Source organism: Hibiscus syriacus, unplaced genomic scaffold (assembly GCF_006381635.1).
Source record: "Hibiscus syriacus cultivar Baekdansim isolate YM2019G1 unplaced genomic scaffold, ASM638163v2 tig00005939_pilon, whole genome shotgun sequence".
In the NCBI taxonomy this organism is placed as follows: Eukaryota; Viridiplantae; Streptophyta; class Magnoliopsida; order Malvales; family Malvaceae; genus Hibiscus; species Hibiscus syriacus.
This window is the reverse complement of record NW_024062073.1, coordinates 753,733-825,821: the sequence shown is the minus strand read 5'-3', so window position 1 is coordinate 825,821 and position 72,089 is coordinate 753,733. Positions and strand designations below refer to the sequence as shown.

The window sequence follows — 72,089 nt, the reverse complement described above, 5'->3', positions numbered from 1 at the left end:
AATGGATGAAGGTCTTTACGCATCTTCAGGACCGGGATATTGTCTGGAGAGCCCCCTGGTTGTTCCTCAGTGACGTTCTTTTCCGATGTTGGGACTCTGACACTATGACCTTACTTGGACTTTGGGGTGCGGTCGGGTATGCTCCATTGTTAGCACTTAGACAGCATGGGGCACGTCAGTTTGTCCCAGCAACATGCAGACTAGCTAGATCGGAGTTTGAGTATCACAGTGACAACTATAAGAAGATGATCAAAGAAGCAGCCGATTCATGGAGGAAAGTATTTCGGATGGATATTGTAGCTGCCAGAAGCATGCTCACTCCGGATTATGTGGAGTGGCGAAGATTGAGGAAAAATGACAACATCCCTGTGCCAGACTGTGAGGACACCCGGACCATAGAAGAACATCTCAGGCATGTCCCTTCTGAGCTTGAGATAGCCAAGACCGAGTTTGAAGCTGTGAATAATGAGCTAAAGCAGAGGATAAGGGAACTTGAATCCGAGCGCTATCAGTGGAAGCTAGATGCCGACTCTCAGAAAGATCGAGCAGATAAACTGGAAAGAGAACAGAAAAGAGTCCGTTTTGAGCTCGAAGACTTGAGAAAGGTATATCAAGATAAGGTCAAGGATAACTCCAAGTTGAAGGTAACCTCTGAATACTGGAAAGATGAAACTCATAGCCTGAAAAGAAAGTTCGAGGGGCCTGATGAGAGAGTTTGGAAGGAGCAGATGAAGACTGCCCAAAGACGCTTGGCAGATAGTCAATATCAGAACCAGCGCTTGAGAGTTCGGGTAGCTGACTTAGAAAAACAGCATGAGAAAGATGGCAAAACAATAGCAGAGTTAGAAGCTATTGTAGATGGGTTCAAGAGGAAAACAAACGAGCTTCAGATAGTGCCATTCGATGGAGGATTACAATGTTGTTTCCGTTAGGAACAAGCACAGCGAAGGGTAAGGGCCCGAGATACAACCAGCCGAGATTTCCTGGATCAAGTGCAAAAAGTAGCCCGTCATCTTCACTGCCTAGCAAGGGAAGCTGGAGTGGTTCGACAAGGCATTCAACCAGTGACAGATGAAGGCAGAAGACTTGTCAACCTACTGGAGGTCATTCGGGGTCTAGAGGATTTAGTCCGAATGCACCTTTAATTTGTTTTTATGTCTCTTAAAAGATAAAACATTTTTTTTCTGAATAAGGATTATTTATAATAATGAACACTTTTCTGGATCAATGCCTCCAAATTGCATACAGTATACGTTGCATATTTTGCATTTTATATCTCATATTAGTTTTTTATTTTATATTTTCCATGCTTTTACATTCATATTAACTAACAGAACATGTCTCAGACACCAAGCTTACCACCACAAGCATTAGATACGCATCACCCGCACAATACTCGAGCAAAAAGATACAAATAGAGGCTAGAATGGAGAAGATCGAAGAGAACATGGAAAGACTGCAGAAAGAACTGGAGGATAAAATGACTCAAAATAGTCAAAGTACTCTGGAGTGCATCAAGAAAAACCAGGAGTCCTTGGTCGACCAAATCGTGGCCAAGTTGTCGGGTTTACAACAAGCTAGTGCATCAGGGGGCATTTCTTCTGATGGGGTGGCCATACCACCAACCCCGCAAGTGGTTATCTCACCCGGAGTATTACCCGGGAACTCATCCGCTACCAAAGTGAAAGTTGTACCTACTGTTAGGATACAAACTTCTACAATCATCCCTGACGATCATCCGGATGATTATCATGTCCCAGACTTTGATGAGGAAGATAAAGCCAAAAAGGTGGAAGAAAAGATAAAAATGTTAGAAGATCAAATGAAGATGGTCCAGGGAGACCATGATTATTATGGAGTGGAAGCAATGGAGCTGAGCCTAGTTCCAGACTTGGTGCTTCCACCAAAGTTTAAAGTTCCTGAGTTTGAGAAGTTCGACAGGAATAGCTGCCCTTCAGCCCATATCACTATGTTCTGTTGAAAGATGACATGATATGGGGGGAATGACCAACTCCTGATCCATTGCTTTCAGGAGAGCCTGTCTGGTTCAGCTATTCGGTGGTACAACCAGCTTAGCCGAACTCATATCAAGATGTGGAAAGAGTTAGCCAAGTATTTCTTGGAGCAGTATAAGCATATCAACGATATGAGACCAGACCGGGTTATGTTACAAAGCCTGGAGAAGAAACACAATGAGAGTTTCCGACAGTACGCACAGAGATGGAGGGATTTATCTGTGCAAGTTCATCCACCCTTGGATGAAAAGGAAACTATAAAGTTGTTTTTACAGACCCTGAAGGTACCTTACTTCGGGCACTTGGTAGCAATCACGTCGGGAAGTTTCTCAGATTTAGTCATGGCCGGTGAAATGATCTAGTTGGCCATTAAACAAGGAAAGATTGAGGGATGAGACTCCAGTAAAAAACCTCCCATGAAAAACAAAGAGCGAGAGATCAACAATGTAAGCACCTACAACGTCAACAAGGGGGTTACGATCTCAAGTTCAAATTCCACAATAGCTGTACCATCCGGTACTTCTAGACAGAACCAGAGGGAACCAAGAAGGGAAAGGGAGCAGTTTGACCCCATTCCTATGACGTATAAAGAATTATACCAACATCATTTCGACACTCATGCAGTGTCGCCTTATCCTATGAACCCAATAAATCCCCTTACCCGAAATGGTATGACGAGAACGCTCACTGCGAATACCACGGCGGTGTGCAGGGGCATTCGATTGAAAGTTGTCTCATATTCAAGAGACTTGAGCAACGAATGCGGAACAAGAATTGGATCACTTTCAACTCCAGAGCACCAAACGTTGCCCAGAATCCCTTGCCCAATCATCAGGAGACAGGAATCAATGCCGTTACTACCGAAGGGGGCAGGAGAACCAAATCGAGGGTTTCAGAGATCAAATCTCCTTTGGCTTGGGTATGGAGCCAAATGGTAAAGGCGGAATTTCTTGCACCATATCCAGATACGACAGAAAATGAAAATGGTAACCATTGTTGTTACTACAATAAAGAAGGGCATAAAGTGCAAGATTGCCCAAAATTCAGATTGTTAGTCCAGCTCATGATGGACCAGAAAGAGTTGGAGTTTTGCGAAGAAATTCAAGATTCTTTGGAAGTAGATGTTTGTGCCACCGGAGAATCATCAGACATAAGATTTGGTAGGGGTAGTCCTTTGATAATTACCCCTAAGGCAAATACGACAGTGACAACACCAGCCAAGGTGGTAATCACAGTACCTCGGCCATTTCAATATAAGGACAATCGACAAGTGCCATGGAAATATGAATGCCAGGTGAGTACTTCCAAAGGATGCGATAGCAAAGTGGGGCAAAGATCACTTTAGCCATTCAAAGAAGATGTGCTAGTGGTCAATGAACCTATAAAGGAGGAAGAAGCTAGAGAGTTCCTCAAGATTTTGAAGAACAATGAGTACAACATTGTAGAACAGTTCCACAACTTACCTACGCGTACTTCAATGCTAGCACTATTTATAAATTCGAAGGCGCACCGAGAAGCACTGTTGAATGTCCTTAATTAAACGTTCGTGCCACAAGACATACCAGTCAGCAAGATGGATCGACTGGTGAACAATATTCAAGCTGATAATCTCATCTCGTTTTCAGATGATGAGATTCCATCTGGAGGAAGAGGCCAAACAAAGGCGTTACACATTACTACCTACTGTAAGGGGCACGCTTTACTAAGCGTCTTAATCGATAACGGCTCAGCCCTGAATGTGATGCCCTTTGTTACATTGAAGAGGCTACCAATAGATACATCTCATATGAGAGCTTGTCATAATGTGGTCCGAGCATTTGACGGGACTAAAAGAGAGGTAATCGGAAAGATCGAGGTACCGTTGACCATCGGACCAGCCACCTATGATGTTGAGTTCCTTGTGATGGATATCATGCCGTCCTATAGCTATCTTTTGGGAAGGCCATGGATTCATCAAGCAGGTGCAGTACCCTTCACGTTGCACCAAAAAGTTAAATTTGTTATTAACGGGGCCTTAGTAATTATCAATACTGAGGAAGATATCATGGCAAGCGTGACCACGGAGGCCCCATACATCGAAGTAGACGAGGAAGCGGTAGAATGTTCTTTCTGCTTCTTAGAATTTGTGAATACCACATTCATGGCGGAAGGAAAGAAGATTCCAAGACCCCGACTCTCCAAATGTACAAAGATAGAGATCAAGCAAACCCTGGGCTGAGACGCCAGGACCGGGAGAGGTTTCGGGAAATATTTGCAAGGAAAGATTAAACTTGTCCTTCCTGTTTCAAAATTAGACCAATTTGGGCTCGGTTTTCAATCCAGTTATCATGAAAAGAGAAAGGAGGTCCAAAAGAATCGGGAGAGAAGATTAGCCAAGTTGACTCGAAACGAACTCCAATGGAAGCCTATAACATTCCCGCCTCTTTTCAGAACATTCAAGTCAGGTGATTATGTGTTTGAAACCACCCTATCCGAGTTAGAAGCAGCTCTGGGAGATCTGAACATCAATGCCGTGACCACAGAAGATGTTGACAATGGAGATAGATCCGGGATATGCCCTCTGCCACTTGGGTTCATGCCTAGCAGTTGGTCGGTTAAAGAACTACCTGTGGTTTACAAGAATCTTTCAGAGTAATATTCGAACTATCCCTATTTTCCTATACCCGGGGCAATAGGTGATCTTTTGTAAGGGTAAATAAACATTTTGTTTAAGTTTAATAAAAGATGCATTCTTCTTGTTTCGATGGCAAACAAAATTTTCTTTTATTTTTGAATTCATTGTCTATCTCCTTCATTCCAGTACTTCATTTCCAGTTACTCTCGAAGTTAATTCTTGACTGTTCTGTGTGGGATATTATCCTCTCACGCATACACATTTGTTTCCTTTCAGGTTCCCAGATAACGATAGTGTAAGCACTGATGATCCTGATCCGAAGGAGGATTTTGAATCAACCATTTGCCTTGGGGAATTTGATGAATGCGATAATGAAGAGGAGTGCAACTTGCCTAGCGAATTGTTGAGAATGATAGAAAGAGAAGAAAAGCAAATACTGCCACATGAGGAGGTGGTCGAAATCTTAAATTTGGGCACTAAGGAAGATTGAAAGGAGGTTAAAATCGGCACAACTCTTTCGACTGAAGCAAGATAAAACCTGATAGTCTTACTTCAGGAGTACAGAGATGTATTCGCTTGGTCGTATCAGGACATACCGGGGCTAGACACAGATATGGTAGTTCACAAACTACCAATCAAACCAGAATTCAAACCTGTGCAGCAAAAACTGAGAAGAATGCGACCAGAAATGCTCCTTAAGATCATGGAAGAAGTCAAAAAGCAATTTGATTCCGATTTTCTTCAAGTGGCCAAATACCTGGAGTGGATGGCCAACATAGTTCCTGTGCCGAAGAAGGACGGGAAAGTACACATGTGTGTTGATTACCGGGACCTTAACAAGGCAAGTCCCAAAGACAACTTTCCTCTGCCACACAGAGGCACTCTGGTGGACAATACAGCCGGGAACACCTACTTTTCATTCATGGATGGATTTTTGGGGTACAATCAGATTAAGATGCATCCTGAAGACATGGAGAAGACCATTTTCGTCATAATGTGGGGAACTTTCTGTTACAACGTGATACCTTTCGGATTAAAGAATGCTGGGGCAACATATCAGAGAGCTATGGTGACCCTGTTCTATGATATGATGCACAAATAGATCGAGGTTTATGTCGACGACATGATTATCAAGGCACAGACCGAGAATGAACATGTCAAGAATTTGATAAAGCTCTTCCAGAGATTGAGGAAATTCCAGTTACGACTGAACCCTAGCAAGTGTACCTTCGGGGTGACATCCGGGAAGCTTTTAGGCTTTGTAGTCAGCAGAAAAGGCATCGAGGTTAATCTTGATAAGGTTAAGGTTATCTAGAATCTATCTCTACCACGAACACAAAAGGAGGTCTGAGGTTTTTTAGGAAGATTGAATTACATAGCTCGGTTCATATCTCAGTTAACCGACAAGTGTGATCCAATCTTTCGCTTTCTCCGAAAAAACAGACCATGGGATGAAAACTGTCAGATTGCATTCGAGAAGGTGAAAGAATACTTGTCTCACACGCCTATCCTGATGTCCCCTATCCTAGGCAAACCTCTGTTCCTGTATCTCTCTATATTCGAGAACTCCATGGGGTGTGTCCTGGGGCCAACATGACGAGTCTGGAAAAAAGGAAAGAGTCATCTACTATTTAAGCAAAAAGTTCACCGATTGCGAGGTTCGGTATCCTCCTATTGAGAAGGTTTGTTGTGCTCTGGTCTGGGCTACAAAGAGACTCCGGCAATACATGCTGTATCACACTACTTGGCTGATTTCCAAGTTAGTTCCATTAAAATACATGATGGGTGTACCTGCTCTATCCGGAAGGTTAGCCCGATGGCAGATGCTTTTATCAGAACTCGACATCAAATATGTGAGCCAAAAGGCGGTAAAAGGCAGTGTCATATCTAATTTTTTAGCAAGCAGAACCGATGAGAGCTATAAGCCGCTGGACTTTGATTTCCCAGACGAGGACTTAATGGCCATATCTCTAGAAGAAGCAAGCATTTCAGCGGACAGTTCCTGGAGAATGCACTTCGATGGTGCATCAAATGCATTAGGACATGGCATCGGGGCAATCCTGATCTCCCCAGAAGGGAGTCACTACCCATTTACCAGCAGACTAAACTTCGATTGCACCAATAACATGGCAGAATATGAAGCATGTGTCTTGGGAATTTGAGCTGCACTGGGGCAAAATATAAAGACTTTGAGGGTGTATGGAGACTCAGCCTTGGTAATTTATCAGCTCCGAGGAGAATGGGAAACCAAGGATATATAAAGCTGTTAGAGTACCGGAAACTAGTGATGGATCTGCTCGAAGAATTCGGCAAAGTCACCTTCCACTACGTGCCTAGAGAAGAAAATCAAATGGCTGACGCTTTAGCTACCTTGGCAGCCGCATTTAAGGCTGGTGGGGAGTCTGAAATGATGCCAATTAACATGCAGTCGTATGAGCACCCAGCTCATTGTTACCAAATTGAAGAAGTGAAAGACACTAAGCCTTGGTACTACGATATTCTGCAGTATATCAAGCATCAGAGTTATCCAGAAAAAACCACCGAAACTTAGAAGAGAACCCTTAGAAGGTTGGCAGCTGGATACATCCTTGACGGATAAGTCTTATACAAGAAGAGCCATAATCAAATCTTGTTAAGGTGCGTCGATGCTGAAGAGGCAAAAATGATAGTGGAAGAAGTACATGATGGGGTTTGTGGAGCACATACAAATGGACATATGATGTCAAGACAAATATTGAGATGCAGATATTTTTGGTCCACACTGGAAAGTGACTGCATCAACTATGCTAGAAGATGTCATAAATGTCAGATTTACGGAGATAAAATCAATGTTTCACCTCATCTACTTCATGTAATGACGTTACCATGGCCTTTCTCTGTGTGGGGCATGGACGTTATCGGGCAAATCCATTCGAAGGCTTTAAATGGTCACCGTTTCATCCTTGTAGCCATCGATTACTTCACAAAATGGGTAGAAGCTGCATCATATGCCAGTGTCACTCAGTCCACTATTTGCAAGTTTTTGAAGAAAGAGATCATATGTCGGTATGGTCTACCTGAAAGGATCATCACTGATAATGCTACAAACTTAAACAACAAGATGATGAATGTTGCTTGTGAACAGTTCAACATAAAGCATCACAATTCTACTGCGTACAGACCAAAGATGAACGGAGCAGTAGAAGCAGCAAACAAAAACATTAAGAAGATAGTGGAAAAAACAACTGAAACTTATAAAGACTGGCATGAAAAGTTGCTTTTCGCTTTGTTCGCCTATCGAACCTCGGTACGAACCTCGACTGGGGCAACTCCATTTTCACTAGCTTATGGAATGGAAGCAGTACTACCCATTGAAGTAGAGATTCCTTCACTTCGGGTCTTGACAGAAGTCAAACTGGATGATGCAGAATGGGTACAATCCAGATATGATCAACTTAATCTGATAGATGAAAAGAGACTGAAAGCCATTCATCAGGGTCAAATCTATCAGAAACGAATGATCCGAGCACATGATAAAAAGGTGCACCCAAGAATATTCCGCGAAGGAGATCTGGTGCTAAAAAGAATTTGGCCAGTCCAGAAAGATTTCCGAGGAAAATGGGCGCCAAATTGGGAAGGACCTTATGTTGTGAAAAAGGCCTTCTCCGGGGGAGCCCTTGTCTTGGCTGAAATGGACGGACCTGAACTGCCACATCCCATCAACTCGGATGCAGTCAAGAAATACTTCGCTTAGGATGAAAACCCGAGAAGACATCCTAAGTTGAAAAAAAAAGAAAAAAGAGAAAAACGTTTAGGGTGAAAACCCGAAAGGGCGCCCTAAATTGAAAAAAGAAAAAGAAAAAGAGAAAAAAGAACGAAAGAAAAAGAAAGAAAACAAGGTGGGTTCAAGATGAAAACCCGCAAAGGGCATCTTGCAACCAAATATGGGTCCAAGTTGAAAACCCGGAAAGGGCGATTTGGATACTAACAGTGGAAACATCCCGGTACAAACTCAACAAATCGGTGAAATACTGCGTTTTCCTGAATGTTGTCGCATTTTCAAAGATCCTTTGGCAAAGGTTGTATTCAAGGTCACCTAACGGCTTTTCAGCTCAGAAGTGCCCACATTATTGAAATCTAAGATATTCATTTATACTTCATCATGTCTTCATCTTCCAAAATATTTGTCATGTATTATTTGTTCTTTTTCCCTCAGGAATAAAAGACAATCCTTTTCTCTACAACAATTCCTTTTGAGCATCTTGGATTGAGCTTAAACTTAATGATTTATTCACTCATGCAAAAGATATTCGTATATTACTGCACAAAGATTCATTGAAAAATATAGGTACTTGGAAGCTGATCAAGGGTTATGCATATACTTGAGATGGTCGAGAGGCAGTTCTCGGATCAAGGATAAAAAACAAACATCAGATTTGAACATTTGAAGAATTCAAGACCAGGGGTCGAAATCTTCAAAATTCCATACAGGCATCCAAAGATCGAGATTTCTCTCCAGATCCCCAAAACTTTTTCAAGTTTTAGCCAGAGTCAATTTCAACTTCGCGACGAAGGATATTGAACTCACAATTTTCCCGAGAGTAGATTTCAACTTCACGACGAAGGATATCTAGCTCGAAGCCAAACGTCCAAAATTTCAACTTCACAGTGGAGGATATTGGACTCCAGATAACGCTAGTTCAACTTCACGACGAAGGGACCGCTGGTTGACAACAACAACTTCCCAATTTCAGAGCCAATTTCAACTTCACAGCGAAGGATATTGGACTCCAGACAACGCAAGTTCAACTTCACGACGAAGGGACCGCTGGTTGTTAACAATAACTTCCCAATTTCAGAGCCAATTTCAACTTCACAGCGAAGGATATTGGACTCTAGACAACGCAAGTTCAACTTCACGATGAAGGGACCGCTGGTTGTCAACAAACAATTTCCCAATTTCAGAGCCAATTTCAACTTCTCAGCGAAGGATATTGGACTCCAGACAACGCAAGTTCAACTTCTCGACGAAGGGACCGCTGGTTGTCAACAAACAATTTCCCAATTTCAACTTCACAACGAAGGATATTGGACTCGAGACAACACAAGTTCAACTTCACAATGAAGGGACGACTGGTTGTCAATAAACAACTTTTTAGTTTCTCCCGCGATTTCAACTCCACAACGGAGGATATCGTGCCACTCGAGACAACACAAGTTCAACTTCACAACGAAGGGACGACTGGTTGTCAACAAACAATTTCCCAATTTCAGAGCCAATTTCAACTTCACAGCGAAGGATATTAGACTTAAGATAGCACAATTTCAACTTCACAACGAAGGGACGGCTGACTGTCAATAAACTTTCCGGTTTCAGAGTCAATTTTAACTTCACGGCGAAAGATTTTGGCCCCGGAACAACGCAACTTACATTGAACCCAACTTCACGACGAAGGAGTTGTTGAGTTAATCGAATGACGAAATTGGCCAAGAGGGGGGTGAATTGGCAATAAAAATTTTGTGGAAGCTTTTGCAGAAAATTGAAAGTAATTGCACAGCGATTTACAGTGGTTCGACTTTCTCAAACAAAGTCTACGTCCACTACCTTAGCTATCCACACTAAGGATTTTCCAACAAATTCACTAATTTGTTCTTTCTTTTGAGGCCAAAGAGATAACCTTACAATTCCCTCAAGAGTATACCCCAACTCTTGAGAACACTCTTTTCTCAAAGAGAAGATTACAAATTTGCAAACTTACAAGAAAACCTCACAAGGTAAAATGTTTGCACAATTCTAGAACAAAGAAAAGAACACTCAAAGATGAATACAACTGAGCACAAAAAGTGTTCTTGAAAGCAAAATGAATATTGAATGAAAATGGGCTTGAAATGCTCAAACTTGAGGTTTGATGCTTTCTCTTTGATTCTCTCTTGATTCTAGTTGCTTGATGTTTCTTTGTTACTGATCAATGGCTTCTAAGCTTGCTTAAATACACCTTGGATCACTTCTGAACGTTGGGGATAATTAGAGAAGATATTATAGCCGTTTTAGTGTGAAAACATTTAATAAAACAGCTTGGAGCGTGGGGGGAATCGGTTCCCTCTCATAGGGAATCGGTTCCCTAAGTGTAAAATTCAAATATTTCGACCGTTGAACATGGGGGAATCGGTACCCCTGGGGGGGGAATCGGTTCCCTCCGAGCATTCTGGAAATCTCGGAGCCAAACCATTCAGGGGGGAATCGGTTCCTCCTATGGGGGGAATCGGTTCCCTCTGAGTATTCTGGAATTTTTGGCTTTGAATTGGTTCGAAATACTTTGTAAAATTATTTTGAAATTGTTTTATGATTAAAACTTAATTTTACACTTAAGTAAGGATCAAAAATGATTTTTGAAATATTTGGAGTAATGTTTTGATATTCGAATAGTTATATCGAATATACTTAGGAAATCATTTGGAAAATCTTAAAATCCATTTAACTTAATTTGTTATATCGAAATATTAAAATGTTTCAACAATCTCCCCCTTTTTGATATAACAAAACATTTTAGTAATTTTAAGATTTTTGAAATCAAGTTTTGAAATTACTCCCCCTTACTTTAACATTTCTTCAATTTATCATGTAAAACATTTAACACTTATTCTTCTCCCCCTTTTTGTTAAATCAAAAAGACATTGTAAAACAAGGTTTTGAAAATCATTTAGCCAATTGATTTATTAATTATAAGCTTAAGCTGCTAAGATCACAATCAAAAGAGAGGTTAGCCATTAGTTTCATAAATCAATATTCATAAATAATGTGATATGGCAAAATTGGTCATATTGCTAATGATAATGTAAATGATGCAAAAATGAATAAAACACACCAAACATATAAGTTCACACCATTCATATATCCAAAATCCAACAATCCACAAAATCAAACAAATCAAAAATGTTGAAGCAATATTCATTTTGTTCAAAGTCTTAACGCTAAACATAAAATCAAGCATCCGGATCGGTAGGAGGAAAACGGGCTCGCATAGCGGCCATCTCGTGTGTGAGTTCATTGATACGAGCGTTGGTTGATTCATTGTTTGCACGCATCTCCCGAAGAATCTCTAATTGTTGAGCTCCCATTGTGGATAAATGGGACTCTATAGAGGAAAAGCGCGAGTCCATGGTAGCGTATCGGAAATCGAATGTCTCCATAAAGGATTGAAAATATGGAGGCATTTGATGCGTTTGTTGTGCTTGCTCCTCGGGCTGCTCTTCGGGCTGTTCAGGTTCTTCTTCAGCTTCATCAATATCCCTCATTAATTGTTCAAACTCGGGATCTTCGTCAGCCTCGGGTGGAGCTTGTGAAGAACTAGCTCCCGGAGTAGAAGAACGAACCCATTCACGGTTTCTTTGTCCTTTACCCATCCCGCTCTCGTTAAGGAAAGAAGATTTATTTGTTTCTTAAGAGGAAAAACGGCATCTAGACCGACTCTAAGCCCAGCTTTGGAAAACAGATTACTCAAAAAGCAACCGTAAACTAGAGATGAGCAGTGTTTCTTGTTAGGAACAAGATTTACGGTTTCAACAATTTCAGCAAAAATAATCTGAGGTAGGTTAATTTTAATACGGTTTTCGAAACAATGTAACCACCAAAGATCCAAAGCTCTAAGAGTAGAATAACGACCTCCGGATGGTCGAAACCACCAAGAAATCATTAGATGAAGAAAACGCTCATGTAGGTCTAAGACACTCGCACTATCTCTTCTTTTATAACGAGAACCTAAGATTTGTTTTTCATTCGAAATACCATCATTATCTAATCCAAAAGTATTGGCTATATATGCCGGGTCAATATAAGAATTGTCCTAGAAGGTAGGAACGAATTCCTATGGTTTCGGTTTCAGCTTGGTTTTTAACGCATACGGCATTAGAGTAGAATATACGAACAAGTTGATGGTAAACGATGGGTTCAAGATCAAATAGTTTATCAAATTTCCATTCTTGTAAAATGGGAAGATATTTAAAATTGATAGCTAACATAGCTTGAAGAGAAGGAATACGTTCTTCCCGGATTTTGTAAGAATCGAAATACTGATAATACCAATATCGGTGATTTCTAGACCCAGGATGATTGAAACACGAATTTTGGATAGTCAAGTTAGGATCAGTGGGATTGGGATTAGAAATTGGAATAGAATGAGGATTTGGAGGTGGATTTGGTTGACGACTGGAACGACTAGATGAAGACCTAGGACGTTTAGGATTTGACATGGTGAAGGAAATCGGAATAGATATAATAACCTGCAATTTTAAAACAAGTGTATGCAATTCAATTAATCCCAAAACTCAAATGAGTCCTCAATATTTCAAGATTCTCTAAATCAATCCTAATGGGCAAAGTTTTTGAAAAGCTTTTGAAAAATATGGTTTTGAGAAACAATATATGTATAGTTTTTCATAACAACAATATAATTTGATCAAAACACAATAATAACAATTTTTTTTTATTTCGAAAATTTTAAAAATTTGAAAAATTCTTGTGTTTTTGATGAAATTAGTTGTAACATCTAGTTTCTAATCACTAAATAATCAATGCCCGATCACTATTTCAACCTAGAACTAATTGAAACTAATCCTATGTTCAAAAATAATGAAATAAAGAGTTTAGAAAAATTTACCTTGAAATATGAAGATTGAGGGGATTTAGATGTTGTTTGCACGATTTTAATGATTCCAACAGGTTTGGAAGATGATTTATGAAGCAAATTCCGATTAATATCGTTGATTTGAAGCAAAAATGGAGATTTGAGGGGTTTAGAGGGTGAGAACGGCGGAGAGAGAGAGGAAGAGGGTTTTTGAGAGTTTGGGGTGATTCTGCCCGATTTTAGCAGAACCCCAGGGGGGTATCGATTCCCCTGTGGGGGGAATCGGTTCCCCTTCAAAGGGGGAATCGGTTCCCTCATGGGGGGATCGATTCCCTCTGCACCAAAATGCTAAAATCCGATTTTTTAAGCACAAAATGCTAAATTAATCTTTTCTAGTGGTATTGGCAACTCATATATCAAACATTAATTATGTTCAAATAATTAAATTAGTCTTTAATTGTTTTTGAACATAAAATTAATTTTCATTAAGAATCACAAACTCCCCCTAACTAATAGCAAGAATGCAATCAAAAATTATTATTATAAGCATTTTTCAAGATTTATTAAAAGTGCTACAATTATTTTAAACACTAAGTGAAGATAGGTTGGTCAAACCTAATTCTCTCCTAAGTGTCCAAAATCTTTCCTTGTCTAAGGGTTTTGTAAAGATATCCGCTAATTGGTGCAAAGTATCAACAAATTCTAGAACTACATCTTCCTTAGTGACATGGTCTCTAATGAAGTGATGTCTTATTTCAATGTGCTTAGTTCTAGAGTGTTGGATGGGATTTTTAGTGAGACAAATAGCACTAGTATTGTCACACTTGATAGGAATGGTACCTACTTCAATTCCATAATCAAAAAGTTGTTGTTTCATCCATAAAACTTGTGCACAGCAACTACCGGCTGAAATGTATTCTGCTTCAGTGGTAGATAATGCAACACAATTTTGTTTCTTTGAAAACCAAGAAATCAACATATTTCCAAGGAATTGACAAGTACCGGAGGTGCTTTTCCTATCTAGTTTGCATCCTCCATAATCCGCATCAGAAAAAGCATGCAAGCTAAAGCTAGAGTCTCTAGGATACCAAAGTCCTAAACTAGGAGTGTCCTTAAGGTATCTAAAGATTCTCTTAACAGCTAGTAAATGTGATTCCTTAGGACATGATTGAAATCTAGCACATAAGCAAACACTAAACAAACACTAAACATATGTCCGGTCTACTTGCAGTTAGATAAAGCAAAGAGCCAATCATTGACCTATAATTTAACATCTACACATTTACCTCCTTCATCCAAGTCAAGCTTTGTTGAAGAGCTCATTGGAGTGTTATGAGGTTTCCCATTTTCCAGTCCAAACTTCTTGAGCATATCTTTGACGTACTTAGCTTGATTAATGAAGATGCCATCTTTTCTTTGCTTGATTTGGAGTCCCAAGAAAAATGAGAGCTCCCCCATCATGCTCATCTCAAACTCACTTTGCATTAGCTTAGAAAATTCTTGACAAAGAACATCATTAGTAGAACCAAATATTATATCATCAACATAAATTTGAACTACTAATAAATCTTTACCTTTCTCTTTAAAAACAATGTAGTGTCAACCTTTCCTTTTAAAAAACCTTTTTCAATTAAAAAATTTGACAATCTTTCATACCAAGCTCTAGGAGCTTGTTTTAAACCATAAAGAGCTTTTGTCAATTTTAAAACATGATCCGGAAAATTTGAATCTTCAAAACCTGGAGGTTGTTCCACGTACACTTCTTCTTTTATAAAACCATTTAAAAATGCACTTTTAACATCCATTTGATATAATTTAAATTCATTGAAACATGCAAATGCTAATAACATTCTAATTGCTTCCATCCTAGCTACGGGAGCGTATGTTTCATCATAGTCTATGCCTTCTTCTTGAGTATAGCCTTGAGCAACAAGTCTAGCCTTGTTCCTCACTATATTACCACTTTCATCAAGTTTATTTCTAAAAACCCATCTAGTACCTACAGTAGATTTATCACTAGGCCTTTCAACTAATGTCCATACTTTACTTCTCTCAAATTGATTTAATTCTTCTTGCATAGCCATAATCCAATGTTCATCTTTTAATGCTTCTTTGATGTTCTTAGGCTCTATGCATGAAATAAATGCAACATAATTATAGATATTTCTAAGAGAAGATCGAGTAGTTACCCCTTTTGATGGATCACCTATAATTTCACCATCTTTGACATAGTTGTACTCTCTTGGAAAAGATACTTCCCTTTCTTCAATGGTTGGATTCTCGAGGGATCATGAGTTTCCTCATCTTTTGTTTCTTCCTTTGATGATGATTCTCCAACGTCATATCTAACGTCATTTGCTTGTACAATACCTACATCATCATTAACAGAAGAATCCTTCCTCGGAAGGGGATTATCATCGAAAACAACATGTATAGACTTTTCTACAACTAAAGTTCTTTTATTAAATACACGATAAGCTTTAGAGTTTAAGGAATAACCCAGAAAAATTCCTTCATCACTTTTAGCATCAAATTTACCAAGATTTTCTTTACCGTTGTTTAAAACAAAACATTTACATCCAAAAGGATGAAAATAGCTAATGTTAGGCTTTTTATTTTTGAGAATTTCATATGGAGTTTTCTTTAAAATTGGCCTAATCATTACTCGATTTATAACATAACAAGCGGTATTTGTGGCTTCCGCCCAAAAATATTTTGGCAAATTATTTTCACAAAGCATGGTTCTAGCCATTTCTTCTAAAGTTCGATTTTTCCTCTCAACAACTCCATTTTGTTGAGGGTTCTAGGTGCTGAAAAATTGTGGCTAATACCATTAGAATTACAAAACTCAATAAATCCAAGATTTTCAAATTCAGTTCCATGATCACTTCTAACACTAGTGATAGAGTATCCTTTTTCATTTTGGATTATTTTTGAAAATGTGATGAAATTTTCTAATGCTTCATCTTTAGTACTTAAGAATAGAACCCAAGTGTATCTAGAATAGTCATCTACCAAGACAAATGCATATTGTTTTCCTCCCAAGCTAGTAGTTCTAGTTGGCCCAAAAAGATCTAAATGGATCAATTGTAATACTCTACTAGTTGATACATCATTAATAGATTTAAAAGAAACTCGTTTTTGTTTTCCTTTAGCACAAGCATCACAGATTTTATCATTATCAAATTTAAGCTTAGGCAACCCTCGAACTAAATCACCTTGAATTAGCCGTTGCAGAACACTCATACTAGCATGACCTAGTCTCCTATGCCATAACCAACTATCATGCTCATCCTTAGCAACTAGGCATAAATTAGTCATATCAATAGAATCTAAATGCACCATGTAAATGTTTCCTATTCTATGACCAATAAGCATAATCCGATTAGATGCAATGTCAATGACTTTACAACCATTAATTTCAAATAAGACATTGAATCCTTTATCGCATAATTGACTAATACTCAATAGATTATGCTTTAATCCATTCACATATAAAACATTTTTAATTTGTATGGAAGAGGTATTACCTATTGTACCAATACCTTCAATGTGACCTTTTGAATTGTCTCCAAAAGTCACTTCTCCTCCATTTTTGGCGTTAAGCTCAATGAACCGGCTTTTGTCTCCGGTCATATGTCTTGAGCATCCACTATCAAGGTACCATGAGTTTGAATTTGTTTCCCGTGCCTTGTAGCAATGCTCCTTTCCCTACAAACATAGATTAATTTTTGATTTTTGGTACCCAAATTCTTTTGGGTCCATATTCATTAGTTTCCAAAATCCTAGTTCCCTTAGGTATCCATTTTTGTAGGACATCTTTATCTTTAGTAGTAATGAGTCCTTTAGGAACCCATATACTTCTAAATATTTTACCATTTAAGGTTCGTTGAGGATTTCTATGATTGTAGTTTCTAAAATCTTTTCTAACAAAGTTGGATTTTGAATTTTCTCCTTTTTCAAAACGTTTTGTTCCAACTTTTTCAAAAGAGATTTTAAGATCATCAATTTTCTTTTGATGATCATCATTGACCTTTGAAAGTAAATTTTGCAAATCTAAATTTTTCTTTTCAAACTCTTCTAGTTTGATTTGCAAATCTTTAATTTTACTTTCAAGATCATTGTTGGTTTTGGATATGAGTTTATTTTCATTTTTCAATTTTGAAACATCATTTTTATATTTTAAAAATAATTTCTCATAATCCGAAGCCAACCCATTATATTCCTCTAATAGCTCATCATAAGATAAATCATCAAAATCAGATGAGTTAGAGGTTACCTTAGAATCTTCCCCGAATGCCATCAAGCACAAGTTTGCTACTTCTTGTTCCTCTTCATCGGAACCTTCTTCATCGCTCCATGTAGCCACATGAGCCTTGTGCTTATTCTTTGATTGACCCTTTTTCTTCAATTGTGGGCAATCATATTTGACATGCCCCGGCTTTTTGCATTCATAGCAAATGATTGGGTCCTTCTCTTTTGGTTCATTTTTGAGGCCTTCGTTTCGTTTGAATTTTCTTCCTTGGTAAGGTCTCATCATTTTTCTGAACCGTTTGGCAAACAATGCCATTTCCTCGTCATCATCATCATTAGAATCACTCTCATCTTTTGTGGATTTGAGAGCAACTCCAATGTTTTTCTTCTTCTCCTTCTCCTTTGGTGTCTCTTCAACTTTATCAAGGTCCACCTCATCTTCAAGCATCATCTCATGAGTGAGGAGTGAACCGATAAGTTCTTCAAGAGTTAAGGACGATAGGTCCTTAGACTCGATGATTGCCGTCTTCTTTGATTGCCATGATTTTGGGAGGGAGTAGACTAACTTCCTCACAAGCTTTTCATTTGAGATGATCTCTCCATATGATTTGAGACCATTGACAATCGTTGAAAATCTATCCGTCATAGCTTTGATGTCTTCATTTGGTTTCATCCTGAAATTTTCATAGCTATGCGTTAGAATACTAATTTTTGATTTCTTTACCTCATCTGTACCTTCATGTGTGACTTGAAGTTTGTCCCATATTTCTTTGGCGGTTGTACACGATGAAACTCTTCCGTATTCATCTGGTCCAAGAGCACAAAAAATAATATGGATGGCTTTGGAGTTGAGCTGGAACATTCTTGTCTCTCCTTCACTCCACAACCTTGGATGAGTGAGAGGTTTGATGTATCCTTCTTCTACAGCATTCCATGCTCCCATGTCACTTGCTTGAATGAAGTACATCATTCTATTCTTCCAATAGGCATAGTTAGCTCCATTGAAGAAAGGAGGCTTGTTGACGGGCATCGAATCAAGACCGGAGTCGAAGTTTGAAGTGGAGGCCATTGATGACTTTGTAATCGATGTAACTCTTCCCGGATCGACTCAAGAGGCGATTAAACCTTCAAATGAGTTAGGCTCTGATGCCAATTGTTGAGTTAATCGAATGACGAAATTGGCCAAGAGGGGGGTGAATTGGCAATAAAAATTTTGTGGAAGCTTTTGCAGAAAATTGAAAGTAATTGCACAGCGATTTACAGTGGTTCGACTTTCTCAAACAAAGTCTACGTCCACTACCTTAGCTATCCACACTAAGGATTTTCCAACAAATTCACTAATTTGTTCTTTCTTTTGAGGCCAAAGAGATAACCTTACAATTCCCTCAAGAGTATACCCCAACTCTTGAGAACACTCTTTTCTCAAAGAGAAGATTACAAATTTGCAAACTTACAAGAAAACCTCACAAGGTAAAATGTTTGCACAATTCTAGAACAAAGAAAAGAACACTCAAAGATGAATACAACTGAGCACAAAAAGTGTTCTTGAAAGCAAAATGAATATTGAATGAAAATGGGCTTGAAATGCTCAAACTTGAGGTTTGATGCTTTCTCTTTGATTCTCTCTTGATTCTAGTTGCTTGATGTTTCTTTGTTACTGATCAATGGCTTCTAAGCTTGCTTAAATACACCTTGGATCACTTCTGAACGTTGGGGATAATTAGAGAAGATATTATAGCCGTTTTAGTGTGAAAACATTTAATAAAACAGCTTGGAGCGTGGGGGGAATCGGTTCCCTCTCATAGGGAATCGGTTCCCTAAGTGTAAAATTCAAATATTTCGACCGTTGAACATGGGGGAATCGGTACCCCTGGGGGGGGAATCGGTTCCCTCCGAGCATTCTGGAAATCTCGGAGCCAAACCATTCAGGGGGGAATCGGTTCCTCCTATGGGGGGAATCGGTTCCCTCTGAGTATTCTGGAATTTTTGGCTTTGAATTGGTTCGAAATACTTTGTAAAATTATTTTGAAATTGTTTTATGATTAAAACTTAATTTTACACTTAAGTAAGGATCAAAAATGATTTTTGAAATATTTGGAGTAATGTTTTGATATTCGAATAGTTATATCGAATATACTTAGGAAATCATTTGGAAAATCTTAAAATCCATTTAACTTAATTTGTTATATCGAAATATTAAAATGTTTCAACAGGAGTCATCTGTAACACCATAACACCACAGTCTTCAGGTCAAGGGTCACCTTCACGACGAAGTACCTTGAATCAGAAGATGATTCAGAGGCCACTTGCCAAAAGCTCAGAGTCCAATTTCAACTTTACAATGAAGGATTTCGTGCTCAGTTTGAACTCAACCTCACGACGAGGGAGTCATTTCGTGATTCATATTGACAAACCAATTTCAACATCGGATCTCAACCGTAGAGGATATTCGATATGGCCAAAATTTACGTCTTTTAATCTTTACTCTATTGTCGTTACACGATAATGAGCAAAGAGGTGCAGCTGAAGACACTAAATTTCATCTGTTTTAAATGATGTCGTTATATTATATGATATTTACTAACTATATTATATAATATACACACTTATGTATTTTTTTATGTTTGTATACAGGCCCATCACAAACAATACCAGCCCACGTGTGTAGCCCATGCGTGGATCAGATCAGCCAGCTAGGGTTTTCAGAACCCTAGCGTTCCAAACAGCGCCGTAACACGCCCCAAGCGTCGTTCCTCACGAGTCCTCGCACAACATGCTCTCTCCCCGCAGTAGCCTCCACCAAATATGTAGCTGACTGGCCGGTTTTCTCGGCATTGTTGTTTCATGCAAATAACCAAAAACGAGTCAATCACATGAGACTCTCAATAAAACCGGAACTAGAGAGCAATTTCAACACAACTAGGACTCCTAAAAATAGGGTATTTTGTGTCCTATAAATTAATGTAATCCCCACACAACAGGGGACACAGAGAAATACCAGAGAGGGTTGACACAAAATTACCATACGTAATACGAGCAAATGGATTGTAATCTCGAAGCATTTGTAACGAGTTTGAGGAGAAATAAAAAGGTAGCATCCTTTTACCTTCGTTTTTTTTATTCTTTCACTTTTGCATGTTGAATATTGCAGGAGATTTGGCTTGGAAACGACCCCAAAAAACATTTTTTTGGCCGATGAACAGAGTGAGGCCTTTATTTTTCGAAGCTTATTTCCTAGATCTGCGTTTTTAAGCCGATTTTTGAAAAACCACTTGGATTTTTGGACTGTGGAAAGAGAATGATTTTTAAAAACGGCGGGTTTTGTGGTGGATCACCGCCGATGAGCGGTGGCGAGGCGGTGACCACCACTTTCAGGCGGTGGCGCACGACCCCTGTTCTTGGAGACTCAAGAACATTACAGAGAAAATGGGAGAAGGGGATGGCTCTGGTTTTCCAAATGAAACAAATGAAGGTTTTTTTTGTTTTTTTAAGTTATATAGTAAGCCCGGATTCGATCCATCGACCTGACCCAATGCCATACGACCCGCGTGTTTTCGCTATAAGAAGGGTAAATCGCGTTTCGGTCCCTTTCTATTTCAAAAGACCTCGTTTGGACCCAGAATTTAATTTTCACATCGAATTTTCTTTCTAATTTGGCCACTATATTTTCCTTCCTTTTCAGTTTAATCCCAACGAACTTCAATTTGGTCATTAAATTTTAATTCTTTTTTTTAATATTTATTTATTTATTTACATATGTTATTTTATTTATATAAATATATATGTATATCACGTTTTATTAATTTGACTATATATAGATTTATATAATTAGTATTGTATATATATATACTTATATTATCTATTTTATATCCTATATTTATATATATATACATATATATTTTTCTACTATTTTTCTTTTTTTATACTATTTTCATTTTCTTATTATTCTTTTGCCGTTATTATTGTTATTATTATTTATATTCTTTCTTTATCGTTGTTATTACATGTTATGTAAATTTATTATTTGGTAAATTTCATTTTATCATTGTTTCTTAAAGTCTTCCATTTTCTTTTGTATTGTTATTATTTCCTTTATGTTATGCATTTTATTTATATATATCTTTATTCATAGTTGTTTTTTTTGTCTTGCTTACATTTTTCTTTGCATGTATTATTTTCTCTACTTTATTGCATTTATGTTTATTTTTCTTTATTTTATTCCTTTTTACTTTCTTTTTCATTTTTCCATCTAACACATCATTGGACTTTTAAAGAGTACGCTTTCAACTCATTAAGGGTAAGTAATTCGGATCAAATTTTGCCTTTTAATTTAACTTGCAATTTTCTTAATCAAAGACAACTAGAAATTACGTAGTACCGAAAGGGCGGTTCAAGGGTGCTAATCCTTCCTTGACAGTAACCGACTCCCAAACCCGACACATCTTTGGAAAGATGCAGATCAGGTAAGAAATAGGGTATCCGATCAACCTATTTGTTTTAAATAAATGATCGGTGGCGACTCCAATCCACAGTTTTCAAGTCGAAGCCCAATTTCGGGCCCAACCGAAAGACGGTCGCGACACCCCTCATTAACAAATCAGTTTGTTTCCCTCTTACCTCCGCCAATGATTGCCAGAGCAAAGCATGGTGATAGAGTGAACGCCAGTTCGCTAAGGTGTGAAACTAAATTCTCATTTACACGACATTTCATAAAAATGTAAGTTTATGATTCATCAACTTCAAACTAATGACTTTTCTGTTCTAGGTGCATATACAGATAATCTATATGCTGCATAAGCATCCTATTACCTATTTAGATTTTATAACTTTCTTTTTCTGGATTCCTGTTTGTAGGGAGCAAATACAAGACTTTTTGCTGTCAGACGACAATGATGAAATTTAAATGAATCCTGGTCGTTCGCAGGGTTGTAACCATCTTTCTCTGTAGATTCTTTACCCATTTTTGGGTTATCGCTGCAATTTGCATGGCTAGGAAGTCCGAAGGGGATTTGGCCAACATGTATGGTTACTTGCTGTATGGTTAGCCAACATGTATTATGGTGCGAGGACAACCGGGCCTGCATAATCGTTTGATGAGGTGAGAAGCTTGATTGAAATTGCTATTTGTTATTTCAAGTATTTGGCCGAATAAAAATTTATTTGAATTAAGACTACTCTTCTGCCTCATATTCCTTGAATTTCCAAGCTTAAAATCGAAAATCTTGGTTTTTCTTAAAGCTTGCATCTTTATTATTATTATTATTATTATTATTATTAGAGTAAATTATGCGTTTAATACCTAAACTGTCAGTTTTAGTCAGTTTTAGTACTTAAACTTCAGTTTTTTCAAAATTAAGTAGAAAAAAAATGTTTAATTCATTATTCATTGTTACTGCTATCGTTCTATTGGCCCATAAGCTTCCCCATTATATAGTGTTCAATGATGTGCTCATCCGATTATCTAGTGTTCAATGATGTTTTGCTTATTAGGCAGGGTTGTGTAAAGTGGTCATGTGGATCTTGAAATATTTTTGATAAGATTGTGTACACTGGTGGATTTAGAAGTATTTTTTATCATAAACACATATTAATTATTAAAAAAAATTTTGTATGGGATGAACACAAATAAAATTTTAAGATAGACATATAGTAAAATAAACAACTAATATAAAGAAATTTAGATTTCAAGGTAAGTATGCGGCCACCCTAGATATACTTTTCATCCGCCACTGGTGTATCAATCGATGAAGAGGATTTATATTACAAATATAAACGAACGAACATAAAATTAATTGGATCATATTTGAGTAGAGTTTTTTTTTTCTTTTTCAAATAATTTTAAGATTTATATTTTCTTTAATTGGTTTGAGTATTTTTTATTTGAGTTTAAAATTAATTGAGTTTTAAAATATTAATGAGATTGACGTTAAAATTTATTAAGTCTTAATATTTTAAATGTGTATGGAAATTGGATTGAATATAAACGACATAAATGAAGGAACATAAACAAATGAATTATCGAACGTTCACGAACGTAAATGAACAAACGAGCTCTTCATTCATGTTTGTTCATTTAATTAAACGAACATAAAATCTTGTTCATATTCGTTCTTAAATAAATACAAAGTATGTCGCAGAACGATGATTTTAATTGCGAGTAGAAATGAATGAAAAATCTTAAGTTTGATGAAGAATATAATAAGATGAATAGAAGAAGAAGAAGGGAATTAACACGTAAAAAATAGTAAAAAAATTATTTTAATTTTCATATCATTAAAAAATATTACATCATCAAACTGTTAAAAAAATTAATGTTTCAGTGAACAAAAAATAATAATTTAAAAAGTTTAATGCTATAATTGAAACTTTTTTATAAACCGGTGGACAAAACGAGACATTACCTAAAGTTCAATAGCAAATGGTGTAATTTGTTCTATTAATTAATTAATGCTACTTATTATTGATGCGTTGAATTCAATTATATAGTTTAGTTTAATAAAAACTTCTTCGTATATGATGATCCGACTTTCTTTGGTGGTTAAAAGAATTGTTGTTGTTCTTGAAGAATATGGGTTCAACCAGTACCGACTATAACAGGGTGATTTAGCGTTCATTGTCAAATGGTTGAGAGTATTTAAACCATATACTATTTTGTAATCATTTTAACTTAATAAAAAAACTCCATCATACATATAATATTATATTTATTCTATTAATAACAAATTTTTATATATTGTTAAATTAATATTATTTATTAAGGTAAAGTATACAAATGGTCTCTTGACTATATGATAATGCTTTATTAAGTCCATCGGCTATTAAAAGTTACAAATTGGTCATCCGACTATTCATTTGTTACAAACTCGTCTATTTCCGCTAAAAAAATAACAGTTTTCCAAGCTAAACGTTAACACGATGATTGAGATATGATGGATATGATAGTCGTTTAAGATTCTGAGATCAAATTTTATCACATCACAATTAGCAAGTCAATGTTCAACTAAGAATACCGTCAAATTTTAACAGAAAAATATGAGTTTGGAACATAATAAATGGTCAGTTAACCATTTTGTAACTTTTAATAGTCGAAGAACTCAACAAAACAACGCTCTATAATCGGATGACCATTTTATAACTTTTAATATCCGAGAGACTTAATAAAACAATACTCTATAGTTGGAGGATTATTTGTATACTTCACCCTATTTATTATTAATATGTCAAATCCAACTTAAATTTAATTTGTATAGTTCAAATGAATAAATAACTATATTATATAAATAAAATAAAACAACAATTATATAAAATGTTTAGATTTTAATTTTACTTATTATTTAAGACTATTATTCTCTAAATCAACTAATAATTATTCTATATAAAGCTATCAAACGATGTTAATGGTAAAAGAGAGTATTGGTTTCTTTAGAGGTTCATACATCTAAACAATTGGATTTTCAGAATGTACGTTGTCAATAACTATTTTTTAAAACACTTATAATATAATCGTCACATACTATTAAAAAAAATTATTCAATATAAAAGGTTTTTAAATTTATGCTTCCATAATATAATAGTTTTAAGGGTAAAGTATGCATTCAATACATAAATTAACAATTTTGGTATGTTTTAGTACTTGAACTTTCATTTTTTTTTTCAAAATTATACCTATCATTTGGTTTTTGTATATTCTCAGTGCCCACCGTTAAAAACTTAATACTCTTAGTACTTAAAATATCAATTTTGATCAATTTTAATACCTAAACTTTTATTTCCACCACCACCCAAAAAAAGTAACGTTAAACTTTGAACATGGGTACTAAAACGAAACACAAACTAAACTTTAGGTATGATTTTGAAAAAATTGAAAGTTTAAGTACTAAAATGAACCAAATCTGATAATTTAAGTACTAAAAACATAATTTATCCTAATTTTAAATCCATATTAAAAATGTTTTCTTCCGTTATGGAGTGGGTTTTTGGACATCCATTTATATTTGTTGATGACCACTTTGTTGGTCAAATTTATTGGACCGGTTGAAATATTTAAAACTACAATAAATTTTTATGAATAAAAAATTAACAATAAAAGAAAATTGATACTTATATTAATTAATATATTTTAAGTGACAATGACCTAAAAGTTTAATGTCATTGGATGTCCTTTTACTATGAGCTGGCTTTACCTTTTTATTCTTCAATTTTTTTTAATTAAATAGTTTGTATTTGAGGTATTTTCAACGTATTAAATTATATTTTAAAAAGGGTAAAGTATACAAATGGTATTCGATTATAAGATATTGCTTTATCAAGTCCCTTGACTATTAAAAATTACAAAATGAACCTTTGCATATAGAGTGTTACTTTGTTGAGTCCCTTGACTATTAAAAGTTACAAAATGATTATCTAACTATTCATTATGTTTCAAACTCTTAATTTCTCGTTAAAAAATTGACTGTGAAATGATAAAAATATGACACTAAAATCTCGAATAACTATCACATCTCAGTCATCATGTTGACGTTCAGCTTAGACGACTGTCAAATTTTTAACGAAAAATTACGAGTTTGGAACATAATGAACAATCAAGTGACCATTTTATAATTTTTAATAGTCGAGGGCCTCAATAAAACAACCTATCAACAAACTATTTTATAACTTTTTAATAGTCGAGAAACTTAATAAAATATTACCTATAGTCGAGAGACTATTATATACTTAGCCTAAAGAAATCAGATTATGAATTGCCATTAATAATATAAATAAATCTATTGATAAGTAAAATAGAAGATGTGACGCTACTAGCGTGAGCCTATTTAGTACAAATTTTGAATGGTAAAATTTGTTGCTAAAACCACTTAATAATACAAAATTTGACAACGAGATTCTTATTTGTATTTTTTTGTTTGCTTTTGTTTTGACCTTACATAAGATGATAACAATGCTGTCCTTTTCAAATATTTTGTTTAATGAAAATTTTAATTTTTTATTTTATTAATTTAACACAAAATAGAAAAAATAGTCCATCTTGATTAAGATATTCCCTATTTTATGGAAAGTATATCTAATATTTCGTTAAATATTTATTTTAGTTTCTTTAAGAGTATTTAGTCCCAACATTTTATTTTACGACAAAAATGTCTATAAAATTTGATAAAATATTAACTTTGGCCTTTAATTTTGGGGGCATTTTACCCCTGACGTTTTATTTTAAGGTTAAAAACCCTATTTGAAGTATTAATAGTTTGTTGACTAGTAATTTTCATCCACGGATGGATCTTTTTTGTATCAAAATGAAACGTAAGGACCAAAATACTAAAAAAAAAGCTCATAATATCTAGAGGTTTATGGTTTGAGCACGCCGTCTGTAAGGGTATTTGAGTGTTCATTGATAAATAAATTAGAATTTTTCGAATATATGCTATACCTTATAACCATTTCAGATTAATAAAAAAACAATTTATTAACTAATAAGTTTTATCCGTAAAATAATCGAAATGACTATTTAATCGAACATTTTACATATATTTTTTAATCATTATACCTAGGGGTGTATTCGGTTCGGTTCGGTTTGGTTTTTTACCAAAAATTAAACCAAACCGAAATAAACGGGTTTTCAATATTTAAACAGAAACCGAAACCGAATAGTTAAAAAACCGAAAAAACTGAAACCGGTTTTTTCGATTCGGTTCGGTTCGGTTTATCAGTTTTTCAATAAAAAAATCACTTGAAACTATATATTTTTTTTTACAAAAATTACCTATTCGGTTCAATATGGAACAAATGGGTTCCATATGGAAAACCCGAACCGAACCGAATCAAAAAAATGAAGCCTTTAAATCGAACCGAAAACCGAACCGTTTAAAGCCAAACCGAACCGAATCGAACCGTTTTACTCGATTCGTGTCGATTTTTCGATTTTCTCGATTTTGTTGCTCAGCCCTAATTATACCTCTATAAAACGTGCACATGTTGTTGTCCAATTTTATTCGTTTATTGTTCAAACAATTTTCAAATATTAAAAAAGAAAAGAAAATAAAGAGGAGTAAAAAAAATACAAAGATTCAAAAGAGTCCAACGTGGACGGTGCCTTCATATTTTTTTCAGCCTCAAATAGCTCCTTTGTCTGCTCCAAGCCTCCTAACTTAATGTAGTCTTTGCTTTCTTTATAAAACCACTCGTTAAAACCAAAACCCCAAAAAGGAAAAAAGGTAAAATAAGTATTTAGTATCTAAACTTTCAAATCTGGTATATTTTAGTATTTAAATTTTCAATTTTTTTAAATCATACCTAACATTTAGTTTTTGTTTCATTTTTGTATCCGTCATTAAAAATTTAATAGACGGTTTGATGAGACATAGCTCTGGGTGGGTGGACGAATGATCAATTCGAATGTTGGACCACGAGAGAATGACAAGTTGACCAACATAGTCCAGTTTTAGACCCATCGAATGGTTGGGGACGAAGATTGGAGGATGAAGAAGTCGAAAAGTCTATTGTTAATTTGGAGATTGAGCTATTTTTCGATTAAACATAGGTCGAAATCTTGTTTAGGGTTAAATAGGCGCATGTTGAAAAGTTTGAGCTTCATCAGTCGACGGATGCGATGGCCGATGACTATAGACGTAGCTGGCGAGCCTCGTCGGTTAAATTTTTAACGACGAATAATAAAATAAAATAAAAATTAGATATTAGGTATTGTTTAAAAAAAATAAAAAATTTATGTATTAAAACGGATGAAAATATTATGGATACTAATATCGTAATTTATCCCAAAAAAAAACTTTCTTCTTCAACCCGTTCACTCACCATTATAATTCCATTCATCCAACTCTTTCAATTTACAAATCTCAAAAAGCAAAGAGATAAAGTCAGAGAGAGAAATAGAAAAACACTTCACCCTTTACATACATCCATACCACTGCTCAATAATTCACTTTTTCTTTCCCATCTTTTTTAATTTCCCAGCTTTGCTTTGCTCTCTCACTTCCCTTCTTCAACCCCAAATAGGTACCCTTGTTCTTCTTATTCTTCGATGATCATCTGTTTCTGTTCTCTCTCTTATGCTTTGATCAAGGGAAAGACCATTTTGCTTTCATAGCAACTTTTTTTTTTTGGCTTGTAACTTGTCTGGATCTCCATTTTTTCGTCTTTGATTTGATGCTTGTTGATCTGGGTTATGCTTGATCTTGTCTTAGTTTTAATGGGGTTTGTTTCTTTTTTTTTAAATTAACTCTCGTCCTGATCTGCTTGTTTCGTTTTTTGTTCTGTTTGATGATAATGTTTTTTTTGCTTGTTGAATCTGTTTTTCAACTATCTATTGTGAATTTGCAAGTGTACTGGAATTTGGAGAATTCAGTTTAATGATAATAGCTATGGAAATGAGTTTATTTCATATTGTAATTGAAGATTATAGATCCAATGATCTTACCTCTGACCCAAAGTTTTGAATGGTTATTGACTTGGTCCAGTTCTGCTTTTTGATCCCTTGATTGATCGAGTTAAGTGCTTCTTGGATTTCTTATTTATGGCTCTGAAACATTCTGTTTATATGTGTGATCAAATTAAACAGTGTTGATTCCCTCAAAGTTCTTAGTGTTGGTTGAATTTTACCGATTCGACTATTGATGAGTTTATTCTCCAAAGTGCCCGGAAGAACTGCAAGCAAAGGTTTGAAAAATCAGACATGTGCAGATGGTTTTCTTATACTAGTATGCAAACAATGGACGATTGGTTTAAGGAATAGGAGTTCATCAAATTTATTGTTTTTTGGGCCAGAAGAATAGGAGTCATTAATTTCCGACACATGTGAAGTTGGCAAATCTGTGCATATATTGAATACATGATTATTTTCACTTTAAGAATGCTGATTGGAGATCCCCAGTTTTCATCCTGAAGTTTTTGAATTCTGCAATGCAAGATGCATGGACCAAACACTTTCATATTTCTGGAATCGAAAGGTTGCTCCTAGGCCTTTTTATGGTGGTGCAGCATATATAATTGTAGTAAGAGATCAACTTTATGGAATGAAAAAATATATATATGGTAGACTTAGCTTTTTCACTAGTTTTAAGACCTGAATTGTCCAAATGTTAGTCTTAGGGTGGTAATTATCTGTAGCAACTGAAGATACAGTTAGTTTTAGTAGACTAAATAATTCATGGATCATTTTGAATGGACAGCTAGATTTGATTTTGGGAGCACAACGATATATGGCTCTAATGCATGGATTGTACTATTTCTTAGTGCATCGGTTTGAATGGGAGTTTCCTTCTCATGTGGATCGACTTCCAAAGCATTAACACAAGGGGAAGGTTTTTGTACTCATCAGTTGACCTTGCTTTAAGGGATTCCTTTAAGAAGATTCTCACAACCAAAACCATGAATTTCACCAGCCAAGTAATTAGTATACAAATGGCAGTTTAGGGAAGTTGTCCAGCATGCTGACCTTAAAAGAAGGTCCTCGAGAAGGCTGGATTGCACTACTAAGACTATTAATGTTATTTACAATTGTTTTAATTAGAACGGTACATGTCAAGTGAGCTGGTTTGAATGCTAGGCATAAAGACGTTTTCTGAAATTTTAATGCTGAATCCTGACAATACTAAGTCTTGCCAACATTGTTTTGTTGAAGATTGTGAAAAGCTGTTTCTTCTCTTGAATTGCTTCTGTTATGCAGGGTGAACTTATTTTTTTACTTTTTCTGTAATGCTGATTATTATTATGTGATATTTTATCAGGCTTAAATTGGAATATGAGTTGATTAACAAAGTATTTTATTTTGAACTGTAATCAAACTTTTCCTTGCATGATCTAATACCTATATTTCTACAGTAAGATTTGTGCGCTTCCAGACTGCTAAAGGTTGGATTCAGAAGTTGAGCTATACCTTTTTTGCTTAAGGAAACAGTTATAGAGAAGAATTCCCAGAAATGTCTAGCTCTTCAAAAGTTCTGGATCCTGCATTTCAGGGAGTGGGTCAAAGACCGTATCCTTAAATTGAAGGGTATAGCAGTTGTGAAGTTATGGATTTAATTTTTTTCCCAAAATCTTTTTTAAGAGTATATTATTTACCTTTAAATTAGAAAGGCCACAATCAATTACTAAGTTTTTTTCCAATTCCATCTGGTTAAAATAATTATGAAATTTCTGTGTATTTTTTTTCTGCGAGATGTGTATTCACATTGCATACATGTCCACATAAATTTTCATGTAAAAGCTGTTGCACTTGACTTCTTGTAGCGGGACTGAAATCTGGCGTATTGAGAATTTTCAGCCAGTTCCGTTACCGAAGTCGGACTATGGAAAATTCTACATGGGGGATTCTTATATCGTCTTACAGGTGCAGACTCTATTTCTCTCTCACATGCTTTTTCTTTTGTAGATTCTCACCCACATAACATGCATTTCTCTCTCCCATTCTTTTCCAGGATAAATCATTAAGGTGAAATACTGCATCTTTATTTATTTTTATCTCATTTTGTATTTTACATGTTTTTTTGCAGACAACATCTAGCAAGGCGGGTTCATATCTGTATGACATACACTTCTGGATCGGTAAAGATACTAGTCAGGTGTGCTTTTGCTTCGTTCACTTAAGTTGTTAAGGATTTAAACATTCCTCCAAATGATCTGAAAGACTGAAACATCATTTGAGAACATGTTGTCACATGCAGGATGAGGCTGGAACAGCTGCTATAAAAACTATTGAGCTAGATGCAGTACTTGGAGGGCGTGCTGTACAGCAAAGGGAACTTCAAGGGCTTGAATCTGATAAATTTTTGTCGTACTTTAAACCTTGCATTATCCCATTGGAAGGTGGTATTGCTTCTGGATTTAAAAAGCCAGAAGAAGAAGAGTTTGAAACACGGTTGTATGTCTGTAGAGGGAAGCGTGTTGTCAGATTGAAGCAGGTATCTGATGCTCTTTACATAATCTTGATTAATCTGAATGGAATGAAGCAAGAATAAAAAAGTTCCATAAACTACTTATAAATTATTTAATATGAGATTATTGTGGGACAGGGAAATATCATTTTGTATTATGCTCTTTGCAGGTTCCTTTTGCCCGTTCTTCACTGAATCACGATGATGTATTTATCCTGGATACTCAGAATAAGATTTATCAATTCAATGGTGCAAACTCTAACATTCAAGAAAGGGCAAAAGCATTAGAAATTATTCAGTTTCTAAAAGAAAAGTATCATGAGGGAACCTGTGATGTTGCAATTGTGGGTAAGGGTGCATGCATTTACAGTATGGATGATGTTTATCAAGCTTTTGTACTTCTGTACAAGTATTGATTTAATTGCTCAAGCTTTCTACTTCTCTACAAGTATTAATTTAATTGTGGGCTAGGTTTATTTATTTTTCTCTATCTGAGACTTGGACTTTTTCTGTCTACACTATATATGCATTTTAATATAATCAATCACCCTGCCAGATGATGGTAAATTGGACACGGAGTCCGATTCAGGTGAGTTCTGGGTCCTCTTTGGTGGTTTTGCTCCAATCGGCAAGAAGGTTGCCAGTGAAGATGATGTTATTCCTGAAAGTAGTACTGCTAAACTTTACAGGTATTTGTATCTTCTTTTCTTTTTTTTTTTCCTTACTTAGTTTTTCCCCTCCAAGTGGCAAATTGAAGTTTCAAGCGCATCTACAATTGTTATAGAGTTAGATACAAATATTTAATATTTTATTTATATGTTCGTATTAGTGTTTCAGTTTGTTAGTGATTGCGACCTGATTAAAAAGCTTTTAGCCCCCAACCTCTTTCCCAAATGAAATTGTTTGGTAAAATTAAGCAATTGTGTTAAGACCCATTCATGGGCCTGGGAGACTGAAACAACACTCATAAGTTTTCTTTTTCCCCTTTGCTGCAAGCGCACATCAAAGGCTTTTTATGTACTTGAAATCCTCAAGATTCCACAGATTTCGGTATTTCCTTTAATATTTTACTTTTAAATAAAACCCAGCTGTGCCATTCCAGCTAATATTAACCCTTAAGTCAATCAATGTGTATGAAACCTTACTAGTTCAAAATCAACAAACTCTGAAACTGTCATCTATTATTTCGAATTCTAAAACATGTTCTTTCAGTTTGTCCTCTTTGTTTTTTGTGGTCTTGGAATTCTTATAAATTATCTTTACAGTGCAAGAAATCTAAAATCAAGTACTTTAATGTGTTATCAAGAATGTTATGACTAGTTTTGAATTGAAGAGGCAACATTATAAGGTTAGCATTATCTAATTTGTGCTCTATATCAATCTCCTTTCTTTATGAAAAAGGGAAAGGAGAAAAATATAATAAAATAACATGTTAAGCTAATTTTATATTATTTGCCAGACAGTTTTCAAATATTCTTGTCACCTTGATAATGGGTAATGTAGATTAACTAAACTTTCTTTCTTTGGATGCTTGCTTTGAGTTAGATCATTGATTTAGGGGTAAATTTAAGCGAGTCCTGATTGAAATCATTTTTGGTTTATGATCCTACTTTTTCTAAACTTGTGTCTCTATCAATTGAACATTTGGAATCACTGGCTTGTAGCATAACTGAGGGCGAGGTGAAGATTGTAGAAGGTGAACTATCAAAAGGACTATTGGAAAACAACAAATGCTATCTACTAGACTGCGGCGCTGAGGTTTTTGTTTGGGTTGGACGGGTGACACAAGTAGAGGACAGAAAAGCCTCCAGTCAAGTTGCTGAGGTAGAACTAGAGGCATTGCATTGATTTATTCATGTATTTCAAGAAAGTTAATCCTATTTCCCAACCTTTTATATCTAGGACTTTATTGCTAGCCAGAATAGACCAAAAGCAACACGCATAACCCGGGTCATCCAAGGGTATGAAACCAATTCATTCAAGAGCCACTTTGATTCTTGGCCAGCAGGGTCTACAGCTCCTGGTGCAGAGGAAGGAAGAGGAAAAGTAGCAGGTTTGGATCGCTTAATAAGCTACAAATAAAGCTATTACATTTTGTGGTTGACAATATTGATTTTTTTTTACTTCTAGCTTTGCTGAAGCAACAAGGAATTGGTGTCAAGGGGACGAGCAAAAGTGCTCCTGTAAATGAAGAAGTTCCTCCTTTGCTTGAAGGCGGTGGAAAGATGGAGGTCGAGTTAATTTTCTTCTTTTTTGTTGGTTTTTGGCATTTGACTTTAAGATACAGACTGTTGACATGAGTGTGGTTCCTTTTTTTATTTTTCCAGGTATGGTGCATCAATGGCAGTGCCAAGACACCGTTGCCAAAAGAGGATATTGGTAAATTCTATAGTGGAGACTGCTACATTGTGCTTTATACCTACCACTCGGGTGACAGGAAAGAAGATTACTTTCTTTGCTGTTGGATTGGAAAGGATAGCATTGAGGTAATTTGCATCATTCTTATCTTAGTTTGAAATAATGTTATTAGCATGTCCTTTTTCATTCATCTTATACTTTTTTCTCGCGATAAAATGCTTTCCAAGCCTCCCCCTGAGATGGAATTTAGAATATGCCTTCCAAATTTCATGCACATAAGAAACATAGATTGCTTCTTAAATTGGATTCTTAAGATGCACTGTTTATTCAATGGCATTCATAGGTATCATTAATTTTGGTGGCTTGTAAGTCCTGAAGCACCTCCAATTGAACTATTGATAGAGGATTGAATTCTAGTTGCACCTATTTGATTCTATAATTTTAAGATCAGGCTATGGAAATACTGAATGCACACCACCATACATATATAGAACACTTCAGCAGCACTTTCAGTTTAAGTCATGAATAATTAGAACAAATATATGTGGTAAAAATCTGTAAAATACAGAATTCTATGCAGATTCAGATTTCAACAATTGGTGCTGGAAACTTATCAGTGTTTAACAAGTCCTAATCTGGATGGATTTCTTTATTGTACAAAGTAAACTATAATTAATGCCCGGGAATTAAGATTACTTGTAAAATTAAACAATCAAATGAAGCTAAATTGAAGAAACATAAAGCCCATAATCCTCGTGCATTCTAGAATCTGACAATACCATAGCACTCGTGGTACCTTGAACATAAAATTAGAAGCAAAAGGAAAACCTGACATCTGTGGTAAGAAATTGAAAAGTAACTTGAAGGCTGCTTTTTCCCCATTGATGATAGTGCATTAACCATTACATGTATTGCTTATGATACTAATTGCGCCTCATCGTTTTTGTTTCTTAAATATAATTTACTCGGCTAAATTTCTTTGGAATAAGTATCACCCTTATTTTCATTGTTGATTTTTGAGAATTTGGCAATTTCCGTATACTTTGCTGTGCTTAAATTGTATGGGAATTGATTTCTAGTTCATTCAGTGGTAACAATATCTACTCGATTTGGCTTGTTACTGCATTGAATCTAAATCCCTCTTTTTCCATTCTTAATGTTCTCTGCATAGAAGAAAGGTGTTTATGTGGTTACATGTCAACTTGATGGACTTCCTTCTGGTGGTGGTCACTCTCACTATTCAAAATTTTATTTGACAAATAGTTTCTTATATTTCTTAATTCAGGAAGACCAGAAGATGGCTGCTCGACTGGCTAACACGATGTGTAACTCACTTAAGGGCAGGCCTGTTCAGGTAGCATATTACCTTCAGCTGAGTAACATGATTCTAATGCTTGTATTTCTAATATATGCTTATTGCAGGGTCGAGTCTTTGAAGGAAAAGAACCACCCCAGTTCATTGCACTTTTTCAACCTATGGCGGTCCTTAAGGTATTCAATTTGACATCAAAGTTTTAGAATATCATTATCAATTGCTTTTGAATATTCGGCTTAGAATAGGAGGGAATCAACTAATTTCCCATGGTTGATCCCTATCTAGGGTGGTCTAAGCACTGGCTACAAAAAGAGTATAGCAGACAAAGGCTTGACGGATGAAACCTACACTGCAGATTGCGTTTCTCTATTTCAAATTTCAGGAACCTCCGTGCACAATAATAAAACATTGCAAGTTGATGCGGTATGCATTGTTTGGTTATTTTGTACGTTTTTGCATTTTAAATTTATGTTTGGCTGGTTTTGGGTTTCCAAGGAAGACTTATTTTTTCCTTAAAACTTGCATGCAAACCAGTTTAATTTTGTTTTGCATGTAAGTATTCTTTAGACCCCATTGAGTACAGGATCTGTGTGCTCTTTTCTGTTTTTGCTGAGAAGTTGGTAATTTTAACTTTTGTTTGGTTGAAGAATTTGATTAAAAATCTGGAAGTCAACTTGTAAATGATCCAATATATCTATGCTTTTAAAATATTCAAATTCTAATCTTTCGAGGACTTATTGTTTTTAAGCTCAAAAATATACTTGCTTATTTTTTATTCGTTAGTGCTGCAATTATCTGAAACTAGACTGAAAAGGTACCATATGCTAGATGTATATATATATATATTTTCAGAAGTCAAGAATTAAACTACTGTGAAAACTGAAAAGAACTTGTTACTACAAGTAGCCTTGTTGGACAAATGCTGGCCTGGAATGCTGAAAATATCAGATGAATATACATTGATTTGTGAAGGTTAATTTTACAACTAAGAGTAGCAAACTAGTTGATGTGAAATCAACTAGGATGCAATATATAAAAGCCAAGTTTTTTCTCAAGGAGACTTAGTTAAGTGCTTTGGGACTTGGTTAAGTACTCCTAACCTGGTTTAACTCAAGAAAAAAGAAACATTAAAGCTTTGGGAAGTAGTTAAGTGCTTCTAAACTGGTTATGCATGTTGAAAGGCACATAAAACGACCAAAAAGGCAATTTTCCTTCACTCTATCATTTTACTAATAGTGACTGTGAGATGCAAGATACTTTTATTTGACATTAAATGTGTGGTGATGACAGTATTCCTGCAGTTTGTTGCCGCGATGGAGCTGCATGATTACATATTCCTTTTGCATCCTGACAGCAACACCTCATTTTTGTAACTATTGTTCAGGTGGCAACATCTTTGAACTCAACTGATTGTTTCCTACTGCAATCTGGATCTTCAATGTTTACTTGGCATGGAAATCAAAGCACCTATGAACAGCAGCAATTAGCTGAAAGAGTTGCTGAATTTTTTAAGGTATACTTTTTATAGATGCTTATTTTTTGACTTTATATTGGTACAGTCTAGCATATCTAAGTTCCAACTAGTTGTGTTTACCAATCTATAAATTAACTAATATATCTGTGTGTGTGTGTGTGTGTGTGTGCCTGTATACCCTGTATCAATAAATTAGTAAGATTTAATTCTTGTATAATGATTATACTTCTTTCAGTTGAGTGTTGCAGTTTTCATTTATTACAGTTCCAGCTAATTATACCTATTTTCTGCTTTTTGAGATCTAGTTGTTTAGGTTGCTACAAATTCTTTTTCCTTTGAATCTCTTCTGAATACATAACAGGAAATGATAAACTATACTGAAAATTGAGCATTGTGAGATGGTTGTCTTTAATCCTTGCAAAACTAATATTTTTTCTTCTGATTGAACCTCCTTGATAAAAAGTCAATAGCAACACTGTCTAGCTGTTTCGAACAACTGCTTCTCCCATGTCATTCGATCATCTAATAATGTTCTTTTGCATTCAGCCTGGAGTTGCCCTCAAACATGCTAAAGAAGGAAAGGAGAGCTCTGCCTTCTGGTTTGCACTTGGGGGGAAAGAAAGTTATACCAGCAAAAATGCAGCTACAGAGGTTGTCAGGGATCCCCACTTGTTCACCTTCTCTCTTAACAAAGGTATCTTTTCTTATTCATAAATATGATTCGCTTCACTTTCATATTTTTGCTCTAAGATTTCTTGCTGTTTCCCCTGTTTATTAATGATACTTTAACCATTCTAACTGTTCTTTGCATTATTTTGTCTGGTTCCACATGGATGTCTCAGGAAAGTTTGAGGTGAGCTTTTTTAATTTAATTGACAGTCGTTGGTACAGATATCCAAGTGTTTTCTATATGTAAATCAACATTCTGTTGTGCAGGTTGAAGAAGTTTACAATTTCTCTCAGGACGATCTCTTGACAGAAGATATTTTGATACTTGACACACATGCTGAAGTGTTTGTTTGGGTTGGTCAGTGTGCTGACCCCAAAGAAAAGCAAAATGCATTCGAAATTGCCCAGGTATGAATAAAACATTGATTCCTCATCGTTTTATCATCTTCCAAGATACTTGTTGTTCATTTTGTAAGTTCTTTGTAGAAATACATAGACATGGCTTCATCTCTAGAAGGCTTGTATCCACATGTTCCACTTTACAAAGTTACTGAAGGAAACGAACCCTGCTTCTTCACAACATTCTTCTCATGGGATTCCACCCAAGCTACTGTATGTGTGCTCATGACTGGTTTTTATAACTTTATCCTTAAGTTACTGCCGATTCAATTAATGTTAGATCACTTTTATCTTCCTCAGCAACAAATGTTGAGAATTTAAAATTTAAATTGAAGTTAGAGTGCCCCAATTAGGGGTGCTTAACGAGTTGAGAAGCTCGAACTCAACTCGGTCAAAACTCGGTAAACGCTCGACTCAAATTGGCTTGATTCGAGCACGAACTCGACTCGAGACCTTAACGAGCTGAGCCGAGCAAAGTCTAACTCGACTCGATAAGTTCGCGAGCAACTCTTTAATTTTTTAAAATATATTTTTAGTAATTACTTCAAAATTATTTCCTTCAAAAAATAAATCTAAATAATAATTATTAATTTATTAATAAATACTAATAAATAATAAGTTAACTAATCTATTATTTTTAATAAATAATAAAATATTATTAATTAATAGTATTATTTTAATACAAAAAAACCCAACCCTAATATCCTCGAATAGTATTAGTAAATTTTATTTTTAGTTTAAAAATAAGGTAAATTTTTAGTGAGCTTAATGAGCAACGAGTCGAGTAGCAAATTTTTTTAAAGAGCATGAGTTGAGCACAATTTTGACGAGCTTAACAAGCAACAAGTCCAGTCGAGCAGCAAAATTTTTTAACGAGCACGAGTCGAGCACTGTCCAACTCGCGATCGACTCGCTCGATAAGTACCCCTAGCCCCAGTGATGGAAAAGTAGGAAGGTATGATGTATTAACGTTGGATCTAACCAGAGAGGGAGTTCAATATTTTAAGAAAGTGCAATACACGTCTTCCAAAATTAAGAACTTCTCATATCTTGAACATTACTATTATCCCATTGTTGTCCCTCCTCCCCCACCCTTACCCCAAAAAAAAAGAGTTATACTCATACTGGAAAAATTATGAAACCCTATGTTACTGACATGGCCACCCGTCCTTTCATGTATGTTGCATTCAGCTACATTTGTTTGATATTTATGCTGTAGGTGTTCATTGTGGATACAGGTGCAAGGAAATTCATTCCAGAAGAAGGTGGCATTACTCTTTGGGGCTAGCCATGCTGCAGAGGTAAATTTTTCTTTAATTCACATGAATACACAGTTTCTTTCTGTACAGAGAAACTTGGATCAAAAATATTTATGGTAGTTAATTTTAGCTTCTTGTAAGGAAAATAATTATTTTCTATATATGAAGTTATGATGGATTTGGAAGCATCAATGAGATTGTGTTCTAACTTTTTTTTTTGGCTTTTCCAGTACTTAAGGTTGCTAGGGATTGAATATTGTCATGGGAACTAAGGTTCCAACATCCTGCCAATAGACTACATAGTTGTGTTATAATTTTTTTTCGAAACGGAAAGTTCTTATTCATAATAATAATTATACATTGTTAGGGGCCTCGTTAAGAAACATAGTTGTGTTATAAAATTACAACTTTTTGTGCTGTTGGATAGATTTTCCTTTTGGCTTCCTGTTATAACCTTTATTCTTTCTTTAATGTGCTTATCCAATGTATATGGTTGCCAACTCAACTCAGAAAGTGAATGTCTTTAACTTCTAAGATGAATTTATGATATTACATATGTGACGACTTGATGGAATTGAACATTAGCATGGTTGCCTCTAAAGAGGAGCCTTTGATCCTTTTGGATAATAATTCAAATTGGTAAATTAGGAAATGATATTAGATCTTATGTGAAGATGAAAATGCCTCTCTCTCTCTCTCTCAAAACGGTGATACTCATGAACTAAACTCGTTCCCTGACTGATGGTTTCCATGCTGTTGAGACAGAACAAGTCCAATGGGAACCAAGGGGGTCATACACAAAGGGTTTCAGCTTTAGCGGCCTTGTCCTCTGCATTTAATCCTTCTTCTGCCAAATCAACCCCTTCGGTAATAAGCTGCTTATGGCACTAACTTTTTCTAACTCTCTCTCTCTCTCTCTTTTTCTCTCTCTGTGACTATATACCTACATAAATGTATATATGTACATATATTTAATCTTGACCATATCTACTATAGAATCTCAATTAATAAAGCTGAAAAGTAGCTCGTAAGTTGTACCTGTTGCACTTCCTTGTAACCAAACTATTTGGGCTTTTTATGGCAATCGATTATTATGTTTGGTTCTTTAGTGGATTGATGCTGTGAGGTGCTAAAACTACTATAAACCGACCTAATGAGTTTTCCCAAAAAGTGTGGAAGGGGTTTATAGAAACATGAAGATCAATGTCTTACAAGATTGCATGTTGGTTTTATTTACTACGCTACTGCACAGAAGGTAGTCTTTGTCACAGCTTATCGCAATTGTGAACCCTAGCCGTCCCAATTTTTGCCTCCTTTCACCTTTGACTTGCATTTGTAGCTGCTGCATGAACTAGTTGACTTTAGTTTTTACTGCAAAAAATAAACAATTGAGTCATCCCACCATCCAAGTTATACTGCGATTTTCATCTTATGGAAAAGAATATTTGCTGTAATGTGATTTAAATTATTACTTATTTTGCTAATGTTCCTTTGCATATGTTCAAAGTTTCATTTCATCCCTGAATTGGTCAAAAGGCTTAAGGTCCCTAGTTGTTGAAACATCTTTTCTTTGACCTTTTATCATAGATACAATAGCCAATAGGTGTTGAAATTTGACACATCGGGGAATGGTGAAACATCATAACTTCCTTATCATCTGGAAATTAGGAATTGACAGTTACCATTCGAAGCAGAAAGTCTTAAGATTCGATTAACGTTACCACCTTAGCAAAATGTTTACTTAATGGTTTGGACGAGGCTCAAATTTTATACTATGATGGGGTGAAAGTACAATAATAATCTTCTTGGAACTTTTGAAAATTGTCAATTGTACTTTAGCTGCACGACCAAGTGGATCCAAGAAGAGTTCCAAACATGACAACAAGCCGCTCTATACTTGTTTACTGTATTTATGCGTTCTGTTTTCTGGGATTAATGATTCTCATCCGTGCTCTGCTTATATAGCTGGATCCGGAAAGGCAGAATGAAAAAAAAAGTTATCCTTCTAAAAGTGGAAAATGGTGAATTAGATTTCTTTTATGCTTTAATTCTTTAATTTGCCCTGTTAGCTACATGTTCTATTTTTTGCAAAATTATATTTGTTTTCTCCCATCTCCTTCTAATTTAATTTATAATGCATTTCATTTCCCCTTATTCAGTGGCCTAAATTATTTGTTATTCTTGTTCCATCAATAATGTTTGTTTCAACTTTAGTCAGTTTGTTTGACCCTTCTGTCTTTGCATGTTACTTGATGCAATTTATTATTGTTTCCTTTTCTTTAGTTTCCATTTCTGTCTATACACATCATAATATGTTGTTGCTTTTCGGATTTCACAATCATTCGTGAAGTTCTATGTCTGTATTATGAGAATTTGAAGCACTCACTTACGACGCTTACATGTCAAGTATTTGATATGTGCCATTATGGCAGGCACAGGATCGAACCAACGGAAATCAAGGAGGATCTACACAGAGAGCTTCAGCTTTAGCTGCCTTGTCATCTGCATTTAATCCGTCATCTGCTAGCAAAATCTCTACCCCTAAGCCTTCCAGCACTAGTCAGGGATCGCAAAGAGCGGCAGCTGTAGCGGCTCTTTCTTCGGTTCTTACTGCTGAAAAGAAGAAACAGTCACCTGATGCATCCCCTGCAAAATCCACTAGCAGTACTCCTGCAGTAACCAGCCCACCTCGTAAGAACCCCCTTCTACTCTTTGGACAGCGTCATCTAAAAACATGAACCATTGTTTTCGGCTGATTCAAAAGAAGTAGCTAAATCTGATGAGTAAATTTGACCCGTCTTTTCATATAATTCTGAAATGTTATCTAATGTATTCGGATTGAACAGCTGAAGCAAAGAGTGAAGTGGACCCTTCTGAAATAGAGGTTCCTGAAGCCAACGAGACTGGTATAGTATCCGAAACCAATGGGGAGGATTCAGAACCAAAGAAAGAGAGCGAGCAGAATGAGAACGGGAGTGGAAGCACTCAAAGTACTTTCAGTTACGATCAGCTGAAGGCCAAATCTGAAAATCCTGTAACTGGGATTGATTTCAAACGGAGAGAGGTCTGTCCCACCGTTGACGTTTTTAAGTTCACTCTAACTTCTTCCGAATATATTAACATTCCCGCTCTTCGATTTCTCAGGCTTATTTGTCAGATGAGGAGTTCAAGACAGTATTCGGGATGGAGAAAGTAGCATTTTATAAATTGCCAAAGTGGAAGCAAGACATGCTGAAAAAGAAGGTTGATTTATTCTAGAGAATGAATGCCATACCATGTCCTTCATCTACATTCTAACTAGCAAACGCTTCATTGAATCCGGTATTCACTTCTCTCGAAAATTGTGGTTTCGTTAGTATACGATGTGCTTGGATTGCGTTATCTTGTTTGCCTTTTCTGATATAGTCGTGGCTAGTATCCGATTGCGACGTTGGTTGAAAGAGTGATTTTTTTTAGCTTCCGCCCCCCCTCCTGGCGTCACTGGCTTTTGTAAGGATCACATGGTAGTATACAAGGAGAGTTGGCAGGTCAACATTCTTTCATTTGGTTGTCATATTTGTTTCCTTGTTTTAGCTTGGTGTATATGATTTGCATTTGTATGAATATATTTTCATCCATGGTTTGAGATTGAGAATATTGTTTTATGTTTTCATAACCTTCTTTTACATAGATTTTGAAGGAGGGATGTCATTTAACTTTGTTATGTTTTCTTGGATGTTTTTTTATTCTTAAACTACTGTTTTCAAGAATATCAAACACTAGTAGCTTCTTGGTCAAATTACGCGTTTAGTACTAAAACTATAAGTTTTTGTCCGTTTTAGTTCTTAAACTTTCAATTTTTCAATAATGTCTAAGGTTAGTTTTTTTTTTCATTTTAATATTTGCCGTTAAAAAATTTAGTTTTTATTTCATTTTAGTATCCGTTCAAAATTTAACGTTAAGTTTTGAATTTCTTTCTTGAAAGTTTTAAGTATTAAAATGGTTCAAAACTTAACAAGTTTAGTAAACTTACCTAAACTTGTTAAGTTTTTAACGGCGGGTATTGAAATAAAATAAAAACTAAAAGTTAGGTTTGATTTTAAAAAAAATTGAAAGTTTAAGTATTAAAATGGATTGAAATTGATAGTTTAGGTATTCAATGCGTAATTTACCATAGATTCTTTTGTAGATATCATGCATAATAAAAAAGAATTACATACGTGAAAATATAAAAAAATAACCTAATTTAAGGTTAAGATACAATGAAAATGGGACATAATTAAAAATGTTATAAAAAATATAATATTTTAAATTAGTCGTAATCTAAAATATTATTTTTTTCGTAATATTTTCTTTGCAATCAATTAATATTTTAAGTTGTAATAAAGAATGTTATATAGAATATAATATTTGAGATTACATTAATATTATATATTTTTTAAACATTTATCTTATTTTTTTTCCATGTTTTCATCGTAAATAATAACTATTAACATATTATATCAATTTTCTATTACTAGAATAAGAACTATCAACTGTCAAGTAACTGATTTATTATAAAACAATTAGGAGCGGTAGAATTCTATTCCCACATTCACAAGAGGATGCCAAAATAGCCGTAATAATAAAATGGGTAAAGTACATAAATAATCTCCTGATTATATGATAACATTTTATTAAGTCTCTTAATTATTACAAATTATAAAATGATTCTTCGATTATAGAAAATTACTTTGTTGAGTCTTTAGATTATTAAAAATTATAAAATTGTCACCTTATTATTAATTATATTCTAAACTCGTCATTTTCTATTAAAATCTTGACAACAATATACGTTGTACGTTAATCTGCTGACTGAGTTATAATAAAATCTGATTTCATAATCTTAAATGACTAACATATTTCAGTCAACATATTAATATCCAACTCAGACGATCGTTAAATTTTTAACGGAAAAAACGAGTTTGGAACATAATGAATAGTCAAGTGGCCGTTTTATAACTTTTAATAGTTGAGAGACTCAACAAAAAAAACTCCTTGTAATTGAGAGATCATTTTGTATCTCTTATTTATAAAAAAAAAAAAAACTCAATAAAATATTATACTATAACCAGAGACCATTTGTATACTTTTACCATAATAAAATCCAGCTTCTAAGTAGGTCTTTTAATGTTATCAAATTCAGGTCTTCTCTCTCTCCCCAAATGATCACTCTATCTAGAGGTGAGTAAAATTTGACTCGATTCAAAAATCAAATTTTTCGACTTGATTCAAATTGAAAAACTCGACTCGAAAAAATTTCAAATTTAAATCGAGTTGTAAAATGCAACTCGAATAACTCAAAATTTTTAGTAACTAGTAGATTTATTTTCAAGTTTGACTCGAGTCCTTGGCTTTGTATAATATATGTATATCACATATGAAAAAATATGAATAAATATATTTGTATTATATATATATAAATACAGAAAGTCACTTAAATTGGAATAAAATAATATTATAATATTTACAATTAAATTTAAATAAAAACTCAAAAAATTGACTCGACTCAAAAAAAATTCAAATTCAAATCGAGTTGTAAAATACAATTCGAATAAATCAAAATTTTTAGTAACTAGTGGATTTATTTTCAAGTTTGACTTGAGTTCTTGGCTTTGTAATAATATATGTATATCAAACATGAAAAAATATGAAGAAATATATTTGTATTGTATATATGGTTATAGAAAGTCACTTAAATTGAAATCGAATAATATTTTAATATTATAAATATTATAAATATTTATAATTAAATTTAAATAAAAACTCGAAAAATTGACTTGACTCGATTCAAATCAAATTTTGTAAACTCGAATCGACTCAAAAAAATTCAAATCAAATCCGAGTTGTAAAATAAAACTATCAATTCAAATAACTCGAACTTTTTTGACCCAACTCGATCAAACGCCGCCAACCGTTAAATTGCAACAGTGACTCACTATTATTGGTGTGATTCAACTTCACACCGCTATTTTCCACCGCCACCGCTACCACTATATAGCGGCCTCTGCTATACCACTGCTATTCCAATTCCTGCTTCTACTTTATCAAGTTATAAACACAGAAAACCAGAAGTTACTTCTGCTATTTCTAATAGAAGTTTAGAAATTCTAACAAGTCAACGTTAAGAAAATTAAAATTATTAAATAACGAAAAAAAATGTTTTTTTACCTTTTAATTTACGGTAAATAAATAATGTTTGGGTTTAGGGTTTAAAATATTCTATGAAACTTTAAAATTAATTGAGATTGAATTTTCAAAGGGATATCATTCCCCACTTGGAACCTAGAATGCAAAAATTAATGGAAATTGAATTTTCAAAGGGATATTATCCTACTAATTTATAGTAAAAGGATATTATCTACTAATTGCCTGGTGAAGCTTGGACAATACGAAAAGGCTATGATATATTTAATTCCATGAGAGAGGAAAGAGCAGATTGCCGGACAGATGGAAAATTGTAAGGCTGTATTCAATACATGCTTGCGGAAGGTATAAGACCCAATATTTTTTTCATATAACACACTGATGCCTGCATATGCTTCATTTGGAATGAGTAGAGAAGCAGTTGCCGTTTTTGACCAGATAAAACAAAATGGTTTCCTTCCAGATGATGTTTCTTATACTTCTCTACTTAATGCTTATGGAAGATCACAATTACCTGAAAAGGCTAGGGAGGTCTTTGATATGATGAAAAGGCTGTGTAGTGCTTCAGAAAATTGGGCAAAGGCTTCTGCACTTTTTCCGGAGATGGAAGAAAATGATATCCAACCAGATTCTATAGCATGTTCAGCTCTAATGCGAGCTTTTAACAAAGGAGGACAACCGACCAAGGTTCTTGTTTTAGGAGAATATATGAGAGAGAGAGCAATTCCTTTAAACGATGCTGTTTTATTTGAAATGGTATCAGCTTGTAGCATGTAAGTTTCACGTCTATATTTTCTGAAAGAAACATGTTTCATTAAATTTTTGCCCCTTTTTAAAACGATATTCTTTAGGGTTGTTTTTTCTCCCCTCCCGGTGTTCTTGCTTGCAGCTGATGCAGATCTTTCTATTTTTACCCTTATAGCAGAGGAAAATTAACTTTTGAAGAAGTTCCAGAATTTGATGATAATGAATCCATAGTAGCTACACTTATATTGACACTCAATTTTATCCTTTTTGCATTTTGAAGGGGGGAACATAGATAGAAGAAATGACTAGTTTTTGCTGGAGCCAAATTAGATGTCACTTTACCTTTACAATATCAAAGCAATAGCGTAATATGTAATCTTATATCTATTGACGTTGCCTTGTTTGTTCCGTGTCTAAATATAAGAATGGATTATCCTGCATCATCTAAGTGTGTTGTTTTCCCTTCAAATGTCTAATTTCACTTGCTTTGAAGCTTTCAGATAAATAGATTCCCCCCATTTTACATGAAAATCAGTCTGCTTTATCTGCTTACTAGAAACTAACAGTGGGTGTTTGAATCAAGTTTACAAGATTGGAAGACCACACTTGACCTGATCAAACTAATGGAGCCTTGGTTCCCTTCGGTTTCCATTGGGCTTTTGCATCAGCTTCTTCATCTTCTTGGGAGGAGTGGAAAAATTGAATCTATGATGAAGGTACTTGATTTCCTTAATATTTATATATGTAATAAAAGTTTATGTTTCTGGTCTTTCTCAAAAGGACTTGAAATTAATCCCCAATGACTCCAAAATATAGCCAACGATTTTTAATGGCTAGTTTACTTAAATATTACAAAGATAGTACCGATACTCTTGAAAGGAGTATCGACACTCCCTGTTTTGGGCAGTTTTATTTTGCAAAAAAATAATCCACAACGACTCTAAAATATTTCCAACGGCTAGAAACGACCACAAACTCATTACAACATATAAAAACAAGTTGAGGACACTTGAAGAATGTTAGAACATCTATCCAAGCAATCAAACACAAGAGAAGAAATTTTTATTCCTATTTTTCTTTCTCTTGTAAATATTAGTGTTTTAGTGAGCTTAACTTTGCAAACACCTACCTTGTGAGGTTTTCTTGTTTACATCTTTTATCCTTTTGTAAAGGGGAGTGGTTCTATCTTAGCCATTGAAAAAAATAGAGATTTGTAAATGTGATCCCTTTATCCTGTGGAAAAGAAAGAACAAATTAGTGAATTTGTTAGAAAATCTTTAGTGAGGAGCTAAGGTAGTGGATGTAGATTTTGGTTGAGAAAGTCGAACCACTATAAATCTTTGTGCATCAATTATCTCATCCTTAAATCTCCTTAATCCCTAAATTTTTTCTCAAATCCACTTCAACCCCTCTTGGAAATCATTCAGTTGTTCATTTGAGCTTCAATTTTAATCCCAACAATTGTTATCAGAGCTTGACTCATTAGAAGGTCTAACAACCTTGAGATGATCCTTAAAGAAGCTCTATCCATTTTTTGAAGCAACCGAGAAGATGGCTTCCACCTCCGGCTCGTTCCGCGTGGAAGACTCTCAACCGATCAACAAGCCTCCATAATTCAATGGAGGCAACTACTGTCATTGGAAGAGCTATTCATCAAATCCAATTATCTTGATGCATGAGAGATGATCAATAACAACTACTTTTCTCCAAAGAAGAAGAAGGAGTGGAGTGCTCAACAACGGAAGAAAACTCAACAAAATGCTAAGGTCATGCACATGTTGTTTTGTGCACTTGGTCCCAATGTTTATGAAGGAGTTTCTTCTTGTTCAAATGCCAAAAAGCTTTGGAATAAACTCGACGAACTTCATGGTGACTAGAAAGAAGAACCACCAAAGGTAGTGTGCTTAACAGCTCTTGAAGAGCCCAATGTATCTTCTAACTCAAATGAATTAAATTCATATTCTTTTGATGAGTTACAAGATGTTTATGATGAATTGTATTTGGAATTTGAGACTATGAATTCCAAATATAAGAAATTAATTTCAAAATTTAAAATTGAAAATGATTTTCTTTTGAAAACAAAATTGGATTCTGAAAAGCAAAATGAAATTTTAAAAAATGATTTTGAGCTTTTAAAAATAAAAATTAATGATTTGGAAAAAGAAAATATTGATTTTAAAGTTAAGCTTGAAAGCTTAACAAAGGAAAAAGAATAATTTCTCAAACCAATTCATCCTATTTAAAAATGACAAAATGCTTACATTGTCATTTCCATAGCCATTTGGAACATACTTGTACTTTAAAGAAATGAAAACATTTTAAAATTAAACAAGTATGGGTTCCAAAGAGAATAAGGGACATTAGCACTAACGTTCAAGGATCAAAAACAATTTGGATACCTAAATCCACATAAATGTCTCTTGTAGGTGTGTTGGTGCAATGATGATGAAAGTGAAGATACTCAAATGCTCTAGCCACACTTGAAAAGGAATGAGTAACCTCTAAACTTAATGTTTTTGTTTTGATTAATTGGTTGCCTAATTGTTGTATGCATGCATGAGTTTTGATTTTAAATGATTTTATGTTTTCTATATCATGTATGTTAAAAATATGTTATGATAAACATTTTAAAGTTTTAATGAATTTTCACAATTTTTAGTTCATCATAATGAATTTTGGTTAAAAATGGTTTTAATGCTTTATTTTTACAAATTTTTATTTTTGACCTTAATGTAAATGTTTATGCACATGATTTATTGCAAATGATATCTCTCTAACAATTGATATCAATTTTTTAAATGCATAACATTTTTGGATAGTTTTATGCACATGCACTTAAATACTATAATTGATAGTGCATAAAGTATATTAAACTTGGATATATTAAATTTCATGTGCTATTAACATATTTGTTCTTCTTTGTTGAAATTCAATGTCTTTTAAGTGTCATGCCTTTAAACTCAAATTTTTGTTTGGAATGTTTTTATTGAGGGAGAGTTTTGATTTTTCAAATGATTTTTTTGTTAAAATTTACCACTTACTCTCCATTGTTATTTTTGAACTTTAAAGTTGAATTATTTTTTATATAACAAAAAGGGTAATAAGTATGAGTTTGAAAAATTCAATTTTAAAAATGAAAAAGAGGGAACTTAATATTTTTCAAATATTGCTCTTTTTCACTAAATATTTTATTAAGGGAGAGTTTTGCCAAAACAATATTTTTTCAAAAAAGGGGGAGATTGTTAAACTATGTTTTATAATATTTTGATATAATAAATTAAGATCAATGTTTTTGGACTTAATTGAATTTGTTCAAAGTTTTCAAAAATAATTCAAAGTCCATTAAACTAGAATTTGAGCACAAATTATTTTTTCTAGGTACGTAGTACCGATACTATTCTTACAATATCGATACTACATGAACATTACCAGTACTGTTCATGTGGTGCCTATACCAAAGGTAAGAGAAATATCGATACTCTCTAGGTAGTATCGATACTACCAGATGTTTTTCAAATTGCTCAAATTTTAGAATGTAAAATAGGTACCGATACTACTTTACACAGTGGTATCGATACCATGAAGTATTGTATCAATACTGGTCAAGCCAACAATCTTTAACGGCTAGTTTATTTAAATATTACAAAGGTAGTACTGATACTCATGAAAGGAATACTAATACTCCCTGTTCTAGGTAGTTTTATTTTGTAGAAAATTAATCTCCAACGGCTCTAAAACATCCCCAACTGCTAGAAATGGTCAGAAACTCACTCCAACATATAAAAACAAGTTGATGACACTTGAAGAAGGTTAGAACACCTATCAAAGCAATCAAACACAAGAGAAGAGCTTTTCATTCATATTTTCCTTTCTCTTGTAAATATAGTGTTTTAGTGAGCTTAACTTTGTAAACACACACCTTGTGAGGTTTTATTGTTTACATCTTTTATCCTTTTGTAAAGGGGAGTGGTTCTATCTTAGCCATTGAAAAGATAGGGATTTGTAAAGGTTATCTCTTTATCCTATGAAAAAGAAAGAACAAATTAGTGAATTTGTTAGAAAATCATTAGTGGGGAGCTAAGATAGTGGATGTAGACTTTGGTTGAGAAAGTCGAACCACTATAAATCTTTGTGCATAAATTTCCTCATCCTTAAATCTCTTTAATCCCTAAGTTTTTCTCAAATCCACTTCAACCACTCTTGGCAATCATTCGGTTGTTCATTTGAGCTCATCTTTAATTCCAACAGATGCAAATACAATTGCCATTGATCATATAGAATAATCAAGTCCTCAATTCAAACATTTAGATATCATTCTTTTTAATTTAGCAAATCGTTAGTTCTTTAATTATCAACAAATTCTAGAACATATGGTTAAAAGTTTTCAGTTAAAACCTTCTATCTCCTACTGGTTATGGCAAGGCCGATCATGAATATTTTTTTGGCTCGGGATGAAATAAAAAAATGGGTCCGTAGTTCAAATGAAATTTAAGAAATATGTAATATTACTTTTTTTATTAAATTAAACAAATAATAATCCATTATAATGTCAAAAATATATTTAAGCAAACAAATACTTAAAAAAAAACATTGCGTTCAAGCATTTCTTGATGCAAAATCATTGATGATAGTGTTAACATCAATGTTTTTCAATGTGTTTTTCTCAATACATAACATATCATTTGGAAATAAAAGAACATTCTTATCTAGAATTTGAAAATATATAAAAATCAAAAGAAAGAATTTGGAAACATGATTTTTCTTAGAATTTGGAAACATGATTTTACTTAGAATTTTATGAACAATCTTCAATCCTAGTCAAGCACCACATTTGATGATAAATAATTATGACTTTGTATTTATGAGAAATATGAGAAATTAAAAAGTGAGAGTAATAATTTTAAGAGGAATTGTAAAATATGGAAGAGAAAATAAGGAGACTAATTATACTTAAATTTTCTCCTCCATTGAGTTTTGAAGAGAAACAAAATAGCAATAATAAAATTTTTCATTGATATGGAAAATCGGGAACGAGAATTGGTGAATTGATGGTGAGAATTTAGAAAGACCAAAATTAAAGATATTCAATTGAATTTTTTAAAATTATAGGAAAAAAATATTGAATTTGAGTTTTATGGGAAGTGGAAGAGTTTATTAACATTAATATAAAAATTCAGTAATGATAATTGACACCTTAATAAATTTATGTCCCTATTATTATATTTTACAATTTTTTTAAGTTTATTATAAAAAGGAGAAAATATTACATTAATTTTTTAATTTGTAGGCTTTGGGCGAGCACCCCTTTTACCTTGGTCTAGGGCCGACTCTGGTAATGGGTTAAAAACTCATTATAAGTAAATTTCTCCTCCATCTCCCCCTAAGTAGGAAACGTAAGATTTGACTTTATCATATATCCCAATCAACAAATTAACATATAGCTTAGACGAATGCCAATTTTTTTACGAAAAAGGACGAATGTGGAACATATGAATAGTCGAGTGACTATTTTGTAACTTTTAATAGTCAGAGATTTAACAAAGCAACACCATAAAGTTGAAGGATCAAATTATAACTTTTAATAGTCAGGGAAAAAAAGTAGTAACATATAGCTTGGGGACTCTTTGTGTACTTTGCACTAAAATCAACTAACCTTTAATATTATTTTGGATAAATTGCAAGATTAATAATTTTCGTTTAAATTTAAAATAAATAAAATTTGGCCACATTCGTTTATTTTTAATTAAGATATAGTCAATGAGGGTTAATTGTCGTTAGACCTTTAACGGATTGCTAACATGACATAATGAATTTATAAAATTAAAAAGGGTAAACTACACAAATAGTCACTAATGTTTGGATAAGTTTTCATTTTCCCCACTAAAGTTTCAAAAGCATCAATTTGGCCACTAAAACATCGAATAGGTCTTTGAACAATAATTTTATATTTAATTCACCCAAAAAAATTGTCTAATTTTTCCATTTTTCTTCAATTTTTACATATATACTTTTTAATTAAAAAACTTAGAAATTAACTTTTTTTTAGGCATGTAGCAATCAATTTGAATGATAAACAAAAATTTATAACACTTTTGGATTAAATTAGATATAAAATCATTGTTCAATGACCTATTTGATGTTTTAGTGACCAAATCATCGTTTTTGAAACTTCAATGGGGGAAACAAACACTTACTCAAATATTAGTGACCATTTTATAGTTTACCTTTTATAATTTTACAAATTAATCACATCAACAAGGGATTAAAGGTCTAATGACAGTTAATTTTTAGTGATCCAATTTTAATTAAATAAAAATAATCAAATCTTAATTAATTAAATAAAAACGAAAATAATCAAATATTATATATTTCTTAATTCAGTGAAATAAAATATACAAAACTTTAATGTGAGTGATCAGTACGATTCACCCTTTTGTTTTTAACGGGGGTTCTAAATTTTGTGCGCACAAACATTTTAAAGTTTGACAGGATAGGGTTTTAGGTGGATACGTTCACCAAACCCATGAAAATGAAAATTGCATCCTCCAATTTCAAATTTCATCACCTCAGTCACTTAGGTGGCGTTTGGTTGACATGAATCCCTTAGAATTGGGAGGAATTGAAATCCAATTTCATCACTTTCCCATGTTTGGTTCAAGTTTTCCATGGCTTCAACTTTCCATTAAATGAGAGAAAGTGAATTCCATCCAAGAATGGATGGAATTCAATTCCCTTGTTGGAGGGAATTGAAATTTGGCCATACTACCTTCATCAATCTTTTGGTAACTTATTCATATATTGAATAAAAATATTTTATTATTATTTTGGGTTGGGTCGGGTCGGGTGAAACTTTATTTTGGTCGGGTCGGGTCGGTTTTTTTAAGTGTGATATTCGGGTCGGGTCGAGTTCGGGTTTAGGGTGAAAAATACCCAACCCGAATATATATATATAATTTTACCTTATATATTTAGGAATAATTACAATAATATCTCTCTATATATAATTTTTTTCAATTAAGTCATTGTTTTTATTGAATAAAAATAAGTTTTTTATTATTTCGGGTCGGATTTCTAATTCATATATTCGGGTCGGGTCGGGTGAAACTTTATTTTGTTTGGGTCGGGTTGTGTTTTTTAAGTGTGACATTCGAGTCGAGTCGGGTCGGGGTTTTTTAAGTGTGATATTCGGGTCGGATCGGGTTCGTTTTTAAGTGTGAAAAAAACCGGACCCGACCCGAAAAATATATATAATTTTACCTTATATATTTAGGAATAATTACAATAATTCTCCTCTATATACAATTTTTTTCAATTAAGTCAATGTTTTTTATTGAATAAAAATAATTTTTTTATTATTTCGTGTCGTGTCGGGTCGGGTTTCTAATTCATATATTGAATAAAAATAGTTTTTGATATATTTTTTGGTAACTAATTAACATACTCCGATTGGAATGTATCAAAATATTGCTCTATCTTTTGGTAACTTATTAACATATTTTGATTACGATGATTTTAACTTATGATGTTTATTAACATTATTTTTATAATTTATTGAAATGAATAATCAATAAAATAAAATAAAAATTTAATATTTTTTAATTTTTTTTATAATATATTACTATATGTAAGTTGTAAAACAAACTAAAATAAAGCAAACAAACAAGAAGGGTAATTATGTCATTTTACATTACTGAAATCAAATTCATTTAACATGTCTGCGAACCAAACAGAATATAAAATTGGATCCCAATTCCATTTCCTGCCAACCAAACAGAATATGGAATTGGATTCCAATTCCTGGCAGATTCCAATTCCTTCACAGATTCCAATTCTCTCAGAAACATTCTTGCGAACCAAACGTCACCTTATTTTTGGCTCTATTCCTTCTTTCACTATTATTACATAATAATACCACAAATTTCAATATTTGCAGACATTCAATGTAAAAATCTTGTGTAAATAAATCCGAATTTGTGGTAATTTATTAACATATTAATAATATGTAATAAAGTAATATATGTTTATAAGCTTTTACCATTGACAACGCATACACACCTGCAGACAACAATGTGATATATGTTCAAAATACTTGTAATTATTTGAAAATGAATGATCAAACATCTTCATTCTCAGACTTAAAATTTATAAGAACAATGATTATTATTCAATCATTCATATGGTTTGACTATTGTTGAAATTAAGTGAGGTGTAATTGTAAATTCTAAAATGAAACAAAAACTAAATTTTATGTATGATTTTAAAAAAATTGAAATTTTAAATATTAAAACGGACTAAAACTGATAGTTTAGATACTAAAATTTATCCTTATTTTTTTTCATACATTTTGTTAATAATGTTGGGTAAGTAAGTAAATTTGAAATTAGTGATGGATAAGTGCCGTTGGTATTCTTTGTCTTTGGCTGGGAAAGGGAATCCAATTATCATAACAATCAAACATGCAAGGCCGATGTCGTGAGACTCCTTGCTATTGCCACCTGAGGTGACAAACCCACATAGATTTAGGTAGTATTTGTTTTCATTTTGTGAGGTCTATAAAATTTTTATGTCTGCGTCGTGTAGACCACGCACAGACATTTAGTTTCGCAGACCGTTTGTTTTTTAGAAGACATAAACTCTTTTAACGTCTGCGCGAGATCTTCTTAGTGCAGACATAGTTTTATGTCTTCAAAGGTCTTCAAACCTCTTTAAAGAAATTAAAATTATTTAAATCTATTTTAAAATTTATTTTAAAATATAGATTGATTTATTTTAAAATATGGAAAAATTTATTTTAAAATATGGATTGATTTATTTTAAAATATGGATTGATTTATTTTAAATAATTTATTATTGTAGTTGTATGGATTATTTAAATTTCAGTATTGTAAAACTAAAATTATTTAAATCTCAGCATTGCAAAACTCTTTTAAGTATAAAAAATCAGTTTATTTATATTTCAGTTCATTTTAGCAGTATGCAGACGTTAAAAAACAAACAGTCTTCTTCTTGCAGACTGCAGACTTTTGGTCTACCTCTTATGCTGCAGATGCCTGCAGTTGTTGTCCGCAGACTGCATATTTTTTACCTCTGTAAAAAAAAAACACCACCTTACACAACTATCACAGAGGATGACAAATGGGTCGGTTGGGTAAGATTTTTGATTAACCAGTTTCGACTTGAAAAATATATACCATTTATCCGAATTCGATTTGACTTAAAAATTATATATCTTCCACACCTGATACAACTTGAATATGTATATTCTTCACCCGACTCTGACTTGACCCGACCAACATAAAATAAGGATTTAATTAAAACAATAATATTTTTTTTTAAATCTGACATTATCATATTGGATCATGTCGAAATCTGTCGATTTTATATTAAATTGTCATCCCTACAACTACCCATCTCTCTATGCTACTTATCCTCCACTCGATTTGATCCAATCCGAAAATATATATTATTCATGGGCTCCGACCTGACCTGAATTATTAGAGTATAAATATAATCCGACCCGACTAGATATAAAATAATGACTTAATTAAAAATAATAATAAATTTTTATAAATTTATATTATTATCCCTAAATTACATCAAGTTTTTTCCATCCTCTATCAAAACCCGACTCGAACTCACTTTCTTAAAAAAAATTGACCCGAGTCGGATTGAATTACCAGCCCCAAACTACCCACCTCTCGGTCCTAGCCGTTACAGCCTCTTTAAATTTCCCAAACCCCAATCATCACCAAGTTAATAGCAAGAACCATTCAGGACATTTCCGTAATTTCCTCATCCCCTTCTTCTCCTAACTATTTCTTTTTTTTCCCTTCACAGTGAAAATCCAACTCAAACTCTCAACTTCTTCGTTATTTTCTCTCTGTGGTTTATTGTAATTCTTTCGCTTAGGGTTAGGGTTTTTAATTTTGTTCGTTAAACATGGCTTCGACGTCGTCTTCGGATCCCGGGATGAAAGCGGAAGCCAGTGGCGGAGAGAATTCGGAGACTGTGATAGCAAATGATCAGCTTTTACTGTGCAGAGGGTTGAAGAAAGCTAAGAAAGAGAGGGGCTGCACCGCTAAAGAACGTATCAGTAAGATGCCACCTTGCACCGCCGGCAAACGCAGTTCCATTTACAGAGGAGTCACTAGGTAAAAAAAAGGAAAAAGAAAACAATTCAATTACTGAAATTTATTTACTTATTTTACAAGTTTTTGGTTTTACTTGCTTGACTTTACTTGAAATCTCTATTTTATTATTCAAATAAAAAGATCGTGAGGATGGAGTTATAGTTTTTGTAAAGTTTATGTTGATGTATGAATCTGGTGGAAATCTGATTTTTTTTTATGTTTAGTCTATTAGATTAATTGATGGGAGAAAGGTGGCAGTTTCAAATGGTTTTTATGGATTTGATATGGATTCAGCTGGTTTTAGCTTTGGGCATTGGTAATTGTTGCTGGAAGTTATATTACTAAAGTTAGCAGTCAAATTGATCAAAACCGTAGCTTTTAGACTGTAAAAGGAACTAAATTGTGAGAACTTGTTGATTTGTATAGTTTATCATTGTTGTGAGCACATGAAAATTGGGGGTGAAAGTTCAATGAGCACGATTGATGTGTTTAATAATTGGTGCTTGAGACAGGTAATAAGTAAATTTCAGAGAGAGATGAAGTTGGAAATTTTCCTTTGGTTAATTGATCAGGATGCTGCGAATGGCATGTATGTGCGGCCTAGGAGAGGGCACAAAATGATAGCATATTAAGTCTTCCAGCTTTCTGAAAAGAGTAAAGTAGAAAATGTTTGGGAGAAAAAAATCGACAGATTTTCGCTTAGGTACACAACGTGGTGACTGAATGACCTAGAACTAGGAGAGCTGCTAATTCAAATTTCAAAATTTTATAGCGTGTATGTTTCATTTTCAGCAAGAAATAGTTCAAGCTTAAGTAATCGGATTATGCATACAACAAGGAATGCTTTTCTTAAAGCTATTCGTATTACTAGATCACAGGTTTCTGTGGTTTGGAATTGATATCCTATCTATTAGGGATGATTGCAAGTTGAAGTCGAGATCTATATTAAATAGATAAACTTCCCAGCAACCTTTCTCTTGGATGATACTTCTTTTACAGTTGCATGTCTTTTGAAACTACTAAAGAATTTTAAAACCGTTCGTTCCTGTTCATGGGTGATTGATGTTTGTGGTTCAACATTGATGTATAATAGGCATAGATGGACTGGTCGTTATGAAGCTCACCTTTGGGACAAAAGCACTTGGAATCAAAACCAGAATAAAAAGGGGAAGCAAGGTCTGTCTCTCCACCTTTCTCTCTTGTATTAGATTTGAAGCCTAGTTATTGCAACTTCATAATTAATATTTCTCATGGAAACTGACAATATTTTTATTCTTATTTGGTGCATTTGATGATTGGTATTTGGCTAATGTCAGTCTACTTAGGTAAGTTAGAAGATCCGTTTTCATTATTTTATTGAACATGCTTGTCCATTCATTCTATTATTTTTGATTTATTAAGAGACATATTTTCAGGGGCATATGATGATGAGGAGGCTGCTGCTAGAGCATATGACCTTGCTGCTTTGAAATACTGGGGTCCTGGGACGCTTATTAATTTTCCTGTAAGATTGCCACAACAATAAAAGTAGATGATTTGAAATATTGGGTCCTGGGATGCTCATCGTGTTTTTTTTCCTACTAATTGAAAATAATTCAGTTAATGTGTAATTATAATACCGTGCTGAAAGCATACCACTTTTGTCAATTTGACACTAAAGGGTAGAATTCACGATCACGAATTCAAACTTGAAGTATATCTAGTAAATTTCCCCATCAACTAATATGTTAGTCGAAAAAAGTACTACCTGTCATATTGTTTATAATATTTTTTCAGAAATCATTTTTATATAAAAAAAGTTTTTGACATAAAAAATTTATTAAATGATTTTTTATAAATTTATATATTTGTTTCTTGCATTATAAAAATATATATTTTGGAAAAAAGGTCAAAAGATGTTTTCTTTTCATAAGATTTTAACTTCTGCCTAGCTATCATGAGTTTGCCATTCAGTTCCCACTTGTTACACCTAGTGTTGATATTCAAATATGGCATTTGAAACTTTTGTTTCACCTTTTAGGGGACATGAAATTGACACCATTTTTCACTTTTTCTTCTTTCTCCGATTTTGTTTGGGTGAATTCTCGTACATTTTGAGGTAGGTGAGTGTTTTCGAGAGAGCTGGTTTGGAACAAAAGAATATAATTTAATTCATCACCTTTGTGCTTTAATCCATCTGAAATCGAATGTTCTAAAGCAAGGGAATTTATGTGCAGGTTACTGACTATACTAGGGATCTTGAAGAGATGCAGAATGTGTCAAGAGAGGACTACCTTGCATCTCTTCGAAGGTGTGTGTGAACTTTAGAAGTCTGTATTCCAGTTTAGAACTGTTTACTTATAATGGCTCTCTTTACAGAAAAAGCAGTGGTTTCTCAAGAGGAATTTCTAAATATCGTGGTCTCTCCAGGTACAATTTTATCATATCTATCCATTTTCATACTGCAGACATGTATTTTCTACCATTCAGTTAGCTAGTTTATAACGAGTAGTTTAAAAAATTGGTGACTTAATTGCTGCTTAAACTTTCCAGTTTTTGTTTTCACACCTAATTTTGGATATCTCTAGTAAATTTCAGATCCAACAACCCAGACAAGCCATTGCTGCCATAATTGTCACCTTGATTGTTAATGTTCTAAATCCTGCTTAACCCAAAATCCAGTTCAAGTTAAACAAGCTTTTTTTTTTATGTAATACAACTACTACTTGATATTTTATTTATCCATCTATTTTCCACAACCACCAAAAGAAAAATGTTCTATTTAGTAGTTTTTATTCTGCCTAGAACTTGAGAGACAACTTAAAGGTCCGCACAACGTCATACTTCAATCAGAAATCCACTTAAGTTGGTGTCTCAACAGCTATTCATAAACTTTCCTGTTAAACTGTTTCATTAGATTCTTGATGGGAATTTGAACTCATCTATCTTCCAGGAAAAAAATAGTTTCCATGTACATTTTATTCTTTCAAAATTACGTTTTCAAAATGTGAAGAAAACATCCCTTATAGTTGAAAGAAGTCGGAAGAAACAATCATTCGTGTTTTGTTTCTGGACCATGCATCATATCCTTTTGAGTTGTATGGTACTGAAGAAGTGTTGTCTATTTATTTTTCTCTTGTAAATATTTTAATATTGTTCACTTCCAACATTTGGGAGCATGGCATCTTTGAAATTATGCATTAGTTATTAATATTATTTCCTCCCTTTTCACTTCTTTTTATTATTATTTAATTTTTAATATGAATCTTTGGCTATCATAGTTGCCGGTGGGGCTCATCATTTGGTCGGGTTGCTGGATCGGAATACTTTAATAGCATGCATTACGGTAAGTATAGCATTTATTTTTAAGTTTAAATAACCAGCAACTAGTTTTCTGGGTGGAATGTGAAGTATTTGCACCATCTCTAGTCTATTATACGTTCATATGTCAGTTCCTTGTCCTAGTAACATCCAATTCTATCATGTTAAACCAATTGTGTAGGTGATGATCCTGCCACAGAAAATGATTATATCGGTGGTTTTTGCATTGATAGAAAGATTGATTTAACTGGTTATATCAAGTGGTGGGGGACCAACAAAACTCGTCAAGCAGAAGCCGGAGCAAAGTCTTCTGAAGAAACTAAACATGCAAGCACAGAAGACATTGGCGGTGAACTTAAAACATCAGAATGGGCAGTGCAGCCTACCGAACCATACCAGATGCCCTGTCTTGGCACACCTCTCGAAAGGACGAAACGTAAAGGGTCCTCCGTCTCTGCCTTGAGTATATTGTCCCGTTCGGCCGATTTCAAGAGCCTGCAAGAGAAAGCACTGAAAAAACATGAACAGGATGCTGAGAATGAGAACAAAAATACTATAAACAGAATGGATCTTGGCAAGGCAGCTGAGAAACCGGTAAATCATGATACCGGGAGTGGTAGACTCGAAGCCACAATGGGGATGACTGGTGGATTGTCTCTTCAGAAAAATGTGTTCCCTTTGACTCCTTTCTTGTCTGCCCCACTCCTCACCAACTACAATACCATAGACTCCTTGGTGGACCCTGTGCTTTGGACATCCCTTGTTCCTGCTCTTCCCACTGGACCATCTCATAATCCTGAGGTTGGTATAATTTTACATTAATGTTTTCTCTTTAGAAGAACTAGAATAAAATGATATTATTAGTAGATTAAGGTTTTGTTTTAGTTTATATCTCACGTGTTCTTTCTTTTGTGAGTCATTTAATCAAGGCTGAAAGTAAAAATAAGTACCTAAACTATGCTCCTGTTTTGCTTTAGGTACTTAAACTATTTTTTTCAAACTAGGTACTTAAACTATTATATGTAATTATTATAAGTTCTAATATTTTTTCAGTTAGAAAATTAATTTTCAACCAATAAGATGTTGACATGTCGTACAAAATTAGGTACTTGTTTTGACCAAAAAAAATATTTTAGGGGCTTAAAGCAAAAAAGGTATAGTTTAGTGACTTATTTTAACCAAAAAAAAAATAGTTGAGGTACTTAAAGCAAAAAAAAATAACATACTTTATGATTTTTTTTAGTTTAAGCCTTTAATTAATCATAAATTTGATGATGGTACAAGACATTGTTGAATAAGTATGATAACCTTTTATTACAACTTTTCAAGCTTTTACTTGTTTATACTAATATCGCCTGATAAATTATAGGGTAAATTATGTATTTAGTCACTCATTTATTCCCATAGTTCTATTTTGATCACCCAATTTTTTTTTCAAAGTTATATTTAACGTTATGTTTTTGTTCCTTCTTGATCACCTGTCGTTAAGAAATAAATAGAATTGTTGATTCATCAATTTTTTTTTATGATGATGTAATGTTATCTTATGATGACACGTTTGCATCACCATTAATTCTTCTTCCTTACATAGAGCTAATTCATGCAGGTTCTGAAGACGGGGACAAGCTCGACATATACTTTGTTTCGGCCTGAGGAATGAGTGATGAGGTTGTTTTTGCTTGAATTCTTATGTTGCAGATTTCTTTTTATAAAACACAGGTCAGTTTATGTTAGAATCGGACTTTTGCTTTACTTGTACAAGTTTGTTACCTGAGTTCTGAGAGCATAGGAAAAAATAATTAGTGTATATTGTATAGCATGAAAGCTATCCCACATGTATCGTCTGATATTATTATATCGAAAAGAATGATTTGGTTTTACATTTGGGCATTAAGTGGTCTCAGCCGTTAAAGATAGTGTTGTTCTCTATAGAGTTAATGAGTTCGAGCATTTATATTCGTTGGGTGTGTTTGTGTTATTAATGATTAAAAAGATTTTAAACAGACAGTATCTTATAATCTCTCTATGTTATTTGGGGTAAATGGCGCATTTAGTACTTAAACTATCAGTTTTAATACTTAAATTTTGAGGTTTTTTTTCACAAAATTATGTCTAACATTTAGCATTTATTTTGTTTTAGTATCTCGCCGTTAAAAATTTAACATGTAACATCATTTATCACTCAACTATTTTTTTACTTTTATTTTGATCATTAAAGTTTAATTTTTTAATTTAATTACGTGACTTTCAAATTATTCTTAATTTAATTACTCTTAACTTTCAAATTTATTTATTTCTATTTTAATTATATATTAATATAATAATAGTAAAAATGTCATATTATAAAAATTATTAATAAAATAAATTAGAGTAACTAAAATAAGAACAATTTGTAAGTTGAAATAGTTAAAATGAAATTTTTTAAACTTTAGTACCAAAGTAGGAGTGAGAATACAATTAACAGATGAGGGATGATGTAATTTATTCACAAAAATATAGCGTTGTTAAATTTGAGGTATTAAAATGAAATAAAAACTAAACGTTAGGTATAGTTTTGAAAATGCTTAATAGTAAAAAAGGTGTCCAACGTATGCATTTTTTTTCAGTTTGGTGCCTAACATTTTTTGTTGGTCTAATTTGGGACGAACATTTCATTCCGTAACTTACTTTGGTGCATGATCGTGACGGGCCGTTAGTGTGGGCCGTTAAATGCCACCTGACATGGGTATAATAGTAAAAAATGAATTTTCTAATTATAATAATAGTAAATTAAATAATTAAAATTGAAAAATTTTGAAAAAAGAAAATATTTTTACCTTTTAACCCTAAGTAATTTTACCTCTCTTCCCTGTAAATCTCTTCCCTCTGAAAATTTTCCATGAACCCTAATAATTATCGTTTATCATTGCATTTGAGGAATGTGAATTTGTTGCTACCCTAATCGATTCTTTTTTGGGTTTTTATCAAACTCATTGGCTCATATCAAAGGAAGACGAACCGTCGAAGAAGTGAAAGAGTTTGTGAAGGTAAAGTTGAAAGGTAAGTCTGAAAATGAAGTTTATGTCTGATTTCTATTAAAGGATTTTAAGTAAATGATGTTACAACCTTAATCGAATTCTTTTTAGTTTTCTATCAAACCCATTGACAATGTGACTATTAAAGTATACATATAGTTGACTGCTGTTGATTATGTTCCATTTGATTAACAAAGGATTGATTTTAATGGTAAGTAAACATTATTCGATTTTCATGGTAAGTAAATGATGTTAATTACTTGGGGTTTAATAGTAAGTAAAATATTTTTACTTTGATGGTGAGACTTTTGAAGGATACATAAACTTGAAGCACTTTTGGTGCTTTTGGTGTTGTTAATTCTGAAGTTGATCAAGAAAGGTAAATTTTTTGTCTCCTTGTTCAGATTTCTTTCTTTTTTTAAAATAGTAAAATATTTGATTAAAATATTGGTTAATGACATAAATAACGCATGTTGATTATTTGGTTATTTGGTGTTGTTTATTAACTTTTGGTTCTTTTGGTGGTGTTTATTAACTATTAAAATATTGATATTTTGTTTATTTTGTTGCATGTTGATTAAATTATTTTGTTTATTAAATGTTAACTATATTGATATTTTTAGGTACATGTTGATTAAATTATTTTGGTAATTAACTGTTAACTATATTGATATTTTTAGGTGCATGTTGATTAAATTATTTTGTTTATTAACTGTTAACTATATTGATGTATTTAAGTTATTCAAATTAAGAAGATGAGTAATGAGGGTAGTGAAAATGTTGGTAGTAGGCTTATTGGGCATGCTGGCATTGATGGGTTAGGAAATGAAGAGAGCAATGAGTGGAGTTATGATACACAAGAGGAGAGTGTAGAGGTTGGTGAAAATTGTCCTTTATCTGATGATGATGATGAGATAACTTCTATTATAAAGAAGTTCAAGTTAGTGAAAAAGAAGATAAAAACATAATTGTCACTGCATCACACTTAGAAGTAACTGAGGAAGAAGGTGTTGGGGAGGGTATAAAAGATTCTGAAAATGCAGATATGGGTGCAACATATAATGAGGAAGAAGGTACTTGCGTGAGCTCAATAGAAGTAAATGAGGAAAATTTAAGAGGTAAACACACTGAGGAGGATACTGATTACTTACCATCTTCAAATGTTGGGAGTTATGAGACTGATTCAAATGTGAATTTTGTATCTAAGAAGACTGGTAAGGTGTTCTTTGATTCTTCAAATGCTGAACCTAGATTTGAATTAGGCATGGTTTTTGAAAATCACAAACAGTTAAAGGATGCTTTGTGTTCTTATGCAATAGTTCATAGGTTTGATTTCAAGTATTTAACAAATAGAAAAGAAAAAAAATTAAGGTTGTGTGTAAGATTAAAGTGTGTCTATTTGTGATATATGCCTCGTGGGATGATGGTTTTTTCACAGTTAAAACTCTAGTAACTGAACACCAGTGTTCTATGATATTTAAGAATCAAAGAGCTAATTTTAAGTGGATAAGAAAAAAAAATTCTTAGGAAGCTTAGGATTCTTCCTAATTTGAAAATAAGAGATATGATAAGGCTTGGTAGAGATGAGTTAAATGTGGATTTGAACAAACAATGTTGCATGAAAGCTAGGAGGTAGGCAATGCAACATATTAGAAGTACTGTTGAAAATGAATTTAATAGATTGTATGATTATGTGAATGCATAGAAGACTGCTGATCCAGAGGGTAGTTTTTAATTTAATGTTTTCCAATTGATTCTAATTTAGTGCCTAACCTTTGTCTCGTGTCCAGTTTAGTGCCAAACCTTTGTCTCGAGTCTAATTTAATCTTTGTCTCTGTTTCTAGTTTGGTGTCCAAAATTTAATACTTATATGAAAATTAGGTGCCTAAGTTTTACAATGTTTGTATTGATTCTGTGGTTTTGTAGGGCTTGTTGAAAGAGGTTCATCACTGTTTACCAAATGTTGAGCACAAATTATGTGCTAAGCATATTTATGCTAACTGGAAAAAAGCCACAAAGGAGGTGATTTGATGATGCTATTTTGGGCTTCTTGCAAGGCTACAACAGAAGTTGTTTTTTAAATAATGTCAACATAATTGGTAAGCTTAAAAATTGCATATGATGATCTGATGGTTAAGCATCCTAGGTGTTCATTTTTTTAGTACCATATCAAAATGTGATATTGTAGACAACAATTTTTCAGAGGCTTTTAATTCTGCCAGCATAGGGCCTAGATTTAAGTAAATAATTTTTGTGTTTGCGGATATTAGGCACTATGTGATGCACAAAGTTGTTGATCACAAGAAGAATTCACTTAGGTGGAATGATGACCTATGTGCTAGGATTTAAGGAAAATTGGAAGAACATAAGAAATTAAGTTCTGGCTGCCATGTGATCTGGAATGGGGCTGAAGGATATGAAGTTTTACAAAATGAGGACATATTTGTAGTTGATGTTAGGGGATGGAAATGTACTTGTAGAGTGTGGGATCTCACTAGAATACCATGCCTTTATGTTGTGTGTGTAATATTATATAGGGAAGAATAGTTGGAATCATATGTGCTTAGATTGTATAAAACTGGGATTTATCAAGCATTTTACAGTGCTGTTCTTCCTACTATTCCAAGTGAAAAATATTGGAAAGACACAAAAATACCCAAGATTGATCCACCAGTTAAAAGAAAAATGTATGGAAAATCAAAACAGAAAAGGAGAAGAAAAGAAGGTGAACTGAAAAGCAAAAACACCAGCAACAACAACGAAAATAAGATGAGAAGGACTGGAATGAAAATGACTTGTAGAGTTTATGGGCAGACTAGACACAATTTAAGAACTTGTCCATTAAAAACCAAAAACAATGTAAGTTTAATTTGGTTTTTCATTCTTTTGCTTTAATCTAATAATTTGAATCTATGTATTCAAATTATTTTTTTAAGACAAACCAAGTCCCACCAGCAACAACTTCAATTGGGATTGATTCAACACCACCTCTTTGTACACCTCTGCTTCAACACCACCTCTTTGTGCTCCCCCTGCTTCAACTCCACTGTCAACACCAATTGTTTTACAAATGAGGTTCATACCTACTCTAAGTATTCAACCACCTTCAACTAGAAATAAGAAGGCGACAACAAATAGAATATCCCTTCCCTTTAGAGATCATGTTACACCACATGGGCCAAGGGGTAGAACAATCATGAAAGGGATTGATATGTATACAAATGAAGCAACAAGACTAAAAGTTTTAGACATAAGTAATTCTAATTTTAAACAACATTATCTAAAAGCTTCCCATATTTATTTTGTGTTAACTTCCTAAAAATGTTACTTTTAAGGCCTTTTTCACTTAAGTTATTGTTTGTTTAAAAGCCCATTTTAGTCATTTTAGGATCATGTAGTTGCATATGTGGTGGTATTGTTGTTTTATTTCTTAATGGTGTTGTATGAGAGAAATGTGCAATTGTTTGTGGTGTGCAGGGAATAACAAGTAAAAGGGATTCTTTTGGAAGTAATGTCGTGGAATCACACGTTGCTGAAGCAAATTGAAATGGCTTGGCATTTCTGGCACAGAAAACGACAAAAAGATACAGCTGTACGAGGACAGCTGGCTCTGTATGTGAAATGATTGTTGTAACCGACTGCCAGAGGACCACTACCACCTGGAGGATAAGATTAATGCATATGGTATGATTCTAAGGGTATGAGGTTTATTTTGCACCCAACATCACCCAACAACCTCATCATTATCCCTAGATATTTTTATTATATATGACACATCACAAGGGAGAGAATGACACACACATACGCATATGGCAGAGTAGAAAAATCATATTTTTATTTTTCTTTTCCCTTCTTCTTCCTTGGGTATTCCTCTATTCATAAAGCTTCAAGGAGTGGAGAGCTAGGCGTCCGAGAGGAGTTAGCGAGCTAAGGTGGTTCATGGTGGCCGAAGAGACCTCCGGTGGCGCGCGTCAAAGGTTTCTTCTCACTTCCCTTTTGCTGTTATTTTTCTATTTATTTTTGGGTTGTTGAAACGAATATTTTATGGATTGTTCTATGGATATTTCGAACCCCACCATGAACTAACTTATTTGGTGGTGGTTGGTTTAATGGTTGTTTAAACTTTATTTTTAATGGTAGATTTATGTTTATCTTGGTTATTTATTTGCTTTGCTTATGAATACTTCACCATCTAGGTTTGTTGAAATATGTTTCAATATAACAAATTTAAAATCAAAATGTTTTTGGACTTGAATTGAATTTATTCAAAGTTTTTAAAAGGTTTTAAAAATAATTCAAAGTCCATTAAAATCGGATTTGAGCAAAGGGTACCGATACCCCCCAGGGGTATCCATACCCCCTGGAAGGCAAAAAATTCCATAATACAAAGAGGGTCCGATACCCCCCAGGGGTATCCATACCCCCTGGTTGCAACGGCTAGTAACGACTAGTTAATTTGAATTTAATGAAGTGTACTGATACCCTATGTAGGGGTACCAATACCTCCTATTATGGGCAACCTTTTTGAGTAGAAAAATCATCCCCAAACGGCTCCAAAATATCCCTAACGGCTATATACGACTTCAAACACATTCCAAGCTATAAATACAAGCTAAGGACACTTGAAGAAGCAAGAGAACAACTTCCAAGCTATCAAACACAAGAGAAGAGTTTTTCATTATTATTTCATCTTTCTCTTGTAAATATTTTTTTCTTGTGAGCTCAATCTTGTAAACACCTACCTTAGAGAGGTTTTCTTGTTTACATCTTTTATCCTTTTGTAAAGGGGAAATGTTCTAGCTTATCCCTTGTTAAAGCTAGGGAAAGGTTCTAGTTTAGCCCAGAAAAACTATGGAGTTGTAAGGTTATCTCTTTGCCCTCAAAAGAAAGAACAAATTAGTGAATTTGTTGGAAAATCCTTGGTGAGGAGCTAAGGTAGTGGACGTAGACTTTGGTTGAGAAATTCGAACCACTATAAATCGTTGTGCAATTCTTTATCTTTCAATCTCCTTACTCCCTAAACACAAAAACCGTCCCGACCCCTCTTTGCAAACCGATTCGGTTGTCGATTCAAGCTTTCGAAAATCCCAACAATTGGCATCAGAGCCTAACTCGTTAGAAGGCTTAACATCCTTGAGACGATCCTCGAAGAAGCTCTACTAATTTCTGACGCAACCGACAAAGAAATGAATTTTTCCTCCGATGTTTATTACCTTGAAGATTATCCTATTATGGAATCACAACCGGTCAACAAGCCACCCTTCTTCAATGGAGAAAAGTATGCACATTGGAAGAATAAGATGATGTACTTTATTTAATCCTACAATCTAGGAGCTTGGAACTCAATCATGGATGGTTACTTCTCTCCACCCGACAAGTACAAGGATTGGAGTAGAGAAGAGCAAAAAAATTTCCAGCTTAATTCTAAGGCTATGCATATTCTATTATGTGCTTTAGGCCCAAATGAATATGGAAGAATATCATCTTGTTCTAGTGCCAAAGAGATTTGGGATAAGCTCCAAGTCACTCATGAAGGAACCGTCGAAGTGAAGGAATCAAAGAAAAGTCTTCTTAACTATAGCTACTAGAACTTCATGATGAAACCCGATGAAGACATCAAAGCTATGACGGATAGATTTTCCGTGATTGTCAACGGTCTCAAGGCATATGGAGAAGTAATCCCTAATGAGAAGCTTGTGAGGAAGGTGATCTACTCTCTTCCAAAGGAGTGTCAATCGAAGAAGACGACAATCATCGAAGCAAGAAACCTAAAGTCTCTCACTCTTGATGAGCTAATTGGTTCCCTTCTCACTCATGAGATGATGGTGAAGGAAGATGAAGAAAGGGAAGAGAAGAAAAACAAGAAGAAGAAGAAGAAGAAGGAGGAGGTAGGCATTGCCTTCAAATCCACCAATGAAAGCTATCAAGATTCAAGTGATGAGGTGGATGATGAAGACAATGATGAACAAGAAGATGAGATGGCCAATCTCTTAAAAGAGTTAAAGAGATTCATGACTTCCAAGGAAGTAAATCATGATTCAACCAAGAAAAAGAGTCCCCCAGTGTGCTTCAATTGTCAAAGAAAGGGGCATGTCAAGTATGATTGTCCACTTCTAAGAAAGAAGGGATCTTCCATGAAGAAGGCATATGTGGCAGCTTGGAGTGATGAAGATGACTCCAATGATGATGAAGTAGTCAACCTATGCCTAATGGCCACTCATGAAGATTTAGAGGTATCTTCTAACTCAAATGAATTTAATTCATTTACTTTTGATGAGTTACAAGATGCTTATAATATGTTGTATTTGGGATTTGAGACCATGAATTCCAAATATACAAAATTAATTTCAAAACTTAAAATTAAAGATAATTTGATTTTGAAAGCAAAAGTTGATTTTGAAAATCAAAATGAAATTTTGATAAATAATTTAGAGCTTTCAAAAATCAAAATAAATGATTTAGAAAAAGAAAATTTTGAGTTAGGAGTTAAGTTAAGCTTGAAAGCTTAATAAAAGAAAAAAATTAATTTCTAAAAACAACCTATTATGTTTAAATATGGCAAAATGCTCACATTGCCATAATCATGGTCATATGGAACATACTTGTCCTTTGAAGAAAGGAAAACGTTTTAAAATTAGGCAAGTATGTGTTCTAAAAGGAACAAGGGGCATTGAAACTAACGTCCAAGGATCCAAAGTAATTTGGATAGCAAAATCAAAATAAATGTCTCTTGTAGGTGTGTGGGAGCAATGGTGATGAAAATGATGATATTCAAGATGCTCTAGCCACACATGAAAAAGGAATGGGTAACCTCTAAGCTTAATGCTTTTGATTTTGATTATTTGGTTGCTCATTTGGATTTATGCATGCATGAGTTTTGATTTTAAATGATTATGCATCATTATTTTAATCTCATGTATGTTGAAAAGATGATTATGATGAACATTTTAAAGTTATATTATTTTTTAAAGAATTTTTAGTTCATCATAATAAAATTTTGGTCAAAATTGGTTTTAATGCAAATGATATCTCTCTAACAATTGATATCAATTTTTCAAATACTTTGATTTTGAAAATTTTAAAATTTTGACCTAAATTTGAATGTTTATGCATGTGGTTTAAATGAAAATGATATCTCTCTAACAATTGATATCAATTTTTTTTCAAATGCATAACATTTTTAGAAAACTTTATGCATGTGCACTTAATTTTAACAATCTTTATCAAATTTCAACAATTGGTATTGCATAAAGTATTTTAGTCTTGGATATATTGAATTTCATGTGCTACTAACATGTTTGTTATTCTTTGCTGAAATTCAATTTTGTTTAAGTTTTAAGTTCTTAAAAGCTAAATTTTGTTTGGAATGCATCTATTAAGGGGGAGCTTTGATTTTTCAAATGATTTTTAAATGTCAAATTTATCAATTATTCTCCAATGTTATTTTAGAACTTTAAAGATTGAATTATTTTTGATATAAAAAAAACGGGGAGAAGTTTGATTTGAAAAATTCAATTTCTTAATGAAAAAGGAGGAGCTTAACATTTTCATATATTTTCCAACAATTGGTAACAATAGGTATCTTTTAACAATTGATATCCTTTTGTTAACAATTGATATCTTTTTCATTAAATATTTTATTAAGGGGAGTTTTGCCAAAAACAAATTTTTAAATGTTTTGTTATATCAAAAAGGGGGAGATTGTTGAAATATGTTTCGATATAACAAATTTAAAGGCAAAATGTTTTTGGACTTGAATTGAATTTATTCAAAGTTTTCAAAAGGTTTCAAAAATAATTCAAAGTCCATTAAAATCGGATTTGAGCAAAAATTCCAGAATGCAAAGAGGGTACCGATACCCCCTGTAAGGCAAAAAATTCCAGAATGCAAAGAGAGTACCGATACCCCCAGGGGTATCCATACCCCCGGCTGCAACGACTAGTTAATTTGAATTTAATGAAGGAGTACCAATACCCTATGTAGGGGTACCGATACCCCCTATTATGGGTAACCTTTTTTAGTAGAAAAATCATCCCCAATGGCTATATACAACTTCAAACACATTCCATGCTATAAATACAAGCTAAGGACACTTGAAGAAGTAAGAGAACAACTATCCAAGCAATCAAACACAAGAGAAGAGTTTGTCATTCTTATTTCATCTTTCTCTTGTAAATATTTTGTTCTTGTGAGCTCAATCTTATAAACACCTACCTTAGAGAGGTTTTCTTGTTTACATCTTTTATCCTTTTGTAAAGGGAAAGGTTCTAGCTTATCCCTTGTAAAAGCTAGGGAAAGGTTCTAGTTTAGCCTGGAAAAACTAGGGAGTTGTAAGGTTATCTCTTTGTCCTCAAAAGAAAGAACAAATTAGTGAATTTGTTGGAAAATCCTTGGTGAGGAGCTAAGGTAGTGGACATATACTTTGGTTGAGAAAGTTGAACCACTATAAATCGCTGTGCAATTCTTTATCTTTCAATATCCTTACTCCCTAAACACAAAAACCGTCCTGACCCCTCTTTGCAAACCGATTCGGTTTTCGATTCGAGCTTTCAAAAATCCCAACAAGGTTTGTAAGAGGCATGAAAGTGTCCATTTCTTAGATGAATGTTAGGTGTTCGAGAGAAACCTAAGCTAAAAATACTTTTAGTATTCGAGAGAAACACAAGAGAAGATCCTCATAAGCAATGGGCTATAGTATTTTTAAGAGGCTTTGAACCGGCGTAGGAATACTATATCCTAATCCCTTAGTACTCGAGAGAGACTAGGATAGGATTTCAATGACTAAAAAGGGTGTTTTTATCAATAGTGTGGGCTGCCAACATCGTTGAGTGAGAGCAAATGCCTTGGCATCCTATTTTGTTAGGTTATTTTGACTAGAGATAGCGGGAAAACTTTTGGAAAACCATGTCGAGTAAATAAAGATTAGATAGCTTAAATCTGTCTGAGAGATAAGTTTAGCATCCTTAAATCAATCCCTACCATTCATTCCAGTGGAAGCTTGTCGTGTGACGATTATCTACTTATCATTTTATTTGTTATTTATTTACTATTTTTACCATTTTTCATTGCCTTGACATTTCATCATTTTCAACATTAAAAATTTGTTCTTGCCACTACATTCCCATATGCTACAACATCAGACCATCAATCCATATCCACCAGCATACACATATCCATTGCCGTGACATTGTATATATAAACACTAACTATACATAGATAAAGTTGTGCTTTGCTTTGGTTAGACTTTTGTAATTTCACCCAATCCCTGTGGAGACGGTACTCACTCATCACTTTATTACTTGAGCGATAGTGTATACTTGCACATTATTTACGTATAATTTTATAGTACTCACAACACGCGAACACTTTCATTTTAACAACCGAGAATACCAAATCAAGTGATGTTTTCTCCACCTAACACAAGGCCACCTGTTACACTCAGGATGCATAGTTCAAGTGGTACAACAATATCACCACCTTCAGCATCTTCTGAGTCACCTTCAATGACAACTTCCAATATTGATCCAAAGCTTTCCATCATCAGGCCAAAGCTTCCCATCAAAAGACCAACAATTTAGAGACCTTAGAATGAAGTTTCTGTTTCTTTTGTGTTGCATTGTCTTTACTCATATGAAATCCCAAGATTTGACTTTGTTTACTCATGTAAACTATTTGGGTAGTTGATGACTCATTTTATTTAGATATATGCAACTATCCCAACTATTTTGGGCAGTTGACTTAAATATATGAAACATTTCAAGACCAAATTTCCTTCAACATTACCATGAAGTACACTATCCCAAAAGTAAAGAATACTATCCATCATTCATCAATATATGAAACAAATTTTCTTCAACAACAAATTTCCTTCAACTGTTGGTTTTTAATTT

General features: G+C 33.9%; 3 protein-coding genes and 1 pseudogene across 7 annotated transcripts; all 4 read left to right on the top strand.

Moving 5' to 3' along the window:
* The window catches only part of LOC120200310, a 35,156-nt pseudogene extending 12,665 nt beyond the window's left edge, over positions 1 to 22,491 (top strand).
* A 5,939-nt stretch (positions 22,492 to 28,430) lies between these two features.
* Positions 28,431 to 42,486, top strand: LOC120200367 (villin-2-like). Of its 4 annotated transcripts, XM_039201238.1 has the most exons (24): positions 28,431 to 28,489; positions 30,302 to 30,471; positions 30,726 to 30,825; positions 30,989 to 31,057; positions 31,160 to 31,396; positions 31,540 to 31,717; positions 31,926 to 32,058; positions 33,034 to 33,193; positions 33,272 to 33,422; positions 33,500 to 33,600; positions 33,697 to 33,855; positions 35,013 to 35,081; positions 35,150 to 35,218; positions 35,328 to 35,465; positions 36,427 to 36,555; positions 37,063 to 37,210; positions 37,359 to 37,369; positions 37,453 to 37,593; positions 37,672 to 37,797; positions 38,823 to 38,885; positions 39,609 to 39,710; positions 41,276 to 41,534; positions 41,690 to 41,907; positions 41,988 to 42,486. In XM_039201238.1, the coding sequence occupies exons 2-24, from the start codon at positions 30,416 to 30,418 to the stop codon at positions 42,099 to 42,101; spliced, it is 2,931 nt and encodes a 976-aa protein (XP_039057169.1). In that variant the 5' UTR covers positions 28,431 to 28,489; positions 30,302 to 30,415; the 3' UTR covers positions 42,102 to 42,486. The 4 variants fall into 4 exon arrangements, with proteins under 4 accessions (XP_039057169.1, XP_039057168.1, XP_039057166.1 ...); XM_039201237.1 differs by lacking the exon at positions 39,609 to 39,710 and having other exon boundaries at positions 41,282 to 41,534; XM_039201235.1 differs by lacking the exon at positions 39,609 to 39,710.
* A 2,903-nt stretch (positions 42,487 to 45,389) lies between these two features.
* On the top strand, positions 45,390 to 47,654 carry LOC120200309 (pentatricopeptide repeat-containing protein At2g41720-like). Its single transcript, XM_039201186.1, has 3 exons — positions 45,390 to 45,781; positions 46,339 to 46,471; positions 47,568 to 47,654. The coding sequence occupies exons 1-3, from the start codon at positions 45,390 to 45,392 to the stop codon at positions 47,652 to 47,654; spliced, it is 612 nt and encodes a 203-aa protein (XP_039057117.1).
* Positions 47,655 to 55,594: 7,940 nt separating this feature from the next.
* LOC120200366 (AP2-like ethylene-responsive transcription factor At2g41710) lies at positions 55,595 to 67,486 on the top strand. Of its 2 annotated transcripts, XR_005523530.1 has the most exons (11): positions 55,595 to 55,906; positions 56,979 to 57,061; positions 57,202 to 57,210; positions 57,301 to 57,389; positions 58,102 to 58,175; positions 58,244 to 58,294; positions 59,146 to 59,210; positions 59,367 to 59,986; positions 60,792 to 60,904; positions 66,105 to 66,106; positions 67,474 to 67,486. XR_005523530.1 is itself a non-coding variant. In XM_039201234.1 (9 exons), exons 1-9 carry the CDS (start codon positions 55,695 to 55,697, stop codon positions 60,843 to 60,845), a joined length of 1,257 nt encoding a protein of 418 aa, XP_039057165.1. In that variant the 5' UTR covers positions 55,595 to 55,694; the 3' UTR covers positions 60,846 to 61,076. The 2 variants fall into 2 exon arrangements, 1 of the variants encoding a protein (XP_039057165.1); XM_039201234.1 differs by lacking the exons at positions 66,105 to 66,106; positions 67,474 to 67,486 and having other exon boundaries at positions 60,792 to 61,076.
* The last annotated feature ends 4,603 nt before the right edge of the window (positions 67,487 to 72,089 follow it).

Bases quoted from the DNA above. Each gene is read 5' to 3' on its own strand.
- LOC120200367 (XM_039201238.1), top strand. From the start codon at position 30,416: ATGTCTAGCTCTTCAAAAGTTCTGGATCCTGCATTTCAGGGAGTGGGT. The intron at 37,798-38,822 runs GTATGTGTGCTC...TTGTGGATACAG, and splicing joins GGGATTCCACCCAAGCTACT to GTGCAAGGAAATTCATTCCA. The intron at 41,908-41,987 runs GTCTGTCCCACC...TCGATTTCTCAG, and splicing joins TTGATTTCAAACGGAGAGAG to GCTTATTTGTCAGATGAGGA.
- LOC120200309 (XM_039201186.1), top strand. From the start codon at position 45,390: ATGCCTGCATATGCTTCATTTGGAATGAGTAGAGAAGCAGTTGCCGTT. The intron at 45,782-46,338 runs GTAAGTTTCACG...GTTTGAATCAAG, and splicing joins ATGGTATCAGCTTGTAGCAT to TTTACAAGATTGGAAGACCA. The intron at 46,472-47,567 runs GTACTTGATTTC...ATGTTTATGAAG, and splicing joins AAATTGAATCTATGATGAAG to GAGTTTCTTCTTGTTCAAAT.
- LOC120200366 (XM_039201234.1), top strand. From the start codon at position 55,695: ATGGCTTCGACGTCGTCTTCGGATCCCGGGATGAAAGCGGAAGCCAGT. The intron at 58,295-59,145 runs GTACAATTTTAT...TGGCTATCATAG, and splicing joins AAATATCGTGGTCTCTCCAG to TTGCCGGTGGGGCTCATCAT. The intron at 59,987-60,791 runs GTTGGTATAATT...TAATTCATGCAG, and splicing joins GACCATCTCATAATCCTGAG to GTTCTGAAGACGGGGACAAG.